Source organism: Polyodon spathula, chromosome 11 (assembly GCF_017654505.1).
Source record: "Polyodon spathula isolate WHYD16114869_AA chromosome 11, ASM1765450v1, whole genome shotgun sequence".
Taxonomy (NCBI): Eukaryota; Metazoa; Chordata; class Actinopteri; order Acipenseriformes; family Polyodontidae; genus Polyodon; species Polyodon spathula.
In genome coordinates, this window is record NC_054544.1 from 15,607,421 (window position 1) to 15,679,509 (window position 72,089).

The following is a 72,089-nucleotide window of genomic DNA, read 5'->3' on the forward strand; positions in this document are numbered from 1 at the left end:
TTGGGTTAGCGCTGGGGTTCGGCTTCCTGCACGTAGTTGGTAGTATTGTAGTCTGTAGTATCATTTAATGAAGTTCCTTTTGTTTTAATTTGTATACTAATATTACCCATTGTGTGTTTGTGTATTGCATTGAACTCACACTTCTGAATTCTTCTGTAGAGATACCATTGGCCATATCTGCTTATGTTTTTTACCAAGGCATGGCTTAATAGTTTCAGTAAACGGAACACAACCTGATGGTTTCTTATTTGCCTTGCTATCCACAGCTTCACATTTCTGGGGGAACATATGTTCTTGTATGTATGCATTTAATACACAAGCTTAGCATATTTAGAAGGTTTTGTCATTTAGACTGGATCACCTCATTAGAAATTGGATGAATAAGCACAATCTGAAGAGTAAGTGATGACTGAGCCAAAGAGCTCTTTGCATAGCCTAGGAACAGTAAACAAGTCAACTACTGTATATGGGTGCCATATTTATACAAATGCTTTGGAAAGTAATACAAGAGGTGTAAATATTACAGCCCTTTAGATATATAAGAGAAACCCAGTTTCTTTTCTTCTTAGATTTGATCATTCTTCGGCCCCTCATAAATCTGTTTTTTATAGCCTTTTTTAGGATTTAACAATGGGTCCTGGAACACCAGTGTCACTCCCATACAAACAAAGCAGAGGCATTCTAAACACTCTTGTAACTCACGCTAAACATTTTTTGAAAACAATTGCTTTAATGTTGTATTAGTTTTAAGGGTAATGCATGTAAAGTAACTAAAATGGAGTCTCTTGTTTACATGGTTACACATACTGGCCTGTGAGTGGATGATTATGAGCTTCTGGTTGCACAAAGGGGGAGGAAAATTAGGGCTGCCAGCATTCTTCTTATTTAAAGCTGTAACTCCTAAAAACTTGCTTGCAGACTTTGTGCTGGGGCTAGTGCTGAAGGAAAGGGAACACACACACTGACTTGATGGTGCTGTAATAAACTTCATTTTGTCTTCTTTTGTTTTCTCAACTGGACACTTATGTCTTAAATGTAGACATGGTGAACTTTGTGAAATCCAGGACTTTTCTATTTTTTGCTGTTTTTGTGGCTCATGCTTTTGTTGTGAAATGTCAAGGAAGTGGTAAGTTGAATCATTTTTTTTAATAATTTATTTTAATGATACTTTCAGAATCAATGTTTTTTAACTTAGACATGTTTGCATGACTTTAATGTATCTTACATTTTAGTTGCTTTTATGTTGACCATAATTTAATAAATAAATAAATAAAAAAGTTTTGCACAATGTATGGTTTTGCATTGTTAATGACCTCTTCACCATTGCTTGCTAAATGCCTTTTTAATGAGAACAATTAGTAAATAACATTTAAAGATTGTCTGGGGAGTAAAACATGCAAAATGGGAGAAGTTTTTCCCTCCCTTTTGTTTGGTCTTGTTTCAGAGTATGCCTAACAGACGTAATGTACTCTATGGTGCCAGGAGTAATGTAACAGTTTTGTTGTAGCTTGAACAGTTTCCAATACTGTTCCAATCACAGTTTTCTAGCACCTGAGGATTGCTCTTCTTAGTTTGCAAAAGGTTACCATAGCTGATCTTATACAGACCTCAGAGATGGGCAGCAATGGCATTTTATTTTTTGTTTTTTAAAGCCCTTTATCCTGGCACTGTTAGGAAAAGATGTTGTCAGCCAGGAAATATACATTTATTAAATTTTTCAATTGTATTTGGATATGGCATTTCTGATAACTTCAAGTGAAACATTGTGGACTATTATAGCTTTATGCCTAAATTGTGTTGTTTTCTTTGATAATTTCATGTAATTCACCCTTCTATTTTTGTCATCCTGGTTTATTCAAAGGGAACATCTGTACACCCTGTTTTAACAGTACAGGACCTAACATGGCCTTTATACACAGCTAATGCATTAATGTTATGCAGATGTGGGGAGGTACTGAAGAAAAAATATATGTGGTGATGTAAAAAAAACTGAAGACTTCACTCCAATCGACCTTTAGCTAAATTGTTCGTATCTTTTTACGTGTACCTTATGAAATAGTTTATCACGTTTACTACAGTGATGTAATTGGACATTACAAACGGAAATTATCCTTTTTCAGGAAATAAGTAAACCTTTGGAAAATATATTTATAATATATATATATATATATATATTGATATATATATATATATAATATATATATATATAAGTGACTTAAAACAGTTAAGAGATAACATTTCAATGTTGTAATGTGTTTCACTTAGTGAATCCTATGATACTGAATGTATGAAGATTTTTTTGTGATTTGTGGTGTGGTGACTCAGGCAAGAAAAAGCCCTCTTGTGGTTAAATAACTGCTTTGTTTTCTTTCTTTTTTTTTGTTACATTAGAGGAATGTACATTACATAGATTTAACATGGATTCAAATTTAGGAAAGTCCTTGCATTATAACACACAGTTTTTATTTATAAAGGAATACAGAAAAAGTTGTATATGGATTCCAACCTCCTACCTCTACATTGGTAGAAGCACTTGGCGTGACAAACAGTAAAATTGCATATTTCTGAAGCCAAGAGGGGCAGATAGATACAAAGGGAAAAAAAAACAGCACAAAGGAATGTCATTAATGATTAGTTTGTATACATTCTCTATTGGACGTGTAAGGCCTGTAAACCAAGACTGGAACATATTCAAGAGTCATCTGTTTTTAAAGCATATGTTTTATATGCTTTAAGGCATTTTGTTTAGTAATTCCAAGCAGTTTTGAAGTTCACTGTACTTTCAGTTGCATGTATATATCTGGTTATTGGTATATGTGACCATTTTTATAAAGTTATTGGCGCTACAGAACATAACCAGTGTTTAAAAAATAAAATTTTGTTTTCAGATATTTGTCAAACACATCAATGTATACTGAGTGCTGTGGCAAAGATTTTTTGATCATTACTCTGGAAGTGCAGCCATCTTGAGGTGAGGGGAAGGGATATCCATTTTAAGACCATTTAAAAAAAAAAAAATCTAAGTCAACACTTCTGTAAGAGTGACATATCAGAAACAAATTTCAATGTTAGAAATTGTGTGTTAGGAATTTTATATTTTGTCTAAAATACTTCCAAAGTACTACATCCCAACAGTTAAGCTATTTTAAACCATTTATAATACAACCTGTTTGGTAATGTGCTTGTGGAGCAACTTGTTACATTATTGAATTGTTGTTGTGGTTTTCCATGGGAATAATTCATACTTACTGGACAAAGAATTGTATTCTTCTATTTCAATGTGACCATCTCCATCTTCACATTGTCTGATTGTTTTTAGTACTTACCTCCTTAAGGTAGAGCAGAATACATAGTTAATAGTTTTTTAAGATATCTAAAAATCTTAGGGTCTGTCGTGAAATAAACAAGCTTCTGATTTGGCAAAAAAATTGCCAGGAGAAAATCCGGACACAACCACGACTAAAAAAAAAGAAAAAAAAAAAAACATTTCAAGATTTTACCAGACACAAGGGGCTAATATTTGTTGCTTGGGTTGCACTACCTAACTTACTCTGGGGTCTTTAATTACTTTTTTATAGTGCAGCTTGAGCTAACTAGATTTTGATTCTTATTTAGAAAAAAACATCCACAGTTTTACTTTACACTTTAGAAGATTTATACAATGAATAATTGCAAGCAGTAGTCATTTCTGGTGACTATTTTCTTTAACGGAATCATGATATGTAGATGGATGCTATTAAGATGCAGTAAATGCTTTTTGAAATGTGGTGGCCATTTTAAGGTACATAAGTAATTGGGAATGTTTCTGTTGCACCAGAAATCATTTTGTGATCAGGAGCATATTTGAAGCAATTGTTAGGCGCTACATAATTTATATCAAGTTAAATTCAAGTCATTCTTGTCATGGTCCCACGGAGATCACTTTTATAACTTTAAAGATGGGGTTTGCAAAACTTCTAAAATTTCAAGGCCCTTAGAAGCTTTAAAGGCCTCAGTTTAGTTTTTGTTTTGGAACACTTTGAACCCAGGTTTAGAAATGCATTCAATTAAATTAACCAATGAATAATTAGGTTTTTATTTTTAAAAGATAGAATAAGTAACAATAACTCTTACAGTTTCTTATCTAATATCATCAATTTTCACAATAATGTTTCACCAGAAATATACTGTGCATGTACAAGAACACTGTGCCATGCTGATCTAGGTTTTACTACACTTTGTTATATTCTTACCATAGTGCTACAATACTTATAAAAGCTCTAAATAATAGACATATGTGGTGGAAAATAAATTTAAACATGCACAATAACTGTATAATGGTAACTTCTCACAAAAAGAAAAAGATGCTGGTCCTATTTGGCTACTCTGGTGATAAGATCATATTCAAGATACATTAAAAAGACAACAATTTTAGAGTTCTTTTTTAAATTGAACCGATGCACTTTTGGAAAAAGAATGATCAGGCAGTGATGATACAGACCAGACAAAATTCCTTTCAGGTCATTCCCCCCGCCCACAATGTGGTCTCCAAAGCAGTAGGGGGGTGACTTCAATGAACACGCAAAAAAACTAAAATGAGAGGACGAATAACAGTGGGTTGACACAAAGATTAACTAACATGTGAATGAAGCAATTTACATATTTTTCAACACTTAACAAGCAGTAAACTAGAACATAAGGAACATTCTACACAATCATGCAAGTCATGTGTATACTGGTACTTGGGTCCAAATTTCTGGATTAACATGGAATGCAAACTCTGTGGTTTTCATAAAGGTCATTAGATATAAAAGCACACCCCAAGCACACGCGAACCTGTGTGCAAAGAAAATTTTAGAGATTCTTAGGACAAACATTATTTGAAAAGTTGATTCCAAGGTTTCCGAGCAAGACCAATTGTATATAGTTGACTGCAGTTTGCAATAATTGTTACCTGTTTAAAATGAAATGATTTATTTAACAGCGACTTGCCCTTAATAAAATAGAAGAATCAACCACATCTGCTGAAAACATGGATCTGTGAGCAGCATTCCTTCCTGAAAACATATATGTTCTTTTTACCAATTAAGAAGAAAATACAAGATGGTAAAAATTCAGCACAGAGCAGACACGATTTCATCATATGTTAAGAATCATCAGTATAAATAAGATCCTTCTGGGGTTTACAGCTTATGAGCTTGTGATAATTGACATCAGAAACTGAATATGTGTGCGATGGATTGCAATTGTGAAGTACATTTTCAGTTGATAGGTTTCTAAAGCATATATACACATCTTAAGGCTCTCTATGGGAACTACTTTAACATAAATTATTGCAGTCAGCATATGTAGAGGACGATGAGTTCCAGATGGTTAAATAGTTGCTTTGGCAGCAGTTGTAAAATATGAAAACACATTTAGGCAAACTGAGAAGTGAGGAAGTATATGGCTGATGTTAGAGGTATCGTGTGCAAATGTGGCCAACATAAAGAACATGGAAAATAATAACCCATGGTCAAAGGAGCAGAATTTTGCATATCATACTTTATAGTGAAGCTATGTAAAAGTTCCTGACCAAATGTGAAGATAATTTTTCATATATGTGATTCGTTGATACCTCCTGGATGAAAAGCTTGATGCACAAGAAAGAACAAATCTATTTTATTATTATTATTATTAAGTATATAGTTAATATTGGAAAATAAGTATTTGGTGTTTTGAGACCTGATTCTAGCAGCATGACAATGGTTGGGAACATTACTTGGATGGATTTGGCCCAAGCTTCAAACCTGTAAAAGTGCTGGTCAAGCTTTAGCTAGACCTCTGAAGACACCACTGACCTCTGGAAGGGCTACTGCATAGGCAATGATAAGCACACTGTTTATTCTTTTAACTGATATAACATACCAGTATGCACATTCATTTAAGCATCAAGCAAAATGGCCAAGTTTATGCTGCTGGTTTTTTATGTCCCTGTGATCTGAACACCTCAATTTTTAAGTTTGGCAAAACATATTTAAATTAATATGATCCAACAAATTTGAAGTAATGAGGATCTCATACATAATTATAACACATTTGCAACCATACTGTAGCAGTGAGTGCTATATTGTACCATGTGACCACACAAAAAATCATCTTGTGTATTGTCCCAACCATTTTTTGTTTAGAAATATCATAAATGTTTCACTGTTTATTACTTCTTATCCTTTATTTTTGTATTCTTGATCTATACTATAAGGTAATACATTGTGCATATTGTGTCTCTTATTGTATATTTTGTGTAGTTCAGGCAAAAGATAGCTTAACAGAATTTCTTACAAATGTGATTGGACGGTTTTTAATACATGGTTAATAAAATTGATCTTTAAAGGTAGAATACATTTAACACCATTGTTAGCAGGGAAGCTTGAACAGGTTTAGAACGTGAAACTAATACTCAAATGTTAGTGATTACACTAAGCCCCTAAGAGAAAGCATGCTTTAATGGTCTTTTGTAGAGGCCATATTGCTATTAACCACACCCAGCTCAAACTTTAAAAAAATAAGTTTCATAGATTTAATGAAAAACAAAAGCACTAGAATATTAGAAACCAAAATAACATGTATGGTATGTAGTTGTGACATTTATTGAATTTTGTACACCCTGTTTATTTTAACTGTAATGTTATATAACTGTAATTGTAGTAAAAGTCTACCTGCTTTAGCATCACAGCATTACTGTACTTCAGAGGTTCACAAACCCTTTCTTGATGGGACCACCTTTGAAGGGACTCAAGTCAGCCATGAACACCTTGTCCAAAAAATCCTAACAAATGTATTGCAGAAATGCATCTACTGTATATGTAAATTTGTACAGTATAAACAGGAAATGCATGATTCCATGTTGTATTACTCTTAATCGGATCAACGTTTGCAACACAATGAGTTTCGCTGCAATTTACTGAGCTGGTATTTAAAAAGAATGTCCCCAATGTGGATGTTTTGGGAGCCACAGTGGTTCTGACCACCAGTTTGAGAACTGCACTGGTTATTCCTCTCTTCCTCTCAATCAGCATTCAGATCAAGGAATTGTTCTTGTTTCAGCCTTTGGCAATGTTAATTGTCTAATAGAATGTAGTCATTAAGTATGGTTTATAAATGATTTCATTTATATTTGAGAAAATTGATAAAACAAGAAATAGCTCTGTAAAATTTAAACAATACCCATGGAAGAAAGATGATTTCTAATGTGTTTTATACATATATAAGGCTTGTTACTGTTCTATGGATTTCTTTCAGTAGATGGTTGTGAAATCAATTCTCAAATGAACGATTTCAGTAGGGAACGAGGCCTGCCAAACCTTGATAGTTGCTCTGGGTTTATTTTATGTCTAAGAACAAAGGGGAAAGATGCAATGTATCCTGGGTGCACACATGGCTACTGCTTTTCAGGCTTCATAGTTAATTGTTTTATTAAACATATGCGGGATCTAATGCTGCACACGTTATTACATTGCTTTATTAAGAAATAGAGATTAGTGGAACAAATGCAGTAATAACTGGGCAGAGCCAAAATTACGCTAGCGCAATTGGGCCCACATTGGGCAGCCTCATTGGATTGCAGAACTAATTTGGCAACGTATCCTACAGCTATGAAAACGTTCTGGTGTTAATCAGTGCCAGCTACTGAGCAATGTCCTTCTCCTCCACCCTTCTTTACCTTCAATCAGAAAGTTTGGAAACACAGACACATCTCCATGAGTCATTTAAGCCAACTATATTCTATAATGACTTTGTATTTTACTGAAAGTCCCTTGAGTTATGAGTTGAAGCACAAAGTTTAGCAGTGCTTTGCATTTTTATTGCTAGGGTCCAGGGCCTTAAACTGTTTAGGTCTATAATTTGTCAGCCTTGAGTTGAAATTATAAAAAAAAAAAAGTACTGTGCAAAGTCTGAATTAAACTTAGTATTTAAGATTTAATTTTAGGAAATATTTTTTCTCTTATTTATAACAGTTTAGTATTATATAGTATACATTTTGCAAACATGATACTGCCTTTGTTTTCAATGGAAAGGAAAATAAAATTGAATTTAATATTAAAATTAGCTTTAGCAAATAATCATAAAAAAGTTCAGTAACATAGTGTTCATACTGTGTTTAGTATTTGTTCTGTAATATTTCTGATCTGTATTTGCAGAGTCAACTATGCATTGGTGTTAATAAGGCTTAAGAAACATATAAGTGTTTGTGATCTGTATACAACGTTAAGCTTTAACAAAAGCAACTCTTTACCAATACTATTTAAGGTTTTCAATTTTTGGGTTTGAACTTGTATAAAAAAATATGTGGGTAAAGGGTTTTTGCTTTTCCAAAGTAAACCTCTGTGGTAAAAGTCTTGAAACTATTAGTGTTCTCTGCTGGATTTTAAGTAGTGTTGTGTATGTTGATTCCTGTGGGACCTGACACTCGTTTCTCACATTAGAACTAAATAGCTAGGTGTCTACATGCTGAGTTGACAAATCAGTCAAAATAAATTCCATTCCTGCCAACATTTGTTTGAACAAACACCAAAAGAAGGGGCATGGTTAACAAGCATAACCTTCACAGAGAAAAGCATTTGCACATTGAGTACCTCTTTGGAAGTCTAGCATTGTTTCAGGTATCAGGTTTTGTAAAGAAAGGCATAGAAACTCCCTCATGTAATATTTTTCTAGAGGTTCATTAGTAAAAAGTTTTGTTCTTCTGTATATTAAATAAATAAGTGAGGCTCACCACCAGAGCCCTGTATTATCAAGATCTGGACAAGCTTTCTGCTAGAGAGCTGTCTTAGCTAACAAAAAAAATAATGAAGAAAAAAAATGTTTAAGTGAAAATTGCCTATTGAATAAAACTTTAGAACAGACACATTTCTTGACAATACTTTTAATCAAAGCCGTTTTCATAGTTTATAGACTAAGGCCCTGGGGCAAAGCTTAGTGGGGTGACTGAACATACATTCTGAATTTGCTAAGTGGCCATGTATGATCTAAGTCTAAACAAAAAGATTTGTATTTATTTTTTGAAGTATACTTTTTCATCAGTCCATTCCCCAGCAGCTTTTTCCTTTGCAAATTGGCAAGTCATGACAGTACAACATCAAGGGACATTTTTTGGTATTGCAATCTGTGCATTTAGAAACTGAACAACTAGCACAACCCGTTGCCACCTACTAAAAAACAATGAATAAAATAAAATAATCTATACAATGTGTTAATCCTGATGAACAAAAAATATTAGTCAGGGGAAGCATCGTATAACCCCCCCCCCCCCCCCCCCGGGACGAGGCTGGGAGTGAGGTTGTGGTGTTGGGGGGAGGAGGTGGTAATTCGAAAGCGAACAGGTTTATATATCTTATAGGTTAATGGGAACTTGCTGGTAGTAGGCTTGTAGATTAACCAATGAATGTACCAGGCACTTGTACTATAGATTTCCTGCCTGAAAACCTTGCAACTTTATATTCTTATATGATACCAAAACAAACAGGTTTAAAATGTGAGGTTAAACCATGTGTCGGAAGTAGTCCCTCATTGAAATAAACAAGATGAGGTACCAATCTGATCTCATGACCTTCAGGTTTCATATAGTAACAGCTTACCAAAGATGAATAACACAACACTGTGTCAAAGGTGTAGATAAGACAAGACAAACATCTAATGGGGGGTAAATTTGTGAAGTCTAAAAGTCTCAAGTGTTTCACATGCATTTGTTTCTTTAAAAAAAACACATTCCTGCTTCCTCCCTTGACAATTTGATCCCTGTGAGCCCCTGTTCTATACACCAGGAGCATACAGTACATACGTTTTTTATCAGGGCTTTTATTCCGTAGTTTAGACACCATTTGTTTGTTCTTTTGTAAACCTGTCACCTGAGGAGCTTCAGTCTTTTTACAGTTCAATCATGGGACATACCTTTAAAAATGGATGTTGCTACAGTTTAGTTCAATAAAGCATTTTTTTAAGGTGCCATGTTTAGATGAGTGGTTTTCAAAAGTGTACGATTTATCCAGTCTATTTAAATTGTCAGTTAGTTTTCTGACGAGAATAAAACAGTTGATGAAACTTGCAACTTATTTCTCTAAAAGAGCAATGAAATGTAACTGTTATTTAGGGCACAGGAGACTAAAAGGAAAAGTAACAAATTAGGTATTTACATATTTAGTTTTTTTTTTAACCATTTCAAAAGAGAATGAAATTCCTGCAAGTCTTTTTTTGTTTTATCAATGAATGTGACCTGAGCTTTTCCATTACTTTTGATAAGATATTTGCCTTTTTACATTGGTTTTGACTAAGTCTTGATTGGTTTAAAACCAATGAAATTTAAAACATACATCAAAATTGAAAGTGATAGATAAACTTTACACACAATAACTAATTGCATAATAGAGGCTAGAGGCAAGAAACAGTCGTAAAATACAAAAGCATAGACTGTTTACAAGGGGTATGCCATCAATCTTCTCTGTCTGGTGGCTGCAGGCGACCAAAAGGCATGTTGATTGTCAATTATACTGTAGTATGCGTGTCACTGGGTGACCGACGTCATGCAACCACATTTGATTCTACATTATTAAGTATTAGTTAATTTACCTGAAGAGCAATAAAACCTGTATTCTCAAAGATGAGATTGCAGGAAGTAACAGTTGGGGTAACTCGCTACTTAAGTAAGGCGTTACTGTAATAATATTACTTTGTCAATAACAAAATATTTAATACAACAATATAACACGTTAGATTTTTAATCTGAGTAATAGTTACTTTCCTCAAAAAAGAGATGAGCTTGTCGACATTTTGAAAAGAGTAAAACGTTGTCAGGATGCCAACATTGAAAAGAAAAAGTACAGGTATGTTATTTAAAGAGCTGTATCAACATGTGGGGACGTGTAACCCTATATTGTTCGGCACCCCGTTACTTACTCTTTAAGGAAAGGTTATATAATCAACACTACGTTTTCCTAATATTTAATTTCTTACCAGTTTACTATCCTCGTATCTTATTTCCACACAATCAGCCTTGAGAAGTAAAAAATAAATAAAAAGCAGCTTAACATGAAAACCAACCCTTAATTTCAAAATGTGCCAGATGTGCAATTGTGCTGACGTGACATACAAAATAGTAATTATAATATAACCCAAAACCTTAGTCATTATACACATCTTGTCGCGTGTTTTAACAGCAAAATTAGACTCAACCTGAGAGGAAATTGGGACCAAATGTTTGTCTTGCTTCCAGGTTTCTGGGGTTCTGTGGTTCAGTCATTTTGCTTGCTTTAATAGAACAAAGCTATTTCAGGAAATATGTATTTAGCATTTACAATAAAGTAGTATTCATATGAACACATTCCATTTATTTTCTTTTTTTTTACAATTATTATTATTATTATTATTATTATTATTATTAATTTTTAAATTTTACTCCCAAGTTTTGGAATGTCCAATTATTATTCAACGTGGCTCACCACTGCAACCACCGCACTGATTCGAGAGAGACAAAGACGAGCACTCGCATCCTCCAAAATGAGTACCATCAGCCGTCCCCTTTTTTTTCGCTCTGCAAGCTCGCCATGCAGCCATATCCAGGGAGGACCATGCAGTTCTGAATTGCATACAGGCCAGCCTGCAGGCACCCAGCCAGCACAGGGGTCCACGGTGGCAGTGGCATAGCTTGGATTCAAACTAGCAATCTCAAAGTTATGGGTCACTCCAGGCGAAGTGCTTTTACCCCATTTCTTACTTATTATACTAAAACTAATCACATGGTAATCGTGGAATAAACATGGCCTATAGTATTTTCCGGGATGAAGCAGTGAGCAATTATTGTCACAGCAGTGTATTTGAATGTATTTAGGAAAAGTAACATTTGTATTTATACTAGGGGAAAAAAAAAAAAAAAAAAAAAAACTAGAAAATGATCCTAGTCAGAAATGATGAGTGACATAATCAGGTTACAGAAAGTTGCTCATGGTCTTTCTTTTTTATATTCAAAGTCAAAGTATTTAGTTTACATGGATGTTGTGGTTCATCCTTGTTATCTAAATGATCTTGGGGAAAGTGGATGCTGCTCTCTGTTATCTGTTACCTTTTACTTTCCGCAGACAGCTACATTTGCTTGCAATTGCTTTGAGAAATCTATACCAAACAGGAACCCTTTGAAAATGATCTCCTGTGTTACTGAAACCCTGTTTGTTGATCTGTTTATATTTGTATTAGGAAATGGGAAGGTTATGGAGTATCTACTGCACAGGCAAGGGGAAATTATATTCCAACCAGGATGTAAACCTTTTTGTTTTACTCAGTTTTTATTTGGAATACTAAATCATACATTTCAAACTAAAAATAATACATACAGCAACATGTAGTTTATAAAAAATTCCCAGAAATGTATGTATGCTCAACACCACTCCAAAGCCTTTTGAAATATGATCTCAAGGTCGTCCCATATTTGTATATCATGCTGGGTTGTCGTTTGTGAACCCACAACCACTCACTGTCAGGCCGACCCATAGGATATGCTCTTTGGTAATTGCAGTTTGGGGACATTTGACCGTTTTTTTGTGATTGAGAAAATACTTTTTGCGAGGTGCTTTCAATTAATGTGGGTTGTCTGCTTGGGTCAACAGAGTGTGTTTTTCATTTTTTCCATAGGGACTATGTGGCATTCTTTCTCTCGTCATAACTCATGTTGTGTTGTAAACATTGTACACATATGTATAAACTTAGCTGTTGTAATGTATACAGATGAAATTCTCACACAGAAAAAGAAGATTTCATGGCATGCTCTACAGTGATTAATTGTCAATGAAAAAAATATTTGTGCTGCATTACAAAAACTAATTAAGAAAAACAATGTTGACCGATTTCTGCCTGGGAAACAGACAATTCATGTTGCCGAGTTGTCTTAGAAATACAATGGTGAATATAGCCTTTTATTTTTTAATAAAATAACAATGTAATCTTCTGTTTTTAAATGGGATTTAAAAAATAAACATTCCTAGAGGCTTTCCAGTAACCCTAGATGGCATCTATTCTCCTAAAACATGCATCTGTGTTCTGATGAGTGGTCCCTCTTGTGGCCATTAATGTAATTTTAAAAGACTACCAGTAACAGAACCTCCTGCATTCTACTACCTCATTTCCCACACATGAAAGAAGAAAGCAATAGCTACATTCTCTTTAAAAATCATTTTGGCTTATTGCTGAATCTGAGTCGAAGGAATGAACATATAATCACTACAGAGGCACACAACCTGCTATCAGAGATTTCGTTTTAACGCTGCACACTTCTGGCTCTCTATGTCTGTAAATCTTTATGGGGACAAGGTCAGCTGTTTATATATTCTGTGGGATCACAATGAATCCACTTGCAATGCATATTGTATTGTGAATACTATTATTTTGAAATCCATGAAAAAATATGCCCAAATTACTGGAGGACATAACCTTACTGTTTACTTTGAAATACTGTTATCTTTTCAACTAAATGATCTACATAAAAAAAAAATGTATTACAAAGTGTTTTGTTTTAGTTTTAAAAGTATAAAGAGATATACTGTCATGTTTATAAAGATATCTACTTCCTCTTATTAGGTGCAGAACTCTAGTTAGTGATGACAATTGTTTATTTTAATTTTTTTAAAACATTTTAAAATGCTAAAATATATTTAAAATATTACTGTGAAGAGTTTGTACAATCCACAGTAAGTCTCCATGGAAATAGAGAATGTAACCAGAACATGTAATCAGTTAGTTATGCAATTAACTTTCAGGCTTGACTTCCTTCCCCACCCAAAATGGATTGCTTGTGGGATTGAAAGTACATGTTGAAACCAGTAAGCTTCTCAGCTGATAAAAGTGCCTTGGCTTTTGAAGAATATACTGTATACTGGCTAAAATGTGAAGCAAATAATATTTATACAGCACTTGATTCCGTAAAAGGACTAATCACAGGCTTCCCAACTTAGCTTTGAATTTCATACAAGGACAGTGTTTTGTTAAACTTCAAGACCTGTCATGTCCCCTTTTACTCCAGGGGTCATAGTAACTGCCATTAGTATGTGAATGCAATACTGCTTTACCACAATGCAACACTTCATGGGTGACTAATGGCCGAGGGTGTCAAAGGTCAGACAATCTTTATATTGTATAGGGATTCTTGCACTAAGATTGTCCTGGCTGCTTAAACAGGATTAGCAGCAATACGTTGTTATCCAGAACTAGTAAACACTAAATAGTGTTGAATTTATAAATACTATGATTATTTAAGTTTGTTTTAGTATTTCTGTATGCTGGGACAGTATATTATGAATTTATAGATTTCAGTATGGATGTTTGGAGATGTTCACCTAACACAATTTTTCATGCTTTATCTCAGTATACATTTTCAACTGTTTCTGTACCGTACCAGTGAGTTTAAAAAGGAGAATATTTTTGCGAAGAGAAGATACTTTGATACTGTGTATATGTATATATATATATATATATATATATATATATATATATATATATATATATATTTTTTTTTTTTTTTTTTTTTCAGGACGCTTCTGGCAAAAAAAAACAGCTGTAGAAGGGCTTTTGCCCGGAATGTCCTGAAAAGAAATCTTTTTTTTTCATTTTTTAAACCTTTTGTGTACATTTTTAAAAAGCTTTTCTTTCATATGCCTTCAACTTTACACACTGCAGTTTTGTATATGGGCTCCTAAGGGAATGGTTTTTGAAGTACTGTACATGCTGTATTGTGCTAAGTAATTCAGAACATGCTTACATCATCCCGAGAGAGGAAATTCATATCTCTCATGTAAAATCTAGTGAAATCAGCATGAGAATGGCAGCATTTGAGCCCAATCTTCCATTACATGGAATAAATCCACTGCCCAAAATGAAATGTATATAACTAAAATTGTTTCCTCCCTGTTTTATATGTAATTATGTATTAAACCAATTTAGTTGGTACAGTTACTATGCAAGGAGTTTACATTTTTATTTCCTTTTTAGTTTTGCATGAGCAATACACGGGGAGGAAAAAAGACCCAATATGTCCATTATTCTTGTCTGCTGGTTTTAGAAGCCAATATATCTACCCAGCTGTTTTGTGGAAATGATTCCAAGTGGTAAAATAAATGAAAACATGATGTCTATCAAGAAAAATATGTTAAGCAGTGAACGTTTTAAAAGTCTTATGCATGTTTATATGGGTGTTGGCTAAGAGAACTGCCACATGCTCATACAGTAGTCTTTTCTTAGGGCACAGGTTTTTGTAAAGCAAAAACGTTCATAGCAGCTAGCAAATTTTTTGGTTCAGTGAAGTGGGTTTGCTGGTCTCACAAACCACCACAATTCTGCTTTACAGAGGCCCAGGACAAAATACTAGGGATTGACATGTTGAGGTCAGGATTCAGGTGGGATCACAGAGCTCGAACAGGAAGCACTTATGCCACCTGCTTGCACGGCACCTAATTGCAGTAGCGTCATTGTCCCTCTCCTTCCATTTGCAATAATTTCACAGTCTACCAAATCAAACAAATTCACTGGGCTTTTAATAACATTTAAGTTCTCATATTGATCTCCTTGTGCCTTGTTATGTCATTTATGGATTACAATTTTTTTGTAAATCTGTGTTTTACCACAAATACCATATCCTTCCTTTAAAGATTTTCATCCAACAGACAAAGTCAAATTTAATCATGTTTATATCCAACAGTTTTTTTTGTTGTTGTTGTTGTTGTTGTTTGGATTCAGAAGTTAGCACAGTTTTAAAGCCAAGACCACAGGCTTTTCTGAACAAAGAACTTTGTATATGAATACTTTCCTGCTGAAACAGACTGGAACCAATTGGATATAAACCCAGATAGCAAGGGTTCAAATGCCTGCCCTTGATATCTGCATTTGGAAAGATAACGCAAATTGTGTGGGGTTGAACTGGGGTAGTATATTTTATATGCCGGTACAGCTATCACAATATGATAAACAACAGTTGCATTTACGTAATGTAAAAATGAGCAAAGAAATATTAACACTGCGTTTTCAGGCTAGTTTTTAATCCAACCAATAAAATAAACTGCACTTTATTTCTGTTTTTAGATGTTATTAGGGATCATTTAGGCTAAAAAACAACAGTTTTTTAATCGTGATATTTTCTATTGCTGGTTTAATTATCTGCTCTACGATCAGATCACAGCTGTTCAGAGTTGGGGTAACTAGGTAGTAAGTAACGCGTTACTGTAAGTATTACTTTTGTCAAAAACGAGGTAATATAACGCATTCGCTTTTTAATCTGAGTAATAATATTACAGTTACTTTCTGCAAAAAAAAAAAAAAGAAAATAGTTTGTACTGTTACCTTTTCTCTGTTGTACCCTACATTAGTGGTCTTTATTTAACCAACTCGCCAGGCTGCTCTAATGTCGGTGTGTCAGCACTGATGACGCGCTCCCTCTTTCGGGATGTCTCACGGCAAGAATAAGCCGTGGGGCAATCAAATTAGTCTTTCTGAGCCTTGTATTTGAATAAGGCTAGGCACTAGGAACAAAAAATGTGTATCCCTACATGCAAACTTTGATGATACACTTCTAAAACACAGGGCATGCGTCTATTACCGCATATTATGAAGTTTAATAGGACAAGATCGAGAAGAAGCTTACTTTTTATTCAGTAATAAGGACATTATATTCGGTTTTTTTTTGAAGAAATGAGTAATAAGTAATAAGAAGCGAGTAATAAGTAACTTTTTTTCAGTAACAGCTGTGCTGTTTGCTAGTGATATGAAATTGTATTGAAAGACTATTACAAGTAATTACTTTTAGTGATGTAATCTAACATTTGTTTTTGAGCTGTACTGCCCATTTGCGTTTCCTTCAGACAAATACCATTCTATTTTTGTTAATGGAAGAAAAAGTAAAATATAGCTGTTAATTTCCAGATGCCTTTGGAAAAAAAACTAATATGATGCGATAAACATAGTACTGTCGTGAAAGGAAAGCACCAGTGAGCAAATGTTGCAAGTTGATACATCGTGAAATGTTGTGTATACCTTCCAGCTGTCCCTTTGCCAAGGTCTTTGGAAGTACCCTACATCATTTTTCAAGATTGATTTTTTGCTCAGTGTTTTTTGATGCTGCAATCAGGTAGACAAAATTAATCAATCAATTATTTTTTTAATCAATCATAGTCACACAGGTGTGATTAATTGATGAGTCCTCGATCAATTAAAACAAATATTTTAATTAATTCCATCATAACCAGTAAGAGCTGAACTTTATTATTCCTTAGACTCAGGTTGCTATAATTTATTCTTCATATAACTTGTATGGACAAGAGTGCTTTCTATTTTATAATTTGCATGCAACATATTAAAACACAATATCACCAGGGGCTATCATATTTTTCTAATAATTAGATCATCCCATCCTCATCTTATAATTTCCAGTACATTCCAAAATACTGAAACAACAAAAACACTGAACAAAACAAGTTCAGACTGAAAACAAGACTTGAGTAGAATAACAAGTTTATCATGCCATGCACTGTAGAGGAATTGGGATCTGAGAGTAGCGTGCCCTGATTTTCATGATGACTCTAATATAAATGTACAATAATAGGAAATTTATAGAAGATGACTGCTTAGGTCTCTTGTGCAGATGTCACTAGGCCTTTCATTTCTATTGACTTGGGATGATAGACATGGGAGACGCTATATAAATGTCTTATAATTATATTGCATTTTATTTTAGTAATGTAAGAGTCACAATATTGCAAAAACAATTTCAGTATATTCCCATATACGTTTCTAGGTGTTAACTTACAATATCTGTAGATTAAAACATGGTTAAACTGGACATTAACTGCTTTAAAAGGCTTTATTGGTTTTCTATTAAGTTTGAAAAATAAAATGTACTTTCCAGGTGACAATGTTTGGCCTTAACAAGTACTGGTAGTTTAAGAAGTATTGCATTGGCGAAATGGCTGAATGAATGAATCGTGGTACTGATGCCATTTTAGCATGTTCTCAGAGGTCTTCATGTCTATAATTCTCATTAGCTGAAAAATAATGATTCAGATTACATTCCTTTTCCTTTGCTCAGCTGGCTTTGCCACAGGGTAACAGTTAGCCAGAAGTTAACCAAGCCTCTACCAGCATGTATGTTTTGTCCCTTAAATAAAAAAAAATTAAAAAGTGAAAGAACTATGTTGCACATTCAGCACTGTATTGTACACTGAATGTTTTACTAAAGTGGAAGTTTTTCAAGAGTGTTTTCTTGTTAGACTGTCTGAAAGAACTTAAAAATGTTTTTATAGTGCATAGCTCCTATAAAGGGAAACATCTGGTGGACAGTTTGTTTCATTTTATTTGATTTGTATGGCCATTAATCTTGTTCTCTACTGGTCCATACATAGTACTACCCCAAATCATCATACCAGTTTGTAATTCATTAATTTGAAGTATTTAATATGAATATGTGGAATGCATCATAAATTAAACTAATAGGGGCCGTGCTGCCACCTTGAGCTGAAGTGAGAAAATGAATGATAATTGAAAGGGATTGTAGGCAGTTTTCTTTTGTTAAGTGAAGGGAATTATATACAGTACTAGTGAAAAAGTACTGAAATAAAATATTACTCTATGTATACAAGCCATGTTAGGAAAAAAAAAAACTCTAACATACATGATCCTACTTTATTCAGTCAGAATTTGACTGAAGAAAATGTACTTTTCTTTATGTTATGTTCCAAGTAAATATGCAGTTGTTTCATAAATTCTATTTAATTGAAATGTATATTTTAGTAGTGTAGGCCTTACTTAACCTTCTCTATTGATATAAAACTGGTAAAGACAACTGCTGTTTTATACATACTGTAATTTATGCTGGATTAGTCTGAAATAATATTGTTAAATGTTGTTTCATAAACCTGAGGACTATATTAACAATTGTGCTATATAAACACAATGAATGACATTTAGGTTTAGTTTAGTAATATGCAAATGAATGTTATGTCATGTATTGTAAATCCATTGTATATATTGTGTAGTTTGAATGCAATTTGCTATACTATGTGTGTGTATATATATATATATATACATCTTTAATACAATAAATAACTGCGCCAAGGTGTCTTCGAGAGCAACAGCAATTCTCATCGCCTTTTTTTGGTTTGCTTTACAGGGGATGAACTGGGTTGTTCACAGGATGGTCAGACCTACACAAATAGAGATATATGGAAACCACAGCCGTGCCAAATCTGTGTTTGTGACAGTGGAACTATTCTCTGTGATGAGATTCAATGTGAGGAGATTCTGAACTGTGAAAATCCTCTAATACCTTTTGGAGAATGTTGTCCAGTATGCCAGGATGGCGAGGGTGGTGATGGAGGTGGTGGAGGCGGTGGAGGTGGCGGAGGCGGTGGCAATGAAGGCAGCACTGGTAAATATACTCTTCTAAACTTATTGAGCTTATTGTTTGGTGGTAGTCCCTACAATAGCTGAACTCATTGCTAATTTTATCAAAACAGTGTATGTTTGGAATAATGCTGGAAAAATACTGATGCTCACTCAATGTTTTTATGTGTCTAAAACAAAACTTGGTCTTGTTTTAATTTTTAGATTTACTATATTCAAGGAAGTCAATGCTAATATTTGCATATGCACTGTAATGTGTTTATATTTCCCAGTAATAATGTTATTAGTATAAAGCATTTGATTTACCTGTGTTAGTCATGTGATTATTTATGACGAATCCCCTCATGATACCTGCCATTAGAATGATTCCACTGCCCATTCCACTATTAGCACATTGCCAGGACAGGAAAGAGATTTGTCATTATGAAGAATGCATTACGGTACTGTGCTGGGACTGCCATTGACCTGTAAGTGGCATGCCATCTCCAACAATGATACTGTATTATATTTGGAATGTGTACATTGTGATTTCTGGAGAGAGTTTGCTGTGTGTCATGATAATGCATGCTTCATGTGAGGTGTTTCCTGTACATAGGCTTACATTTTAAGACATTTGTCTTTTCTGCATATGGCTCTCATAAACAAGTATTTTATAATGGCATTATGTGAGCGATCTGAAATTCAGATTCAAAGGGCGATTAGTTGGGTTTTTCTTTGCTTGTAAATCCACTTTCTAACTGAGCAATAGTGAGATTGGAAATGTACACCAGTGCTACTGAGTTTGAATCATTCTAATACTACTTTCTAAAGTAAATGTCAGACAGCTGGTGTCTGTTTGTACAATATTGTGTTTTGATGACAGCAAAGGAAATAATATTTTGTTGATTTTACTTAACATTTCCATTTTAAAATGATAGCCAGCCCTAAGGTCTTTCACATTTCTGAATTTCGGTTCTGTTATTTTGTGGTCCACAAATCTTCTGGTAAAGATGCCAAACAGCACAGCAGCTGAACAAATGTTAAGGCTAAAACTGCAAGTTAACTGACTCGTTGAACAAAATAAAAATATACAGTTCTAAAAAAAGAATGGCTGAGATAGCTTACATTTAAGGCCAAGGGGCTTACAGTCTCATTGTAGTCAATCAGGGTTAATTCTGTTGCTTCCTTTTTAAATGTGCAGCATGTTTTTCATGTCTCCCTATCAGTTTTTATATGTATTCCATCTTGTAAAGTGTATCTTTATCTTGTGAACCAGCCAAAAAAATAGGTAAAAAACAACAATAAAAAAATCCAGAGTAAAATAAAATAAAATAGGGGAACAGCACAGTAACCAACCTGGGGTATTGCAAAACACAAACCAGGGTTGAGGATGTGTTATTCTCAAAGATGATATAGATGTCACAAAGTTTTTGTTAAGCAAAGATAATCCACAAAAAACAAAGTAAATATAGTCTGGGTATTTTCCGTTTCTACTGATAACTCATCTAAATGCTTTTTACCCTTTTACCCCCTGCCTATTCCAGGTTTGAGAGGTCTGTTCTGCTTCTACTGATATTCCTTTCACTGTTATAGAATAGAAATAGAATTCCATAACTTATCTGATACAACTTTGTCTTTTGTTCTATAGGTAGAGGATATAAGGTAAGCATATACTCATGGACATTATAATATGGGGGTGCATGTTATAATGTAAATAAATTAAAATAAAAACATACAAATATTAAGCTATTGAGCAATGGGTGCAATTTCTGAAATTAATAAAACCATTTCAAAAGTATAAAACTAGAAAGAAACAATTTTTGTCTTTACAGCTCTGAGCAGGTAAATCGCTACTTCCTACCTATTAAAACCGATAACTTTTTTTTTCAGAAAATGTGCCTTTGCTCATGCACTTGTCACTGAATAGCACTCGGTAAAAAATGTTAAATGTGTTTAAAACTCCATAACTTGCTAACCAACCACATTTAAGGTGAAGCTAAATCAATGTTTTATAATTGATGCATAGTCTTGGACTGACACTTCTGCATGAGCATTTCTGTATATCTCTTTTCTGTGGAATTTCTATTAGTTGCAGCAAAAGCATAATGATGCAGCAGTAAAGGCAAGTTTATGATTTGCATTTAATCTACAGTACATTTATATGCTCTGGTTTTATGAAGTTTCCACTCCTCTATTTACACACCATCTACATAACTGCTCAGAAGGGCATAGACACACCATACTGGAGGCTCTCATACAGTGTCCTTATCAGTAAAAGCAAGTCCTCTGAAAGCAGTTTCATGGGGAAAAAGTGGGACTAGACAGAAAAGCACATCACAGTTCTCAATTGTTTTTTAAAATTAATGAATTTTTAAAAATGGTTCCTGTTCATAGCAGAATTAACTGAGTATCATCTCTAATTACTGGCGATTAAAAAAGATGACATTTTATGTTTCCTGTCCAGGGCCAGAAAGGAGAACCGGGACAAGTCCCTTATGTAAGTGTACCGAGAGAGCGCCCCCGGGCTACACTCATGATAGTAAAAAAATCAACAACAGCAAAGTGGTGTGTGAAGGAAAGGACAAGGTGGCTTCTGGTATTTAAACTACTGCCCTGATCAAATGAAAGGCTGAAAAGTTAAACTGCATTTGTAAAACAACAGTCCACAACAAGAAAGCAATACATTATTTAGTAAAAAAAGGAATAAAGCACTGAATGAATTTAGTGTTCAGATGTCTCTCAGTTAAGTTAAACTATTGAATACACTCTCTTGGACTCCCTAATGTTGTCTCAGGTAAGCTAGTCCAAGATTAATGCTAAATAGGTTTTTAGGAAACCAGCTATTAGTAATAGTAGTAAACTTAACTAAAGCATGTATATGTTTAAACTTGATTTTCCTCTGTAAATGTATACAGTGTAGAATTAATTGGCATGGCAGTGTAAGGACAAATAAATGTATGTTGATGTAACACACAAATATTGCAATATTGTATATGTTATTTATGTTTTGATATTTTATTTCACACACAGGTAACAGGTATAAGCGGTCGTCCAGGCCCAATGGTAAGCATTATTTTACAATATATTCAGTATGGAATTTGTAGTAATCTGAAAAATTTTATAATACAGGCATGAATGTATAGCGGTTTTAATTTATTTTTTACTGGCTAAAAGATCAAACACACCTAATAGTTGTATTATCTGTAATGGAGGCTTACACAATAATAATACAAACCCTAGTCTACACTAATAGCAGCTGATAAGAAAACAATGATGTACACTATAATAGGAAAGTTCAAATAAGATAGTTTTCCTTATGCTTTATGTGACTGTAAATTAGTCCACAATGCCGCCTATTTGCCAAATGCTTTGATTTTAGTTTCTTGTTTAAAAAGAGAACACTTGCCACCTGGTGGCCAGATGTATAACTACAGTCCCTTTCTCCCAAAAGAAGTATCCCATCCATTCTTTTTTGGAAACTCTAATCAGGGGCTAACTTAAAACATATAATCAATAAAACCAAATCAAATATGGGCCCTAAACCCTTTCATTCAAATCCAATATCACTATTGAAGCGATTTCACTTGTCAACAGAGAACCATACAGTTTAATATGAGGGAATGTGACAGATTATGGATTCAAGAAAAGGAAAAATGTTTTTGAAACATACAGCATAGCTTTATAGTACATCTGCTTTTTGGTTGATTGCTCCTGAATAAATCATTATAAATCAAATTATTTATATATTTATTTATTTGATCTTTTTTACTATATAATAATAATAATAATAATAATAATAATAATAATAATAATAATAATGGTAGCACAGGACATATGGTGTTGCAAGACCTGTGTATAATAAGATTGACTGTGTATTATAAGATTGACTGTGTATTATAAGATTGACTGTGTATAATAAGATTGATGATAAAATAGCTAACCTCATTTTTAAAAAAAAAAAAAAAAAACCCTACCACCAGAAAAACAAGAAGCAACATAACAGAAATGACCTCAGCCAAAATGCAATGTTATTCTCAACACTTATCCTTCAGTTGTTAAAAAAACACTGCCTGTTATGTCAACATGTATTATAACAAATAATATACACCTGTACAAATCACCAGAAATCCCTGATACAATTACAGCTGTATTATGCACAGTCAGATTATTATTATTATTATTATTATTATTATTATTATTATTATTATTAGTAGTAGTAGTAGTAGTAGGAGTAGTTGTAGCAGTACCATGTATTATTTAAAATATATTGTATTTTATTATAATTGTTTACACTGATGTATTCATTTTTCCTCTTAGGGCCCACCGGGTTCACAAGGACCCCGAGGTGAACGAGGATACAAAGGAAGGCCGGTATGCTTCAGAATGTCACATTGGTTTATTTCTTAGGCCACAGTACAGCTGAACGATTAAAAGAGCAAAAAGATAATAAAGTTATTCAAAGAAAAGTTTACAATCAGATACATGAAATATGTGTAATTGTGAATCCAATACAGACAAATATATTGTGGAAAGAAACACAAAGTAATGCAGTGCTAGTAAACTAAGCACTTCATTGTACTTTGGATAACATTTACATGTAACTGTATTAATGCCAATAATTTGACAAATGCTCATCTAATGAACCTTATCATGGATATTCTCAGATTGTTTCAAAATCATTCATTAAATATGATGACATTCAATGGCTAGATAATGGCTAAACCAACATTTACCTTCACCGTGAGGGGCTCCTGATACATTTCTGATCTGTTAGAAAATTGAATAGATATGTGTTACCTTTCATGGTGGTGATCTTATTAAATGAGGCTATAAAGTCTTAGTTGAGTTCTGTGGAGAGAAAAAAACATCACAGGCGAATCAAAGAATTCCATCCCTCAAGGGGTGCTGAGTGGCCCTGTGGAACATGCTGCACTATACTATTTGTATGCTATTTGAGCAGTTAATACCCAGTGATACAATAGTGCCTCATATGACTAATAGGTGTCTAGGTCTACAATATGTTTGTCCAACACCTGTTGGTTTATTTTAGTACACTTTTCTTTCTTTTTTTTTCCATAGACCCCACCATCACATACCATAACATGTTAACTGGTAACCAAAATAAGAAGTTACAAAATAGTAAAGAAATAATTGAGAATACTTTCTTTTTAATACATTATCTATTATGAAAACCCAGTTATACATTTATGCATTACGTGATACAAGACAATTCTAAACCAGTAAGAAAACATAACCCTTTATATGATTAGTTCTTATTTAATGCCTTATGGTAGGTAATTAGATACAGTACAATACGCAGAGCAGTAAACATTATTCTTTTGACAGGGATTCTATTGGTTGGATTCATTTCTTTAAAAAATATCAGTTATTGAACTTGTTACTTTACTGTCAGTGATACCATTTCAAATTAAAATGACTTCTTTAGGGTCCTCGAGGTACCCCTGGCTATGATGGCGAGCCTGGCGTTCCTGGGCAGCCAGGAGAACCTGGCCCCCCTGGCCACCCCACACATTCTGGGGGGGTAGGTATCATATTATCCTAATATAATCACTTAAACTGAAGCAGGTATTGAAAATATTTGTTATAGTCAATGGAACAATTTGTAATATTTTTGACATCTAAAATATCCAAATCACTGTATAAAAGAAGACGGTCAAACCGGCTATGGTTACATTGTCACCCAGACTGCAACATTCATCCTGAAACAATCATTTAACATGTATACAGTACTATTTTGGAAATGTACATTTAAACCATGGTATATCTGAGGGTTAGGCCAGTGTTGTTGTGGCTCGATTAACATTGTACTTTAGGTCAGAATGTACACAAATGTACACAAATCGAAGAATCGTCATCTTTCTGAAAAAAAAAATACACTTCGTGATTTTCTAAATTGAGCCTGAAATGTAATTTCAAAATGTGTTAAAAAAAACCTACCATTTCAGAACAGTGTTCCTGTATACAGTGATCTTAGAATATTTTAATCTATATATTTATTTATAAAACTACATTATAAGTACAATATGTATAGTCAACATATACACACCTCCAGACCTGTCTCTGATAAAAAGATTGAAATCCCTTTAGCAAGGAGATCACTTTGTGTAGTTTAATCAATAAACCATTTTACTATGGTCTCTAATATCATTGCATTAAATCCGGCTGCTGGAAAATATTTAATTTAAGTTATAGTAATGATAATCTTTCTCTAAACGTTTTTGTTTTGAGCTGACCGGGAGGTATATAATAAAGCTGTCCATCCCAGCTATTGTAAATAACCATGGCTGAAAACCGGCAGACTTAGGATTATAGAGATCTGTGCCAGACACCTTCCACGTATGCTCCCAAGACTGTCAGGATTGGGAGCAGTCGACGTTTTCACTTGTAATGCTGGTTTCCATGTGAAAATGGCTGTGGATTTCCTGTGTTTTACGTCATGCTGACGAGTTAATGAGATTTACCCTATCCCTCTCTCTGGCTGTTATTTTCGTCCACAAACCTGATCCTCTCAAGTTGTTCTCTCACACGTGCATGTGCATCACCACTCTACATGTAAATAACCACACATGGAAACTCCCCACCCATGTCATCACTCATGGCAGTCTCTGTATGAATATTTATATTTCAGATGTTTTTTTGTACATGTTTATTTTATTTTATTGAAACAAAACTGTATGTTACATTCATGGAATTTATTGTTTAGAACCAATTTTCACCTCAAATGATGGGAGGAACTGATGAGAAATCAGGAGTCAGCAGCCAGCTCGGAATGGTACCTGGATCAATGGTAATAGGAACCAAGAAACACAATTATTAGTTTATTTTTCAGTATCTTATTGCTTATACTCTCATCATTCATATACTCATTCACATACCACCATAAATAAAAATGTACGTTCATCTCTGTTTTAGGGTCCAGCAGGAGCAAGGGGACCTCCAGGGGTTACAGGCCAACCTGTAAGTGTTACATTATTCTACTAAATTTCAAATGTAGAACATTCAGATGGTCTATCTATGATTAGTTGAGTGAATCAACAGTATATTTTGGCAATCACAAGGATGGTTTTCATGTGTTCGTTTCACTATGTTTTGCAGTGAATATATAGGCCATAGCAACCTACTTTGTTCAAGGTACTGATATGGCGTTTATATTATTAGTATTGGTATACTTTTTATTCATTATGGAGTTAGATTTTTTTTGTTACAAAGCATTTTCAAGTAATATAATGTTTGTCTTGCCTTTTTAGGGTCCTCCAGGTCCACAGGGTGCACCAGGAGAAGTTGGGGATCCAGGATCAATGGTATTTTTTTATATTTTTGGTTTTTAATTAATGTCTCTGTTAATAACAAGTTGTATTCTAGTCTCAACTAATGTTACTTTTTACAAAACTGAGAAAAAAATGTAAAGATACTCTGAATCTAGGTCTCACTGACAACTGAAGTACCAAAAAAAAAAAAAAAAATGCAACAAAGCTTCATTTTACTTCCAGGAGACAGATTTTAAAATTAGGATACTGTACCTGACAAATAGGAGTTACTCATTTAATTAAAAAGTTTAAGCTGGACATCATTTTATGTAACCTTTTTTTATGCTTTAGGGTACAGTTGGTGCTAGGGGTCCTGAGGGTCTGGCTGGAAAACCAGGTGAAGATGTAAGTAGATGGTGGAACCAGATCAAACAGAAGTGCAGCATGTTGTATAGAAATATGTTATAACACATTTATCAGAGGTCGAATTATAAACCCTGTATAAATGAGTTATAATATATCTTTACAGTAATAAACATGGAATAAAAGTGAATCATATTATAAAGTGGTTATAATGTTCACGATGTGTATAAACAATGTCCAAGATGAGACTTCTTTGTTCAAGTTACTTGGTTTATTCAATAACCTGTAAATAATTCAAACAAAGGAACATACCTAGTTATAATTTTAATAAGTCCAAATGCAGACATTACTCCATCCATTCACAGAAAGTCAACAGTAGATGTTTCCATGCCAGTTTCTCAGCGTTATAATTTCAGTGTTGCTAAAGTTAGGCTTCTTTTTTAGCACTTGCTATATCCATTTGTTTACAATTTTCAAGTTAGCCGGAGCCGTGCTCCCGGAAGCTGTTTCACGGCTGCCTAGCAACAGCGGTTGTGTGCAGTCATTACAGGGGAACTCAAGCGGTGATCTGTTAACATTAGCTGAAAACAAGGCAAGAAAATTAGAAACAATTTCAAACAGAATATGTTGCATGATTATTTAGGGTCCTTATGTTTAATATGCCACTCTCATTCACATGAACACGCAGGGTTTAACATTGACTTTGAACACTTGTCAAGCGGCAGGATTTTTAAGAAAAAGATGCATTTGCTTCTACAAGTAGCTAATATAAGTCTTTCTCGTGTACTCGAATATGTAATATGCTATTAGAATATGTTTTTTATTTTTGTGTAATTGTGTATTCGACTACACAGGCCCATCCCTAATATATATATATATATATATATATATATATATATATATATATATATATATATATATATATATATATATAGTGCCTTGCAAAAGTATTCAGACCCCTGACCAATTCTCTCATATTACTGAATTACAAACGGTACACTGAACTTTCGTTCTGTTTGATATTTTATTTTAAAATACCTTAGGCATTTTACATGAAATACTGCCAAAATGAATTAACTGTGAGAAGAACATGCTTTGCTGTGAAATGTGAAATTTGAGATGTTCTTCATGTTTCTACATAACCCAAAGACTATATTTTAAAATGCATAACATAATTATATTCTATAGAAAATACAGTATATATTATTATCATTGTCATTGTAACAACCAGCGTGATCAAATCACACAGGTAAACAAAAAAAAAAGTGGAACAGGTTGCATTTAACATTTATTACTTGAATCAAGTTTTAATGGATAGTTTATTTTGCTGCTTTTACAGTGTGTGTGTGTGTGTGTTTGTGTGTTTGATATATACAGTGCCTTGCAAAAGTATTCAGACTCCTGACCAATTCTCTCATATTACTGAATTACAAATGGTACATTGAAATTTCGTTCTGTTTGATATTTTATTTTAAAACATTTAAACTCAAAATCAATTATTGTAAGGTGACATTGGTTTTATGTTGGGAAATATTTTTAAGAAAAATAAAAAACTGAAATATCTTGCTTGCATAAGTATTCAACCCCCACACATTAATATTTTGTAGAGCCACCTTTTGCTGCAATAACAGCTTTAAGTCTTTTGGGGTAAGTATGTGCCAGCTTTGCAGTGTCGGAGTGATTTTGGCCCATTCTTCTTGGCAGATTTGCTCCAGGTTGTTCAGGTTGGTTGGACGACGCTTTTGGACTGCAATTTTCAAATAGTGCCACAGATTCTCAATGGGACTGAGATCAAGACTTTCACTGGGCCACTGTAGGACATTCACCTTTTTGTTCACGAGCCACTCCAATGTTGCTTTGGCCTTGTGATTGGGATCATTGTCCTGCTGAAAGGTGAATTTCCTCCCAAACTTCAGTTTTTTAGCGGACTGAAGCAGATTCTCTTGCAGTATTTTCCTGTATTTTGCTCCATCCATTCTTCCTTCGATTGTAACAAAATGCCCAGTCCCTGCTGATGAGAAGCATCCCCATGATGCTGCCACCACCATACTTCACTATAGGGATGGTGTTTCTTGAGGCATGGGCAGTGTTAAGTTTGCGCCGCACAAAGCACTTTGAGTTTTGGCCAGAAAGCTCTATCTTGGTCTCCTCTGACCACAAAACCTTTTCCCACATTGCAGCTGGGTCACTCTTATGCTTTCTGGCAAACTCCAGACATGCTTTCAGATGGTACTTTTTGAGTAACGGCTTCTTTCTTGCCACCCTCCCATACAGGCCAGTGTTATGCAGAGTTCTTGATATGGTTGACGGGTGCACCATTACTCCACTCCCAGCCACTGAACTCTGTAGCTCCTTCAAAGTGATTGTTGGCCTCTCTGTGGCTTCTCTCACAAGTCTGCTTCTTGTTTGAGCGCTGAGTTTTGAGGGACGGCCTTTTCTTGGCAGTGCCTGGGTGGTATGATGCAGCTTCCACTTCCTGATTATTGATCCAACTGTGCTCACTGGGATATCCAAACACTTGGATATTATTTTGTACCCTTTCCCTAATCTAAGCATTTGTATTACTTTATCTCTAACTTCTATAAAATGCTCTTTGGTCTTCGTTTTCCTTCAGATTCACTGCCTTACCAATGATCCTTCAACAGTGGGATTTTTATCCAGAAAATGTGACAGCAACTTTAATGGTTCACAGGTGGAGGCCAATGGTAAGGTAATTGTGTCCTCGTTAGGGCAATTTCTTTCATCGGTGCAAACTGGGAGCTTCCACAGCACAGGGGTTGAATACTTATGCAGGCAAGATATTTCAGTTTTTTATTTTTCTTAAAAATATTTCCCAACATAAAACCAGTGTCACCTTACAATAATTGATTCTGAGTTTCAGTGTTTAAAAATAAAATATCAAACAGAACGAAATTTCAATGTACCATTTGTAATTCGGTAATATGAGAGAATTGGTCAGGGGTCTGAATACTTTTGCAAGGCACTGTATGTGTATATATATATATATATATATATATATATATATATATATATACACACATACACATACATACATACACACAATCTGTTGTGTATCTGTCTGTATAGCTGTTGTGTATCTGTATCACATATCCGCCCTAAATGTTTATCCACCATGATCAAGCTCTTCAGAGCGTTAGTTTATTATTGAACAGAGAAGATTAGTTCAGAGATTGTAGATCCTACTAAAGTTTTTGTATGCTGTGTTGTATGTGCTAAGTGCGCTGCCATTGCTGGTAGTGTCGGGTGAGCTGTTATGTGAAATCCTATTGGTCTGCGGGGCATATCAACTTCAACCTCCGTCTCAATCTCCTGCCTGTCACTCAGCAACGAATGCACGCACCCACACGGCAGCCAGCTACTATGTCACAAGCATTAATATCCTGTATCTTATTAAACAAGATATTTAGGGGCGCTTCTAATAAAAACTGAATGACAAATCAATAATTGTGTGACTATACTAAATGTTACATCTGTGAATAGTATTTAAAACAGGATTCATTTATCCAACTGTTTACAAATCCGCCATTACCTGGTCTAGGATGACCACCTTTTCAAAATGCAACAACAGGACACCTGTCATTTCTTATTAATGGGTGGTGGTGAGCGATAATTGTATACTTCCATACATACATACATTTGTTTAGTGTTCCACTGTACAGCAAGCGAGCGTGGGAGCAGGGGGAGTCGCTTGATATAGAAAATGTTCTTAATGTAATAATGCATTATAATTGCCAATCTAATAAAATTGCATTTTGTTTGCTGTTGCCAAAGCAGATCAGTGTCAGGCTGTTGGGGAATATGTGATGTGAGTGTAAAAAGGCACATGATAGTGGGATTATGTAATTTTATGTCTTAGATTGGCTTTCCAATGGGTCAATCATTCTGTGGTTGGTTAAGGCACTGCAAAATTATAAGGCAGGGGCGGGGCTTTGCTATCATATGACTGTGCCGCTAAACTGTAAGATTAGTGTCTTGTATAGTATAGAATAGTGTCTAGGAATCCAACAGTGTCCAACTTAAGCTGCAAACAATCTATAAAAGTATTTTCACTGTTCTTAGCAATATCTTTGATTTCTAAAACAAATCTTGCCAGAGTGCCCATAATGCATATTTTTCATGATGTTATCTGTATTTCAGGGTGAACCTGGGAAGCCTGGTCAGCCAGGAGAAACTGGGTTTCCGGGATCTGCGGTAAAGTTGGATTAAGCCCTATAGTTACTGCTGTTCTTTTATTTTTGGTTAACTTAGTATAACATATGTAACATGTGCTCACAAGTGCATTAACATAATAAAAAGGTTATGTACTTGTAATATTACAATTGTACTGTAGATGTATGCCTAACAGACCACTTTATATTCATGCAACATTTCTGTTTTAGGGTGGAAGAGGTTTTCCCGGGGCACCTGGTCTTGCAGGTATAAAGGGGCACAGGGTAAGTCTCAATATTTTCCAATCAATATAGATCTGAACTTTGTATAAACCAAGCAACCTGAATGCTACTAACCCGATTTTACTGCACTCGAACATATACAGCATATACCTATCCAAGCAAAGTTAAGAATGTGTTTTGGATTTCTTTTAAGAGGTAACTGGTTTATTTAGATTTATTTAGATTATGTAGCAATAATTCTCCCTGTCCTATGTAATCATATCATATACATATAATATCATTTACTGTTTCATAATTTCTCAGTGATAATCATTTAGCTGATCAGTGCTTTGATTTTGTTCACAAGTGTTGTTCTAACATGTCTGTAAAAAATAATTTACATACAACTAATCACTCCATGTTTTGTGTTTTACAGGGACATCCTGGGGAAATTGGCCCAAAAGGGGAGCGTGGAGCTGTTGGGTCAAAGGTACTGTTTTCATTTCACTTAACATCATTTTATATTTTTAACTGCATTTTAAGATAAGATATGCAATCATTATGACCAAATGCATTGTCCAGGCTTAAACCACATTTTTCTTACTGTTTAGGGTGAACCTGGCCCAGCTGGTCAAATGGGCCCAGTAGGTCCGGAGGTATGTATAGAATTTACAATATTACAGAAATGGTACTATGTATGCCATGCCTTATTTATAATACTTTAACTCATTGTTTTTGGCGTAGGCAGCATTGGTGTAAAAAATAAAGGAAAGAAAGAAACTAAACGAACTCATTAATGTCATTGTACTGTAGTAATACTAGTTTTTAGGGGGTGGTGGATTCAGAAACAAGGTCAAATTGAAAATAGGCATGGCAATTCATTAGCAGACTTGGTCTTGTTGAAAGTGGGTGGGGACAAAAAATGTGTTGTTGACCAATAGTACATGTTTTAAACAAACTCTTGTTTTGGCCCGGTCTGCTTTCCGTGCGACTATGTCCACTTCCAACCAACCCTTCCCACATAAAACGTGACCAGGCTCATTTTTAGTTAACTATTTGCAGAACTTGAAGTGTATTTGTGTGCTTGATTCCAAAATTGCAATCAAATCTTATTTGCATTGCAATAAAATTGTGTAATTTATGTAAAATGTGTACATTTTATACACAGTGTTACATGGAAAAAAAAGGTATCTCTTTTGATTTGATACAGTTGTATGTCAGATAATTCACAACCTGCATTTCTTATTAATTTCATACTGTTTAGGGTCCAAGAGGAATTCCAGGAGAGAGAGGACGGTTTGGACCATCAGGAGCCACAGTAAGAAAGTTGTTTCTTTTTTGCCTTACAAACTGATGTAATCCATTAATCAATGTTACAATTCTTCAAGCATTCATAGACCACAGTTGAAAGCTAACAGGATCCAGTTTTGATTGTATTGTTCTATGCTGAAAACCCAGTGCTTTACTGCTAAATACCTCACCGTAAACAAAAAGAGTGAATAAGTATGAACACAACATCTCAATTACCTTTAACTGCACCCGTGCTATATTAACAAAATTACAAAAATTGCCTAGGGGATTACTGCATGGGTGGGTGGGTGTGTGTGTGTGTGTGTGTGGGGGGGGTGATATTGGGTGGCAAGGAGGGAGTTTAAATTCCTCCCTGCAAAAAAGCATGGGGATGTGGCTGGAGCCATCAATTATATCATATACATACAAAACTGCACAACTGAAATGATGTAAATAAGTATCAATTTAAAAAAAGGGGGGGGGGGGGGGTTATATTGCCTACATAACAAAGCGCATATACGCAACCAGAGCTCTGTTTATATACAGGCATACTATAATCTAAATGATATGAATAAATAAACATTTGAACAGAATGGGCTTCATTTACAATCGTTACACAGTCTAAGTGCTGGCTTTTCAAAATATGCAGTGTACTTACCTCATTGTCCGTCTTTGCTGCATCAGAATCTTGTTTGGTAAAATTTGTTGTAATTCCAAACAGTAAGTCCTGCTTCTTCAGTGATCCATTTGCAGTGTGTTTTGGGGTAACAATGAATTTCTTAGAAAAACAAGCGTAAACTTACAGTAACCACTACAGACAGACAGCCTGGCACCGTGAGCTGTCAGGGCTGAATGATGGGCTATCAGCGGTTCATTGAAACAATAGAAATGTCCACAGACAGCTGGGATACAGAGGGATACAGACTGATATAATCAAACTTCAATACAGCTGCAAGTCTCGACTGATAAACACAAATAATACTGCAACATTTAATTGTTCTAGTGTGTTTTATATGCATCAGTCAGTTTGACACCTCCTGGTCAGAATAGGTATGACAGTATTTTATCTCCCTAATGTTTGCAGCTACGCGATTCTTTCTTTGTCAGTGTAATTAGTACATATATTTAGGAAAAGTCAAGAAAGCACAGCTCCGTATCTTAAACACATGCACAGCAATTTCAATTTAAATTCCAAAAATGGTCAAAATGCCTTGGTCGTTCTAGTGTTAACTGCAGTGTTTCTGGTCTCTGGGTCTCCTTGCCGACGCCATCCATGTCACAAGGACAAATAAACATATCATAAATATATAAACCATCAATTGTTGACATTTACATATAAGTCTATATCAGCAAAGAAAGCCAGTTCATCATTCTGATGCTGACCAGCAGTTTCCATTACACAGAAATGTATGTCAGTCATCTCACGTTCAGAGAAGTCATTTTCACCTATGAAATTTACAATGATTTATAAAGAAAATACTGGATTACCAATGACAAAGTATTTTACCATATTTTCGTAGATAGTTACTGGGTGTTTAAAATGTGATTATAATGCGATTTTTACAGATTTAGTGCAACTCAACATTGAACATGTTCCACGTTTGGGTTTGGGCCTTGATTTGAATGCATAATGAGATTCCCCAAATTACACATCCCTGCTACCATTTTGGAGACCTACAGTACTAACATTTGATCTGTACTCTGCATGCATTTTATATGCGTCGTTTCAATCAAATAAATATTACATTACAGTATATTATAATAATAACATAATAATTAAGCACCTCAAGTATATGTTATTACCCCAGATTTGTAGTTAATATGTAACAGATATGTAGCTACAAAATAAAATAAAAGTATAAGTAGTCATTGTACTATAATCATGCATTAGGTGTATTTGCAATGTAGTTATCATATTATATATACATAAATGTTTGTGTTTGTAACTGCTGGTGTTATTACAGTGCAATTATAACGATTTTACTGTAAACATAGTGTGATTTTAAACATGTAATACAAATAACAAAGGTAGGTCTAAGGATACAATGACCAAAACTATTTTGATAGTATGACTATACAAATACCAAATATTGTATTACGTTCAAAATGTGGATTTATAAAAAAAAAAAAAAAGCAAGTAGTTATTTTTTATTAATGTATTTATCTTTTGTTCAGGGTAGACGTGGTGCTCAAGGAAACATTGGTAAAACAGGTCCCATGGTAAGAACACTTATATTTTGATATTTAAAATATATAAAGACTTGATCCACTGAAGAAGTCTGAAGGGGAAGGGGGTGACAGGACTTTCTCTCTGGAAGAACATCTTTTATGGTCATTAATTTAGCATTTTGCTTGGATAAGAATATATTCATAATCTATAAAGAGTATTACAAGTCTAACATGTTTCTTAAATTGTGAGAGAAGTGTTTTAAACTAAAGCGTTATATGGAAAGAACATGTTTATATTATTTAAATAAACTGGTATTTGTGATAAATGTATACTACTGTACTATGTTGTTTACATAATTCTGGGAAACAAGCACCTCTTTCAGGTGTGTGCATAGAATGTTGATTTATAGTTCAAACATTTGGGCATTGCTAAATGTTCTGACAACATGATTGTCCTTTCAGGGTTCTGTCGGTATTAGTGGCCCCCCAGGTTTCCCAGGTCCTCCAGGAACAAAGGTAGAAAATGTTTTATGTTTACTAATTATTATAAATTGGTCAGTATTGCCGGCTTGGTTGTCTTTGTTTGAAAGAAATAACATGATCTCACTTCTGCTACCTGATTGTATGTATTAGTCATAGATTCTGATCTGACGAAAACAATAAATAAACAAAACAAGAAAAGTAGTGTGACGGTAGTAAAAGAACACATTAGGAGGTGTCTGTCCTGTTTTAGGTCCCTCTGTACCCTGCCACCGCAATTCTCTATGAAGGAACACAATTTAGATACAACAAATTGGCAATAAAATGGAGACCAAGAACAATTTTGTAGATCGAGTTTCAGTTTCATGAAACCCTATTTTACACTGTGCTTAATAGGAAGGCCTAACTTAATTTAGTAAGGTCAAAAAATAATGCTAGGACCTCACTTTCTGCAGTACACCTGTTTCATATTTTAGTTTTTACTAGTACATGGCATTTTAAACAGAAATAAATGTTGTTTTTTTTTTTTTAACACCATTTAATAAGGAAACTGCATGAACCCGGGCCAGTGTCTCTAGATTTCTTGAGCTTTTTGGTTAAAACTTTGTCAACAAAAACACTTTCACAATTTTAATTTTAATTTTTTTTATAACACCAGCACATCCTGATGGAATACAGACTATGTGGTAACTATTTTATTAGAATGTTATCTGTTTGAAAGCTTTGTGTCCCATTTTTCTATAGGGTGGACCTGGGGCTACTGGAGTTCGAGGACCTGAAGGGCCTCAAGGCCAGCGGGGTGAAACAGGACGTCAAGGCTACATTGGATCTACCGGTCTACAAGTAAGCATTGATATGTTTTTGTTTTGTTTTGTTTTGTTTTGTTTTTCATGAAAACTGCTTTCATTTCTCATTTAATTTTGGTTACCTTTTGTATTTACAAAATACTTTTGCTCTACATTTAGGGTCCTGCTGGGACAGATGCTGGCCCTGGTATTAAAGGTTCCATGGTAAGTAAAGGAACAAACAAATATGCATTAAAAAAATTATTTGATGTATTAATGTGGAAAGGTTAATTAATCCATCTTTATAGCAGTATAATTCTAATGAAAATGTTTTCAGATTGCTCTACATTAGTAGATTGGTTTAATGTACGCACACAGAAAAAAAAACACAGCCAGAGTTAAATGGAAAGTGAATATAAATAGGTTCTACATAGGTTGTTTTTATCTGGTAGATAGGGGGAATTATTATTATTAAAGTATTTTATTACTGATCTAGGGGAGCGTGGGTGTCTCAGGTCCACATGGCCCTCCTGGTCCCCTAGGATCACCTGGACCTGAGGGGAGTAGCGGGCCACCGGGCATCAAAGGTCAACCAGTATGTATTCTTATTGTCTCTCTTTCTGTTTGTTATAATTGTACATATTCAGTAAAGAAATACACAGTATGCAGTGTACTATGTATATTGCTTTGGATGCTCTGGATCACATTTGCATTTTTCAATGATTCTATCTTATCTTAATTTGTGAACTGCACTTAACATAATGCACTTTGTGCTTTTCACAGTTTGTACCTAACCAAAATTTTACACAAATAAGCAATTAATCATAGTCATAACATATTTTTTGTACTGTTGTGATTGAACTGGGCAAATATTAAAAGGTTCAGGTCAGTTTGATGTCAAGCTTGCTGAGGACAGCCAAACTAATTGATAATGTTCTTTCAAAAAACAAATTTGTCATTTTGAGTTACGTTTTGCACTATGTACTTTGTATACGCCATGTACTGTACTTTATCAATGTTCTTTTCTTAATGTTAGGGAGACATTGGCATACCAGGATTCAAAGGAGAAGCAGGGCCTAAAGGGGAACTGGTAACTATCTAAAAACACATCTATATATCAGCAGCAAGCTGCAATTTATATTTTTTCTATGTTACTGTACACTGGTCTTCAGGTTAAAACTATATAAACTTTCAGGTCGAATGCCATTTCTTATTTATTGTTAAACTCAAACATTCTGTTGCATGCTTTGTCAACTGGATTGTATTGTTCTTTAACTATTTCTAAAATGATATCAAAATAGGGTCCACCTGGGGCTCAAGGTGTAATTGGTCCCCAAGGTGAAGAAGGAAAGAGAGGACCCCGTGGAGACTCAGGATCTGTTGGCCCTCAAGGTCCAACTGGTGAAAGAGTAAGTAAAGTGTGCTATTTAACATCTTAAATGTGATAGATTACAAAATACAACTTTAGTGGAGGTTGTGCAATTCCCCAAAGTCCACACTATGCATATTACAATATCTGTTACTTAGATTCAATAGAACTTAGGGGGTTTATGTAAGGGGTTGTTGTAAGCAGACAGCATGTATCATGAGAATAGTCCTGTTTAAAATCTGATTTAAATTTTTAATGTAGTTGTTTTTCTTTGAAGGGTGCTCCAGGTAATAGAGGTTTCCCTGGTGCCGATGGATTACCTGGTCCGAAGGTAAGATTGCTAGTTAACAACCTCAGTCTGACACATGTCTATGCATGAACTTATCATTTCACAGTTGTTCTTCTGTTCTGTGGTTTCATTCAGTTAACTGAGTCAGTGGGAATATCTTTGAATTGATCATGTTATGTGTCAGTCTGGTATTTGGAAAATATAAACAGTTTCAGTATACAGTATTGAATCTGCCAATATCTTTAGTATTTCAACTTCTTTTTTATTCTAGGGTGCACAAGGAGATCGTGGCATAACAGGTACCTCTGGTCCTAAAGGCTCTGTCGGAGATCCTGGCCGCACAGGTGAACCTGGGCTTCCTGGGGCAACGGTAAGATGGTTTTAGCCCTATGTCAAATGCCATGAGCCTGAAACAGTACTAAGAATGGTCACACATTGTAATTCTAGTCTTAAACCAATCCAAGATCAAACTCAATCCCTAAAAGATGATTTTTGATCAACCCCATTCATTAATCAAATTTGGAGAGAAAACATTAAAATATCTTAAGCACATCTTAATTTAAACCCTTATTACAGTTGTCATGCCATTCTAGGATTCTGGTTGCAAGCCCACTTGTCCGTTCTTTTTTAATTCTTAACATATGTAACCTGTTGGCCTATTTTAGGGACTTACTGGAACTCCTGGCGTTCAGGGGGCTGAAGGAAAGCCTGGGCCACTGGTAAGCAGAGACATTGATTTTCATTTGTTGCTAATAAATAGCACAGGTTTATTAAAATGAACTTGTGTGTAGAAATATACTGTATATTTGAAATCATCACAATCTTTTTTTTTTTTTTTTTCAGGGTGCATCTGGAGAAGATGGGAGACCAGGACAAGCAGGATCATTGGGCACAAGAGGCCTCCCAGGTGTCATGGGATTACCAGGCCCAAAGGGTTTTAATGTAAGAACTAAATTTGATTTATTTGTATTTCATTATTTGTTATGAGAAAAAGATCCGCATTTATTTCACGTCTTAAAAAAAAATACTTTATTGATTCATTACTTCATTTTAACATGTAATAATTATTTCACCAAAGCATCTGAAGTAAATGTTGTGTGTTGATTCCAAGTGCTCCTTGGAGCTGAGCAAGCCTTGATAATGTATTATTTGCTCACATGCCTTTTTATTGACCTTTATTAAATCCTGGAGGGGGGAAGCATTATGGTCTGTTTTCTTTTTCTAATTAAATAGGCAGTTAAGCGATGCTTCCGCTCAGTCTTTCGGCTTAGCGATACTATGCTGTTGCTTATGATGTCAATTGTGGCATTTATTTTAGTGTTGTGTTATTGAATTTAGAACCTCAATAAAAGTGAATGTCACATAGACTCCATAATACTGTATATGCAGTGGTTATGGTAAGCAGAATGGCCTCCTCTTGTTTGTAAACTTTCTTATGTTCTTATGTTCTTATGTATAATCCTTTTTATAATGGCTAATACTTTACCATTGTTGATAGGGTGATCCAGGAAAGACTGGTGAGCTGGGTTCTCCGGGTGCACCGGGACAAAGGGTAACTATTAACAACAGCTCTTAAAAAGTATTCTGAATGCTGCACACCAGGAGTGCTCTTTTAATAATGTGTGTGTATTTTAGGGTCCACCTGGCAAAGACGGTGAAGTTGGCCCTGCAGGTCCAGCAGGTCCACATGTAAGGATGTTTGATTTTTACAGTTTAAATTATGTAACATATGTTAATATTAATATTCGTTTGCACTCCTGTTCTTTACTGTTTTGATGCTAGTTTTATAGCGTTGACATTACTTGTAAAAAAAAAAAAAACACATTGTGCAAATACTGCACTTGGAAAAACAGAATTGTTTTGTTTCGGTCAGCAATTATTAGTGACCTTGTATATGTAGTGTGAATACATGTACTGAGAACTTCACAGTTTGAGTTACATTTGAAGGCAGTTCAGCTGTATTTTCTAATTATGTGTTATCTCTGTATTTGCAAAGGGAGTAGCAGGAGACAGAGGGGAGCAAGGACCTCCCGGTCTAACAGGTTTTCAGGTAAAACAAATCAAACAAAGAAATGTATCAAGCTGCCATTCTTCAGCTGTGTAGAAAGATAAGTAAACACAGTGCTGTAAATTTGTTCTTTAAAAACAAGTTTACTGCACAATGTTTACTTTTCATTCTTAACCTTCTACACAGCTGAAGAAGGGCTTCTGTCCAAAACATCCCTAAATGCATTATTTATTAATCATTTAAACCTTCTGTGTACTCCAAAGGGAAAACTTTTAGATTTCTTTAATTTCTCTCTCCACTACTGCTATTCTTTTAAGTTAAACCTCGTTCCCTGTCACACATGCAGAGTATGTAAAGAAACCAGTTGTGCTGTTTAAAGTCCTGTGCAAAGTTAAAATATTTTTTTCCACAGATTAATAGCAAATTAATTTCTCCCTAGCAATTATAAAATGTTATTTGCACTATACATTATCAGGTAGTTTCAGAATATGTTATAATTATGTATTAATACATGTATTATAAACAACCTTATAATTACTTAAAAAATGCAATAGACTGTTATCCCTTGTTAGCCATCATACCATTTGATAACATAATGTGATTATTGACAGTAATTGATGGGTCGTGAATCTAAAGTATGAACATTTATTGCAAGTTAACTGCTATTGAATTGTGTTTATTTTTTACAGGGTTTACCTGGTCCACCAGGTCCACCTGGGGAGTCTGGAAAGCCAGGCGATCTGGTATGTGGAGTTGTCTTGGAACGGTGGTTTGGAAATAATTTAACTTTTAAGTACTTTTAAGTAGTATGTATTCACTTCTATTTCCATTTCTGATTTATAGGGTATTCCTGGTGAGGCCGGTGCTTTCGGTCAAATAGGCCCAAGGGTGAGTCATTCCGTTCATTACATCTTCATCTTGAAATGAAGAATATCTACTGCATTATCCACTTCTCTGGCTTAGAGGGGAGTGCACAATATGCAGTGGTTATGGTAAACGTGCATTATATTAACAGGTTTGCTTTATATTAATACTTTTCCACAGGGAGAGCGTGGCACTCCAGGTGAACGAGGTGAATTGGGAGCTCATGGTCTTCAGGGTCCTAAAGGTATTCCAGGAGCTCCAGGTCCTGATGGTTCAAAGGTAACTGAACTATCCCATTCCCATACGGCAGGCCATTTCATGCCACAGCAAAATAGATCTTATAACAATAGATCTTACAAGAGTTAAAACAAAATTCACTTTACCAATTAAAATATATACTTCATTTGTGTTACCCAGGGTAACCCAGGGCCTACTGGAGCTGTTGGTGATCTTGGCCCACCAGGTCTGCAGGGAATGCCAGGAGAGAGGGGTATCTCCGGTCCTAATGGCCCAAAGGGTGAAAGAGTATGTATAAGTGCAACCTAGTTAATAAAAAATAAAAATAAAAATCTATATAAACATTTTGAAATGGCTTTCTCACAGTTTTTAACATTTGCCTGTATGTCTTAAGGGTTCTCTAGGTGAAAAGGGATCAGAAGGTACTCCTGGTAACGATGGTGCTAGAGTAAGTACCTGAAAGTAAATATCTGTTCACCAGTTGGTGATGATACAGAGAACAAGACATAGCCTACTGAACGCCCAGTTATTTGTCTATTTAGTAAAGCAATGTCCACAACAACAACAAAGGTCCAATTGGCTTCATGCATGAAAACATGAATGACTGATACATGTGGCTAAGACCTCTGTGTTATAACACTTTGACTCATACACACACACACACACCCCTTCTGTATAAACTAGATGGAAAATCTTGTGGTACAGATCACTTGTGGTACACCTCACTTTAAAAAATTTCAACTACCAGATATATAGTAATGTTCATTCACAACACAACCATCCTATAAAATTCATAATCACATTAAAACAGAATACAGACTTATAGAATCTAGAAGCGTGTTGTCCAAGTAGCACATACAAGGGCCTTAGCCAACTTGCAGTATAACCTTTTAATAATTATGTAATGTTTGATTCCATGTTATGATGTTCTTCCAGGGTCTTCCAGGTCCAATTGGGCCACCTGGATCAAATGGTCCCTCTGGTGAGAAAGTGAGTAGGTTACTTTTTGTGGCCAAGGATTGTAAACCATAAAAAGGCAATTTATCTAATGTAAAATTATGTGTTGTCTTAGGGTGAACCTGGCCCTCGTGGTCCATCTGGTCCTGATGGAGCCCGAGCAAGTCCTGTAAGTAAATTTGGATTATTTTGTAAGGGCAACCAAAGACTTATGCATATGTAAGCAACACTTTGGGATCTATACAGTCGATTACTCTGGTTATTCCATATTTGCTCATTCATTCAATCAATCATCCATTAATTTAATTAGGGTCTAGAGGATAATCCAATGCTAATGCTTTCATTTCAACATAAAGCCAAACCTAATATGACTTAATCACTAACAGGGAATATATTACTGTCATTGTTATTATAAACAGTTATCAAATGGTGCTATTTTACTTGTGAAAAACTCTGCCCATTCAGATGAATGCAACTCATATAAATTAATCTCTTAGAAATTATAATTCTTGTCCATTAACATACACATTTAAATAATTTTTAGCCAGGAAATGCCAAAATGCCAGAATCTTTGAAATGAGAAATATTGCAGACATGTGTTTTACAATTTGACATTTTTAACTATAGTATTTTATCACCCATGCAAGATTTAATATAAGGAATGTTAATGGGTCATGCTTGTTCATCACAATTCAGTATCATTTCATCATTCAATTTTCATCAAGTTTCATCATTCAAATTTACAGTTCTTTTGTGCTTCAGTGTGTGAATTGTTGATCATTAATGATAGGCATAACACCCTGTTAATGCATTATAATCACCTTACCAGTTGCATTAAATCCTGTCATGAATTCTGAATATTTTATTATGTTAATGTAATCTATGTTCATTGTAGCTTTTGCAGGTTGCCAAACATCAGCCATAATATGAGCTACAGTTTCTAATTTTACCTGTGGACAGTACTAGGTTTGTATGTGAATTGTTATGTCATCTATAAATAAATGTACAGGCAGAATGTTTCATTCCGTTTTCATTTTCCAGGGAGCTCGTGGTGAACCTGGTCCTAGTGGCCCTGTTGGATTTGCTGGTCCACCTGTAAGTTTTTATTTATTTATTTATTTACTTTACTTTGACTAACTTGTTTAGCCATAACCATTGAATCATAAAAAAAAAAATGTATTTTCAATAGTAAAAGTGGTGTTGCAGTGGTAATATGGTAAAGTGGTAAAAAATACTATTGACACTTCATGAATTACAAATGGTAAAGGCCTATTATTCACCACCTTTGAAACTATTAGGCTATAATAAAATAACATTTCCTCTTGTTGATGTATCTCAGGGTCCTGATGGTCAGCCTGGTGTTAAAGGTGAACCAGGTGAGCCTGGACAAAAGGGCAATGCTGGATCTCCAGGGCCCCAAGGATTGTCTGGGTCCCCTGGACCAGGAGTAAGTAGCATGGACGATAGCAAATACAGTAAGAAAGATTAGAAGATCACATAATACTAATTCTATATTATTAATCAATGTTTGCTTTGTAGGGTCCTCCTGGGGTGGCTGGACTAAAGGGTGGTCGAGGTACTCAAGGCCCACCGGTAAGTACGGTGCCGCAATTTAAAAAAGAAAAAAAACAAAAAAAAAAACTGTATTTTAAATGTTCAGGACAAATACATTAGGGTGTATTTTGAAGTTGCTTGACTAATGATTAAACCACAAAGATTACTTTGTCTTACCAAACCATTTTCTACAAGGTCTGAATAACAACCAGAACTCAAATGTGTTTGTGGGGTAGTGTGACAAAACCTGCCCTACAGCTTTGTAATGTTATTTACCATATCCAGTGTTTCTCCTTGTTGGAATTAGTACTGTCACGTCTGTGATACGGCATTGTGTGTTTTGTCACATACAGGGTGCAACTGGTTTCCCTGGATCTGCTGGCAGAGTTGGCCCACCTGGTTTAACTGTAAGTGATTCAGCATTACAAAGTCAAGTGTGTTAGTAACTACTCAAAATAACAACTTCTATGATAGAATGACAATGTAATTTTTCTTTTTAAAAGCTTTCATTATGAAGAATGGCATTTAAATTTGTTGGAGAAAATGAAGGTTTTTTGCAAGTTAGATGCATGCACAGTATGACACGTTTCTTATTTTCTCAAAAGATTGACATGAAATGGCAATGGATCTTCGTTAGGTGACAAAATGGGGGGATATGCGGTTAAGAATACAAGTGAATTACAAGACACTAGTACATTGAGTTATATTACAAGAAAACATATATAAATCAAATTGGCTCAATTGTCATTTTAATCACCTATACAGGGTCCTGTAGGTCAGCCTGGACCTCTCGGTTCTCCTGGAAAGGAAGGTCCTGCAGGTCTGAGAGGTGATACTGGTCCACCTGGACGCCAAGGAGAGCGTGGGGCTGCAGGACCTTCTGGAGGCCCAGGAGACAAAGGGGACTCTGGTGAAGATGGCCCAACTGTAAGCAGTCATTTTGTTTATCTGTGATTCAAGATCTATCTGTGCTGTGAACCACAGCTGTATCTATTATTAATATTGTTACTTGTTACTACATAGGCCTGACTTGTGTTCAAATGATTAACATCATCATTAATATTGATTTAGTACTGAGCCATTTCAACATATAGAAAATATTAAATAGAAGAAAAAGAGGCACACCAAAATAAAGACAAAGAGAGAGTCCACTACTGGCCACAAAGAATGTAATAAAATGTAGAGAAACACAAAATTAAACAACTACTTTGCATAATATGTCCTGATAAACCAAAAGGTGTCAAGGTAAGTTTGTATTTGCAACATACCAGAACATATCAGTGTTTTTTTCTTTATTCATCACTAGGGTCCTGATGGCCCTCCAGGTCCTTCAGGAACAACAGGACAAAGAGGGATTGTTGGTTTGCCAGGTCAGCGAGGTGAAAGAGGAATGCCTGGTCTTCCAGGGGCACCTGTATGTACAATTTAATCTATTTTGTCATTTTTTTTTTAAATACTCATACATTACCTTGCTCACTTTTAAAATGTTATCACACTCACCGCTGTGGCATACTTGTAAACGTTCATGGTATTACCTGCTGTGTAAGTCAGAAACTTCCATTTTAAATATAACTTAAAGATACTGAGAAAACTCCAGAAGTCCACAATGTGCACAGCAGAGTGATCCCAGAATGTACTTGGAACTTCCGTAGACACACTAGTAGAGCTTCTGTACTGTATTTATCTCGATTGGATTCATATTGCTATCACTGAAGCTACAGTGCAATAATGGATAGCTTTTTTAAATTTTGTGTATATTTTTTTCATTTTACTATACATTTACCTGTTTGATATGCTTTGTTCTCTCAAAGGGTACTCCAGGAAAACAAGGTACATCTGGTACCTCAGGTGACAAAGGCCCCCCGGGTCCAGTTGGCCAACCAGGTTCCAAAGGTCCTGTTGGAGATCCAGGACCAGATGTAAGCTATCAGTTTACCATACAGCATCTAGTCTACAGAATATTCATGTTCATAATAAGCAAGTTGTTTACAATTCTTGTTAACTTGCCACTTCACACACATGTACACATATACATTGATTTTGCAACCCAATACAATATAAATGCACTAGTAAGGCACCATTGCTCAATAAGTGTAATAATAAATGTAATTCACCCTTTGTTATACTTACAGGGTCATGCTGGATCAGATGGCCCTCCAGGTCTTGATGGCGCCCTAGGTGACAGGGTAAGATTTGAATCCTTTCTAACAATATATGTCTGCTTTTATAATAGTATTGACAACCCTTTGATGAGACTGAGGTGTTTTCCCCACTATAGGGAGATCGTGGAGAGATAGGTCCTGCAGGTCTGCCAGGTGCTTCAGGGGCTCCTGGTTCTCTAGGACCCGTTGGCCCTACTGGTGAGCCCGGAAGAAGAGGTGACCCTGTGAGTGACTTGTCAATTCTTTTTTTACTGTTATGCTGCATCTAGTTTATTACTTGCACATGCTTTTCTCCAGTCCTAAGCCCTTGTCTTTGTGCATTTTATTCAGGGTTCACGTGGGCCACTGGGTCCTTCTGGTCTAGCTGGGAAACGAGGATTACCTGTAAGTTAATGTCTTCTTTTTCACGAGTCCATAATGTTACCTTGAATTAATAATAGTAGGGTCAAACTGGCATGCATTTGTAACAACTTTGGCAAACTTTTCCTGATTTGAAGTTCAAAGTTCGCAAAGTAGAAAGTAGAGTCGCCAATTATTGTTTTTATTTCAACGAGGCTCACTGCTGCCACCCCTACGCTGACTCAGCAGGGACAAAGACGGACACACGCGTCCTCCGAAACGTGTGCCGTCAGCTCTGGGAAACTTACAGGCAGGCCCACAGGTGCCCAGCCAGTCTACAGGGGTCGCTGGTATGCGGTGAGCTGAGGACACCCTGGCTGACCTAGCCGGCTGGGGCAGCTCTCGTCCAATTGTGTGCCACCCCCTGGGAACTCCCGTCCACAGTCGGCAGTGGAATAGCCTGGACTCGAACCGTCTGCATCCAGGCTATAGGACGCATTCTGCGCTCCACGCAGTGTGCCTTTACCGGATGCGCCACTCGGGAGCCCCTGCAAAGTATAACTTTTTGAGGCTTGCACACAACCAACAAAAATGTCTGAAAGCCTAGGGTAAACACATCAGAGAAATTAAATGCTTTGTTTTTCATGAGTGGTTCAAGTTCTGTGTCTGGTTTGGAAATTTCAATAGTCTGATGGATAAATTGTATATGTAGTATTATAGTATATCCTATAATTAAGTGTTTAAAGTTATAGTTCAATGGTGAAAAAACATAACCCATAACAACTCACTGTGCCTATATGTATTTTCACCGCAACTTGCCAAAAAGAGCATTGATATTCCAATTAAGGACAATGGCACCATAGTGAACCATGTAAAATGCTCTATTTATTTATTTATTTCCTTAAAGGGTCCTCAAGGCCCCAGAGGTGACAAAGGAGACCATGGAGATCAAGGAGAAAGAGGACAGAAGGGTCACAGAGGCTTTACAGGATTACAAGGCTTGCCTGGTCCTCCCGTAAGTAGAAATACTTTCCTGCACCCTGACTTGCTGCCACAGTTACTTACATTATACTAATGTTGACTTTTTTGTGTTTAGGGTAACACTGGTGAGCAAGGAAGCGTTGGTATTGTTGGACCCTATGGTCAGAGAGTAAGTATTCATTAGCTTATTTATTTATTTATTTATTTATTTATTTGTTTATGTATCTATTTATGTGGAATATATTTTTATGTTGTAGCTTATTTATTTGTTTATGTATCTATTTATATGGAATATATTTTTATGTTGTAAATATGTATGTGGATTAGAGCTACCTCTAACATGATGATAATTATTTCAGGGATCACCAGGACCAGTGGGCCCTCAAGGCAAAGAAGGATATATCGGACAGCCTGGTCCAATGGGACCTCCTGGCACACGAGGACTCTCTGGTGAAGTCGGACCTGAAGTAAGACCATGGTCATGAAATTGTGAATGGATTAGCCTAATTAATAGCCTATGGTGTCCACCGCAGTTATGCTAATTAGACATGAAAATGTTTTCATTAAAAGATTTGAGGTGCCAACAAAAAAGTAGCTGTGAAAAATATGTTGCCAAGTTACTACCTCATGCCTCAATGCAGGCTTACTTGGTGAAGTAATTGTATGCTTTATTCAAACAACTAAAATATTTGCAACACTGACAGTTCAATTGCATGGATTTTCAGTGCAATTGGTTCAAATAGTATGTAATAATGCTTATATGCCTCCATAAAAGGGTCCTAATGGAGAACCTGGCCCCCCTGGTCCTCCTGGTGCTCCTGGTCCTCCAACTGCTGCTGTGGATGATTTATATGGTCACCAAGATTATGACGTTGGCCCCCCACCACCTCCAGAGTTCAATGAAGATGAAGCCATTCCAAACAGCAATAAATCAGATATTGTAACTGCTGACCCAGGTGTCCAAGCTACCCTGAAAGCTCTCGGTAGCCAGATAGAAAACCTGCGCAGCCCTGATGGAACCAAAAAACACCCAGCCAGGACGTGTGATGATCTGAAATCATGCTACCCATTAAAAAAAAGCGGTATGTACAGTGCAAACCATGTGTTGATTAGGAGACAGAAATTCAATACTGCTTGAGATCAATTATAGAAACAGCTGACTTACTTTTCTCTGTATTTGTCTGCACTTTAAATTACTTTTGTGTATTGGCTATTGTTTATTTTGTATACAGCCCATCTATTATTTCTAGTAGTTTTGAAGTATGTTTCAAAGCTATTTTCAAAAAGGCCGCTCTAGTGCACTGCATCGTGTTTTCTTTTCTTTACCACATTATGGATTGTTATTGTTTTACCTGTTTGACAATGTGAGCAATAATCCTTACACTATCAGTGCCCTAGAGCAGTCATTTAAAAAAAAAAAAAAGCTTTGAAACAGACTTTACAGGTATAAGTATAGAAAGTTGTCAGGATGTTAACAATGAATAGAAAAATTACAGGTAAATTACTTAAACAGTTGTATCAACATGTGTAACATAATATATTTTCTTGAACCCCGCTACTTACTTAAATTAGTGTGTCACTTTGAAGTGCAATTCTCTTATAGGTGAATACTGGATTGATCCCAACCAGGGTTGTGCTGAAGATGCAGTGAAAGTGTTTTGTAATATGGAAACTGGAGAGACTTGTATTTCTGCAAACCCATCCAGCATCCCACGTAAAACATGGGGGGGTACAAGGAATCCCACTAACTTTAAGCCAAAATGGTTTGGAGCAGACCTGAATGGCGGAACACTTGTAAGTAAAATATGAACGACTGTACCAGCACTTACTTGAATATTATAAAGCATTCTAACTATTTGTATTGCTTTTGTCCATTATATTTTTGTGTCTTTTTCTTAATGTGCTGAAAATAAAACTTTTAATACATTATGATTAAGGCTACAATTTTGTAACGGAAGTCACGGAAAAACAACAAAAATTTTGAGTTAGCTGTTTTCTGTAACGACAGAAGCTCCTTTGACTGTGCAAAATGGTCGCAGCTGTTGTTCATACTTTAAATGCAGACTGCATTTACAAAATTGGATACATTTACATTTAGATGTGCTGAAGTTGTACCTCTATACAAAAGGATTAAAAAATAAATAAATCAAACACAACTTCATTGGCACATCCGTACTCTCAACCAACAGAGAACCCGAAGGGGAGAATTTCAAACATTATTCAGAGAGATACGGGTATGTGACAGTGAGAGATATGTTAGGTTTTTAGAATGACAGGTGAAAGGTTTGACAATCTGGTAAGGCTGTAGGCCTTTTCAAAAAAGACGCACGTCGCAAGATTGTAGATTACGTACTTCCGACTTTTCGTACAGGGTCGACCAGAAATTATGTTGGAGTCTGAAGTGTGTATTGTAAATTTTGTAATCTAAAGTAACATTTAAGCTGGTGAGTAATCAAAAGCAATAGTCTTTGTATTATTGGTTTTGGTGTACTATTTAAAAGCTCTTGTGTATGTTGATGTAACTAAAACTACATTATGTGGTGAACTTTCTGTGAATTCTCGTTCGGGAAATGTACAAAAAAGTTCCGTGCCGAAATCATAGCCTTAATTTTAATTAGGGCTTCAATTTTTTTTTTTTCATAAAATTTTTCAGTGCTTGTTATTAGCTATTTTCTAGTTTTATGTCAATGGGTTTTATTTTGGAGCTTTACTTTTTTATATACTATATTGTTTTCAGTTAAGGTCTCTTCACACCAAGTGCGTTTGAGTCAAAGCACCAGCATCCGACATATTCTGACGCAGTCAAGTTGTTTTCGTACCAAAGTCAATCAATCTGAAGCCCTGTCACCAAACTCAACATTTCCTTTAAAGTACAGAATTATATTTTTGTGTCTTTCAGCACTAAAGGACTATAATATAAATAGTATCTCATGAAAACAAAATAATAAGTTCTGTGTCTTTTGCAGATTTTTTTTTTTTTTATACAAATAGGAATCTATTAAGAATGTGTGCATACACTTGGTTAGCCCGCTGTTTCAAGTGTGTAAAGCAGACTTTCTTTGCTGTACGTCTTCACTATTGAAAGTTAAGTGCCTTCCCTTTTAAGTGCCTTCCGCACAACTGTAGATAAACAAGAGCTTTATCTGTTTTCTAGTCGAGTTTTCTGAGCTTTCCGATCCCCGCTTAATTAATGTGCATCTTTTAAACCATTTAACCCTTATTAATACACACCCATTGACAATTCTCAATGCTTGATTTGGTGCACACCATGTACCGCTATTGTTTAATGTAATGCATTTTATTTTGCAAGATTATAATGCTATATTCAATATATTCTTTCAGTTCAGCTACAGCAGCAATGACCAGTCATCAAACACTGTCACTGTCCAAATGACGTTTTTGCGTCTGCTGTCAAAGGAAGCCTCACAGAATATTACATACCATTGCAAAAACAGTGTGGGTTACATGGATGAAAAAAATGGCAATCTGAAGAAAGCTGTTGTCCTTAAAGGTGCCAACGACCTTGATCTTAAAGCAGAAGGAAACAGTCGGTTCAGATACAATGTCCTTGAGGATAGCTGCACCGTAAGTTTAATGACTTTTGTGTTCATAAGTACTGTATATAATAATACTGGCGTTTTCTATTCAGAAAAGTGACATTTAAAATACTGTTAAATTCCAAATATACATACATGAATGAAATGTTTAATCTGAATATTGATTGTGTTGGGGGAAAATATATATATATTACAGTATGTCATAAATGTCAGAAAGCAAAGATGGTAGTTTAAAAGTACAACATGCAAAGTATTTCTAGGAAGGTGCATATAATTGTTTATTTTTCTTTTTCAGAAAGCCAATGGCAACTGGGGAAAGACAGTCTTCGAATACAGAACACAGAAAACAGCTCGTCTTCCCATTGCAGATATTGCTCCAGTGGACATTGGTGGTGCGAATCAAGAATTTGGTATCGACATTGGGCCAGTTTGTTTCTTGTAAAAAAAGAAAGGACATGGATACATTGAAGTTATTCCTGAGACCCTTGAACTAATGGCTGATTTGATCAGCACTGTACATACAGTACCTTGGAACATTCTGGCCTTACAAAATATTTATTGTGCCTTTTGAACCTTTTTTGTGTTACAAGATTTCTATGTAGATTTTTAGTGTAGCATACAATAGAGGTCTTAGTGTTTCAATGGCTCATGATTCCACTGGTAAAGTGTAAAGCCAGTTATTGTTGTGAATGAGGTTTTGTGGATGCATATAAAAGCAACATGTTGAAGCATGATAGACCTGCAAATTTGTATTTTCTAGGATTTTCTAACAATTTAGTAAATTAAAAGTTTAAAAGTTTTTGTCTGGGTGTGATAATAATTATGGTAAGCACAGAATGCTATCACATAATGGCACTTTCACAAAACTTTATATTCAAATAAAAACTTGTCTTTTTGATTTGTGAAATACAAACATATATATATATATATATATATATATATATATATATATATATATATATATATATATATATATATATATACATATATATATATATATATATATAGACTTGTTTGTGTTCTTATGCAGTGCTGATACCTCCCCTTAATTACCACTCTAAGAAAGACATGAGTTGCTATTGTAGTATACTTTCACTTAAAATCTACTAGTTTATTAAACTGCCTTTCATATTCTGAATATTTTTAGTAGCAACATTTAACAGAAGGTACAATAACACAAGCTTTTTAATATTTCTTTCAGATCAGTGGTGCTGAGTAGTGAACCACAGTTTATGAAGCTTAAATCTGTAGCCAAATGTTACCTTTTCCATACTGACTTTCTATCACTTTAGTTCAAAGATAATGAATAGTTCGAACAAGTAATTCCTTAGTGTACGCTACCTCATCTCGAAAAACTGGGATACATTGTTGTCTCTCTTTAAACACGTTGGTGCTGTATTTTGAAAGGTATCTGAGTGTAGCTGTCTCAGCATTACAAAAAGGCAGGGTTTGATGGTGCTAATACATATCTGTTCTTTTATTATTCTTTTTCTGGCAGTGATGTACCTAATCTTGAAATACAATAAAAGTCAGCATGTTTTATTATGTAAAATGTGTGGGTAGAAAAGTCTTTCCAATATTTTGGTTTTACTTCCTTTTGCTCACTGCAGTATTTTCCTTTTTTTTTCTAATAAAATCTGGGCGATTCCAAAAGGAAAGCCAAGAATATTGTCCTGTCTGTGTATTTTGGTAAGCTTTGCATTTAAACAATACTTTCAAATGTCAATGATGTGTTTATTGTCATACTCTTGCAGACACTTGACTGATAAAATATTGTGTATTCTATGCATGTTAGGTTTTCTTGATTTTAATGTTTTTTTTTTTGTTTTTTTTTTGGGGGGGGGGGGGGGGGGGGGGGGGGGGTGTTACTGAAATTGGATATTTAAGTAAATTTAATTTATATTTTCTTAAAATAGCACATTTTAAGCAGTTGAGGATGTAGTCTTCATAATGTTTACTGTCACTTCCTTTTCAAAGCAAGAATCTATTTTAATTCACAGCTTTACAGATCCCGGTTAGCATTAGGTAGTCCAACATTAGTTCATAAGTTCTGTGTAATTATATTGTTATTAACGGAGTTTTAAATAAAACTAAACTAAGGTTTGCATGACAGAAAAAAATGTCATCCCTTTGAACACAAATAAACTCTCCAGTTTCTGCATGTTGCCAGTGCTTCTGCAGTGTCATTTATTATCTATCACTGTACAGTATGTTCTTGTCTCTCAAGCTATTAATGGTGCCTGTTATAAATGTGCAGAGTTTTGTATTATTGTACCAGTTTCTTTAATCAGTGAGTTAATGCTATCATGCTTATAGTTGGAACTGTTTAAAAATAAAATTAAACTGCTAGCTTTCCTTCAATATTATTTTAATGTACTTACCTTACTTGTTTTAGTAACAATGTTCTCTGCATATCAATTGCTGAATTATGGCAGATCATACCACCATTATATATATATATATATATATATATATATATATATATATATATATATATATATATATATATATATATATCCATTACATGAGAGCAGATTTTAAAACTTCATGCTGATTTTGACTCAGCTCTCACCAAGATAAGCACCAACTAAGACATAGCTGTACAGCAAACTTATATTATCTATCTGCATCTGTATCCATTTGTGTTTCTTTCCATCTGATGATGTAGATATCCTTCTGCCTGGTGTTGATGGCTGAAGTGTAATGCTGGCTCCAGGGATCAGCTTATTTTGCCTCCCCGACGCACCAGCACACACAACGGCCGCGATGCTGGATCAACCACAGAAACCAAAATCTGCCAGTATATATATACCAGGTTTGACTCAATGGAGAGCAGGATATGCACACCAATCCATTCCAGTTACTATTATGGCTTATTACATACAGCATGCGTTTTCTTTTTTAGAGGTGAAAATAGTGTGTCACACTTCTAGTCTGCCAGCTTAAGTCAGAATATTACATCTCTAGGGACTTTCTGCAAACAACCTTTCCAGATGTCTTAAGTGGACCTAAAATAACAACAACAAAATACATTTTCTTTCATTAGAAGTGCTGTTATGTCACAGATTATTGCAGGAACATAGCATAAAAAATAAAATCAACCAGGCATGATGTATGTACAACATTGGTGCATTACAGTTAACGTATCAGACCCAGAACTTACCTACATGTTTGATAATTACATGAGAAAAACAAACCACATCAGTATGGAGCCTATACTTTCAACTTGAATTGTGTTGTTGATGCGAACTGTAACTATTCTGGTTGGAACAAAACAACATTAAGGACACGTACCTCAAATTATCTGTAAGGGTACGAAATGGTGTGAAAAAAATCGAAGAAACATACTGCCTTTGAAGACTTACAGAACAAAGGGAAATATATGTTTCAAATAACCCCCTGTGGAAGGTTATCACAGACGCACTCATAGGTGCTCAAAAATAATAATAAAAACCAAAGGCGAAATGAAAAGGTAAAACAAAACACATAAATAAAACTACAAATCAAAACTGCCGCTATGCCGGTCAGCTTGGGTCTCCATCCTGCCCTTGGCTATTCTCTATACACTGGGGTGGCCAGAGTTCCCCGTATACCTACACATGTCCCCTTGGGTATGTAATAATTTATTTTAATTCTTATTTGTTTAAAGCTGTGCTTGCCTGTTTCATCCTCTCTTGAACCGCTGGCGTTCCTGCCTGGTCTTTATTTACACTAGCGCCTTCTGCCAGCGTCTCGGGGTGTGCCATGTTAGGCCACCCAAATGCATAGCCTAGCGCATACTTATGGGCTGAGCAATCCCCCAAGGCTTGCCTCTCAGCCACTCAGAGAGAGGGAAAGCCAAATGTTCCTGCAGAACCAAGCATGAGCCAGACAGTCAGCACAGATCTCCCCTGTTACACCCCCCAAAAGTAATTGTGCTGCTCCTGCAGTTGTGTTCAGTCTTTGAATCTTTCGCAGATAGTCCTTGTCAGCATCAACAGGGATTGGGTTTGATATGCTTGATGAAATCAGTGGTTCGTACTGATTTAAAACCAAGGCTTTAAAATAGAATCTGTTATGTCTTTAATATGTAATGATTGAGATAACAAGAAACGTGTATTGTGTATAGATCTGCAGTGTAATATAGTTCCAAATGTAATGTAATTTAATTTATTGTTCACTTATTAAAAAATAAATTGCACATGTACCTTTATTGTGAATTTCTGCATCAAAAGCGACATTTCACTAGAAACTAGAGGACTGAGCACAAGTTGATAATGGGTGGAGTTTCAATTGACACTGAGGAAGGCAGAGCAGCTACTGTGATGGAGGCTGAAGCTGGTTCTTGAGATGAGTTTGTGTCCTTGTTAAATGCGAGGCACACATATTCAAGTCTGTTTTCATCCTTTTGGATTCAAAAGATGTTTTTGTTAGTTGTCCAATTGAATGATTGATTAGCAATCGAGTCTCGGTACAGCTGCATAAAAGCTGCATGTTTTCACTCACTCGAGGTTGTGTGTTCGGTGAGTGGAGAACGGGATTGGAGATGGAGGTAATAATAATAATAATAATAATAATAATAATAATAATAATAATAACTAGTAGTTAAAATATCCGCTCACCGTGTCTGTTTAGTGTTAGTCCATTTTGTTTCATCTCTTTGTTTTGGCTACCAGTGCTATGTCCTATGTTTTGTTTGTCTTGCAATCTTTTATTTTCTGTCTGTCTGTGCACTATTAAATGCTGAGCGAGACCATTCACTCAGCTTCACCAAACTCCATCTCTGTTGTTTATTTCCTGGTTTCTGGTCTGACGTCACCCACTACAGCCGTCTGTGACACTCAGTTTCCGGGGGTGGTGTCTAGCCTTGTCTTTACCAGCTTTTATAAAAGTTTTCATGGCTGACAGGAATGCGTTCTTGTTGGTTTTAAACTCGCTGTCAGCAGAGATGTTAAAACTTCTACTGTTAAAATATCTATTTAGTCCAGCTCAGCATTATAAAACAGTTTTATTTTGGAGTACATACCATTACTAAGTGTCTTCAGGGGTTTATTTATGTACAATATTTACTGTTGTTCATTGGGCTGAATTTTAAATGTATTATATATTCTGCATAAGAAGGTATAAGCACAAATGGACCTATAATTGACAGTTTGATGTATAATTCATGGGAATATAAAAAGTTGACGCCTAAGTGAGGAGTAATACATTATCTACACAGTTCCCAAAACAATTTCCAGTCACTTCATTTACTAACACATTTTCAAAAAAGTGTTGATCACACAGTAAAAATGTAGAATAGTGTTAGAGGACATGTGTTATAGGTTGCTATACGTAGCATTTAAACATGGTACTTGTTGTACTAACCTGTGTGGTTTGTATGTTTTATGCCATGTAAATGGCTTAGCCATCCTGCAAGCTAGTCAGGGAGCTGCATAACTGTTTAGTAAGAGCGCCGAAGGAGCTAGGCTTTTGTTTTTTGTTTATTTTTGTAATTAAAAGTGCACATCAGTGCTATTTCATTCAAATCCTGTGTGTTGGTCATGATATAGAAGGGAAAAGAACCCGAGTGTCTCCAGCTCTAGAGGGAGAAGCATCGATATGTCCAACACAAGAAGAGGAGGAGCAGTTGCAGTCTCCAGAGCCACAGGTGGCAGTCAAGGGGGAGGGGGTGAACAACCCACCTCCATCACAACCTCAGCAACAGCCGGTGAGAAGCACTCCCGTGCCACAGCTGCGTGGACACCAAGCCGGGATGACCGGATCTCCCTTCGCTGGACCTTATACCCAGGTCACAGCACTGCCAGGCAGTTCCTTGCCTGGTCCCTTGCTCCACTCCCCCTTGGAACCCAAACCTTGCTACACAGGAGGAAGAAGTCACTGAGCAAAAGGCAGACATCACTGGCATTCCCCCTGCTGGTTGCTGCGCCCCCTATCTACTGCTCCACTCCCCCTGGTTCACAGCCGCGCAACTGCGTATCACTGCTCACTCCCAGTCACCGGCCTGGGCTAGTCACCCAGGGAAAACCGTCAGGGTCCCTCTTTGCCGGTGTATGGTCTCTTCTTGAAGGCGCCGGAGGAAGGACCGACCCACCCTCAAGCCTGCCCGTGGAGAAGGGCGAAGATTAAAGAAATCAGACTTGAGGGTGGGTGGTCTTTTAAAGGTAGAGGGAGATGGCCGTTAAATGGCCAGTGTCTTAAAAAGACATGGGGAAGGATGTGTAACACAGCAGGGAGGGGGTTAATATTCTCCCTGCCAAAAACATATGTATGCACGTTTTTGTTTAATTATTTGAATGTGCTTATTGTTTAATTATTGTAAATTAGTGCTAGGTGCAGGCTGTATAAGAGTTGCAGTCAGTCTACATGAGACGACTAAGTAGAAGGAAGTAAGTGTACCCTGCTGCCGAGCCGTCAGATGGTACGTGTTGTACCAACCTGTGTCGTTTATGTGTTTTATGCCAGGTAAATGGCTTAGCCATCCTACGAGCTATTCAGGGACCTGCATAATTGTTTAGTAAGACCTCCGAAGGAGCTAGGCGTTTGTTTTTATTTTTTGTAATTAAAAGTGTTCGTCAGCGATATTTCATTCAAATCCTGTGTGTTGGTCATGATATAGAAGGGAAAAGAACCAGAGCAAGCCGTGAGTCCGGCTGTTACAATACACACACACACATATATATATATATATATATATATATATATATATATATATATATATATATATATATATATATATATATTACATACACACACACACACACACAGAGCTCTGGAAAAAATTAAGAGACCACTGCAAAATGATCAGTTTCTCTGGTTTTACTATTTATAGGTATGTGTTTGGGTAAAATGAACATTTTTGTTTTATTCTATAAACTACTGACAACATTTCTCCAAAATTCCAAATAAAAATATTGTCTTTTAGAGCATTTATTTGCAGAAAATGACAACTGGTCAAAATAACAAAAAAGATGCAGTGTTGTCAGACCTCGAATAATGCAAAGAAAATAAGTTCATATTCATTTTTAAACAACACAATACTAATGTTTTAACTTAGGAAGAGTTCAGAAATAAATATTTGGTGGAATAACCCTGATTTTCAAGCACAGCTTTCATGCATCTTGGCATGCTCTCCACCAGTCTTTCACATTGATGTTGGGTGACTTTATGCCACTCCTGGTGCAAAAATTCAAGCAGCTCGGCTTTGTTTGATGGCTTGTGACCATCCATCTTCCTCTTGATCACATTCCAGAGGTTTTCAATGGGGTTCAGGTCTGAAGATTGGGCTGGCCATGACTGGCCATGCTGTGTGGCATGGAGCATTGTCCTGCTGGAAAAAACAATCCTCAGAGTTGGGGAACATTGTCAGAGCAGAAGGAAGCAAGTTTTCTTCCAGGACAACCTTGTACTTGGCTTGATTCATGCGTCCTTCACAAAGACAAATCTGCCCGATTCCAGCCTTGCTGAAGCACCCCCAGATCATCACCGATCCTCCACCACATTTCACAGTGGGTGCGAGACATTGTGGCTTGTAGGCCTCTCCAGGTCTCCGTCTAACCATTAAACGACCAGGTGTTGGGCAAAGCTGAAAATTGGACTCATCAGAGAAGATGACCTTACTCCAGTCCTCTACGGTCCAATCCTTCTAGTCTTTTGTAAACCTCAGCCTGGCTCTTCTTTGTTTCTCATTGATGAAGGGCTTTTTTCTAGCTTTGCATGACTTCAGCCCTGCCCCTAGGAGCCTGTTTCGAACCGTCCTCACTGTGCACTTCACCCCAGCTGCCGTTTGCCTTTCTTTTTGTAGGTCACTTGATGTCATCCTACGGTTGCTGAGTGACATTCGAATGAGTTGGCGGTCATCCCGGTCAGTGGAGAGTAGTTTTCGCCCTCTGCCGGTCTGTAGCTTTGTTGTCCCCAATGTGTGCTGCTTGACCTTGTTCTTATGAACCGCCGTCTTTGAAATTTTAAGGATGGAAGCAACCCGACGCTCACTGTATCCCTCTGCCAGTAAAGCCAGAATTGAACCCTTCTTTTCCTCACTCAAAACTTTCCTTTTCAACTCTTTGGGCATGGTCAATAGTTATTTTTTTATTCCAATTACTTTTGAGGTACTACTAGCACTGTTTTGCCATCCAGCTGGTCCTATTGCAAAAGGATAGTGATGACCACAGGAGTGTTTTTTATACTTTTCCTCGTTAAATAAGATTTGGTTCAGGTGATCCCCTAATCAGTACCTCATTCAGTAGAATGAGGTGTGCCTGTGTTGGAATTCAACAGACACTGGAATGGAATGGCTGCCATACATGTACAGATGCTGATTTAAGCAAAATTTGCAGTGGTCTCAATTTTTTCCAGAGCTGTATATATTTATACACACACATACATTTATATATCTATATATATATATATATATATATATATATATATATATATATATATATATATATATATATATATATAGGGGAAATACCAACATGTCTCTTACAATTGTACAGCACTTGATAAATACAAGTTTTATATTTAAAACAATTTCATTATTGATGACTAAGTTTAAATGGCACACCAAAATGGCTCTTATAAATACATTTTGACCTTGGGGCTCCCCAGTGGTGCATCCAGTGCAGGATGCGCCCTAAAGCCTGGAGATTGCAGGTTCAAATCCAGGCTATGTCACTGCCGACCGTGACCAGGGGGTTCCTAGGGGATGGCGCACAATTGGCCGAGCGCCACCCGGGTAGGGAGGGCTTAGGTCGGCAGAGGAATCCACGGTTCACCGTAGAAACAGCGACCCCTGTGGCCGATAGGGTGCCTGCGGTTCTGCAGTGCGAAAAATGACAGATTGGCAGGAACATGTTTCGGAGAACGTGTTCCAACCTCTGTTTCCTAAGTCGTCACAGGACTGCATTGGTGAACCAGGATACAAATAACAACTACAACTGTACAACACAAGAAGAAACCAGTTATGCCAAGAAAGTAATCTGATTAAATAAAAATATAGATGGTGTTCTATAAAAGTGACTATAGCATATTTTCATCTTCTGAGAAATATCTTGCGGTATTCATTAGTATTATTTTTTCTTCACATACTGTAGTCCTACTGTAATTCCTGGACTGCAAGACTGTATTTGGTATGTGTCTGTTTTTCTAAATAATCTAGTACATGCATAAATAATGATGCCCTAACATACTTTTTGCAATTTATAGTGCTGTTGGCATTTGTATAGTGTTCGTAATAACACAGTAGGGCCAATAATTACAAAATCAATGCTTTAATACTTTTGTTTCACAAACTTGAGGACATAAAAGATATTTCAGTTTTTTTTTTTATTATTATTATGTGTGTGCATCTGATAGAAAACACCAACAGCCTCATGTAGAAAAACATTACAGCTATCAAATTACATAATAATATCATAAATCTTACAGTGTGAAATGCAACAGCATAGAATATGATGATGACACACAGTGCAGGTCAATTACACAAAGACATTGTTGTCTTATTTTACATTTAGCTAATAACTGTCATGCAGATTCAAAACGTGAAAATATTTTAGCAAAATCACATGTTTACACTTCCCCATTTTAGTGGTCTTAACCAGCTGTGGAAGCATAATCTTATGGAAGCACTGTTTTTAAACAGAGAAGGAAAGGATATAAGAAATGTAATTACACATTTTATTGTGTACCGGTTTAGTTTCAGATCATCAGACTTTTCCCAGTTTCTATCCTTGACGAAGTAGGTGTAGAAGGGAATGTTCTTGTTATGCCCATGAATTTCATTTTGGTAAGAAAACTTGGCTTTGGCTTGGCTACAGTTTGATGCTGTAGTTAAACTTGATAGATTTTTACATACTGACATAGCACCATAGAGATGTTCTCCATATTTAATATAGCTTAAGTATTTGTATTTTGATAAAAGTGACAGGCCTTTTACATCACACATCCATGTTATTTATTTTTTGCTTGCAAATTACAAAATAAATAGCAGTTGCTAATTTGCCCACTGGACTGGATGTCAAGAATGAGTTAAACTGATGGTGTTTAATGTTCCGGTTAAAGTTTCATAATGAAATTACAAGAAGCAAACAGGACCAATATCTACTCCAAATTCTTGATCTGGGCTGCCAATATCTATAGGTGCAATATCCATGATAGGAAGATGAATTGTTTTGCGGGATTTGTACTTGAAGACAGTCTTGCTCCATTCACCAGTGTGTCTCTAAAAAAAAAAAAAAATAAAAAAAAAACAATGATAAAAAGTAAATCAAAAATACTGGTAAATCAAAAAAACAACAAAAAGCTTCCTATACTCACACTGCAGCCATCTTCCAAGACGCTGTATGTAATACTGCTGCTGCCTTCCGCTTTTATTTCAGCATCAGCAAAACTTAAAAGCTTCAGAGCCTTCTTTACATTAGCAGACTCTGCATCCATATATGCAATGCTGTTCTTACAATGGTAAGTAATTTCTTGGGTGGCTGAGGTGGAGAGAATGCGAAGGAATGCCAACTGAACCTCAGTAATGCCTTCTGGGAGGTTGGAATCACCATAGCTGAACTGCCAAGCAAAAACAAAATATAGTAAACCCTTTGAGTTTATCTAACATTAGAAATACTATTGCATTACCAATATTGCAGAACATCTTAAAAGATTATAATATTAGCCGTGTATATTTAACTTTGAAAATATATGCTGATGAAAACTGTTTGAAATACTTCCCCACTTATATGGTATTTCTTTTTATATTTCTATGCAATTACCTGGAATCCACCATTCATGGAATCTCCAAACCAAACATGCTTCTTCGATTTTACCCTGCTGGTCCACCAATTTTTGCGTGAGACTTCACTAGGGTTAGCATTTAGACAGGTCTCGCCAGTTTCCATATTACAATACACTCTGATAGCATCCACCTTGCAACCTTGGTTAGGATCAATCCAGTATTCTCCTGTAGAGACAGAAAAACAAAGTGGGATTAAAAAGATGCATACTCTTTTACATAGGTTAAAATCAGTTTTAACTTTACTGCCATTGACATTATTTTCAGATTTTACATATAATTAAAAAAAAAGAAAAAACAAACAAACAATGACCCCAAGTATTGAATACTTTTCTCTGAGAATGGAGGGGATCATAAATAAATCATGTAAACCCATATCCTAACTAATATAATCACATGATTATGAGAATATAAACACATGTAAATATCAAACAATTAGTTAATTATTTAATATCTAATTCATACCGCTCTTAAATTCTGGATGGCAGAATTTCAGATCTCTGCAGGTATGAGCAGGGTTCTTCCTTGACCCATCTGGAGTCAGGATGTTCTCAATCTGGATGTTGACTGATTTCAGTGTGGCGACAACCTCAGCTGCACTACCAATTCCTTCAGCGGCTTGATCTCCAAAAAAATATGGGTTTTCCCTAGTTTGCCCCTTTTTCAGACTTCCTATATTGCCACAGCAATGTCCTGGGGGACCAGGAAGGCCAGGGAGACCTTGGGGCCCAGTACGACCATTTGATCCCTGTAAAAAAAAATGTAAAAAATGGACAATGAGAAATATTCTTCTTCTTCACCTTACTGCCCTCGCCAAAGGATCTTCAGTGTAACGTCAATACAATGGTCCCGTACTAAGAGGCAATGATTTCATAAGGGCAACTAAAAGCATGGCACGAGATACTGTATTGGTAAACTCATACCAAAATGTTAATATAATCATATTTTGAATTGCAGTACCAGTGAACTATTACACACTGGTAATAAGTATTGTGACCATAGTATGTGTTCTAAATTAATTGGAAAAAAATTTAGTTTATTATTGCTGATCTTCAAAATTTTCAAGAAGCACTACTTGCAACTAATGTCTTACCTCAGCACCGCTTTCTCCTCTTTGGCCACGTGGACCAGGTGGGCCAATGGGTCCAGGGTTGCCACTTTGACCATCTTTCCCAGGAGAGCCAGGAGGACCAGGAGGACCCTAAAGGTGATACCAAGTCAATCAAGTATGCTGCATTCCATAAGGAAAAGAAACACAGTAGTAGGAACTAATTGACAAGATTTAATGACAGCTACTAAAACATTTCTTGGATTTACTGTATGTCAGTGACATAACTGTGAGTGACCCAACTCCTGGAGAGAAACAGGAACCTGGCTGGAGGGTGCAACATGATTTTTTAAGAGAGGCGTGTGGTGAAAAGAGCAGAATTAGCTTTTGGGTTGTTAAAGGACATTGCTGTGCAAATGCTAAACAACTGCTGTATCTTTTTAGATTATCTTAACAGAGATATCACATGTAAAAACACATTCCAAAACACTGAAATACAAATTTTAAAACTTGAACTAAAGAAATAACACTTTCTAATGTAATTGAATTTGTACTTACTCCTGAACCCATAGGACCAGGGCTTCCAGGAGAACCAGGCTCTCCATTATTACCCTTGGGGAAAAAAGATGGAACAAGATCATTATTAATTTACCTTTAAAAAGACCTGAATCGAAATGGCCTAAACAGCAACTCTCAATGCACCTTAACAATATGTGTGTGCCTTTTAGAACACCCGTTTGTACAAATGATTATGACATGTGTGGACAAAGAGGAATGCCTTATTTCACCACCAGGTGATATCTTTATCTATCCAGACCCTGTCTCCCAACCCTAGTACAGATTTGGTGTGAAGTGTTGCCTCCCTCGTTTTGGAGTCCTAAAGTACTTCATTATCTGCTGCAATACTTTAACTACTACCTATTACTGTAGTTCAAATTTGAACCTAGGGCTGGGTTTCGGCAGTGTCTTCACAATACGATACATATCGTGATATTAGGGTCATGATATAATACCTATCACGATACAGTAAATTAAGCAAGAAACAAAAATCACAAAATTGTCTCATTTGCTTGAGCAAGTGTTTGCAATAACACTGGTGAAGCACTTTTGGTCAAATAAGCTTTACGACCTGTCTTGCTTTTGTTGCCTGTTTATTCTTTGTTGCCTGTTTGTCAGGGCTCATGTGACGGAAAGACAATGAGTTCTGGTGGTAAATCTCCCTCCCGACCCGTGAGGGCGCTAAAGAACGGGAGGAGAAGTATCTGGAAGGGCTGGCCTGACAGTTCATTTCTGGGGCCGGGAAGTCGGTCAGCCTGGAAAGAAGCGAGACTCTGTTGTAAGACCGTATTGACCTGAAAGGTAAATTAGGGGCAGCTGCAAGCAATAAGGCAGCTGCAGTCGTTTACCAATATGTCATGTGGGATTACATATAGGGGCCAGGGTAACGCTGATCTTTTCCTTCGTTTGGGTAACCGCTTGGACAGAGAAGGACCAAGAGAGGAGCTCTCATCATTAAAGAAAGATATGTGTTGTGTATTGTGTTGTGTCTGTCTTTGTAATTGTCTGTGTTTTAAACCACTAGACAGTTAACCCACAAATCCGGAGCTGTCGCCGAGGGTCAGCACAATCCGGATCACCATTGCACCAACTGTCACGAAATACCCATGTCGTCACTCACCACAAGCACGTCTGCACTCACCCAGGACTGGTGACCGTGTGTTCGTTTTTGTTCGGGACTGTGCCCTGTTTGTTATCCCTCTGCTTTACACATGGTTGTGTATTGCCGGGGATTTATTATTTAAAAGGTCACCAGACCTGGAATACAAATAAAGCACTTTTTTTCAAAGGATTAAAATTGTCTGCCTTTCACTCCTGTACCGCATCACCGCTACACCTGTCCCCATTCACCAGCCACTTTGCCACAGCTCCAGACAAAGTTTCTGCCTTAGGAGCCAATGGCTCCAGGCCAAAAAAAAAAAAAAAAAATTGGTCACCATATTCAATTGCTGGGTGCCACCTCAGGAGCAAGTTAGTTGCTACCATATTCAACTTCTTAAAATACAACAACTTGTTAAGACACTAAAGTGATACTAAAACAGTAACCTAATGTCTGTACTCACTTGTTTGATGCCTCATTCTGCTGAGTGGTTAATCTATGCAGCTGACGACTGCAATGAAGTGTTTATATTTTAAATATTTTGCAAATGCTGTATCTAGAATTGGGACGGCACCTCTAATTATGTACAGTTGTAGTACGCTGCCGCTCACATGCTCAGTGTCAATGAAGTCCTGATCTGACAGCATGTAACACACACAGCTCTTGTGATTACATGTTTCCGTTTATTTTTCAGTAAAAATAAGTTTCAGTTGTAGTGGGTTGGTTCTGATATTTACGATATTAAATACTAAATGTTTATACAAAAATTGAACACATTTGGTCACCATCACAACTGTTGCATGAAACTGGGGTGACCGTATTCAGCACCTATCTGCGCTTACAAGCATTTGCATTCAATGAAATTATTATTATTATTATTAGTAGTAGTGGTAGTAGTAGTGTATTTCTTACTGTCCTTCCTGCACTTCAGTTTATTAAAACAGTTTATTGCACATTCATAAATATTGACACATGCTTTTAAGAGAGAGGCAGCATTTTTGTGTTACAGGCGCCAATGTGCCTAATCACAAAAAAAACTGTTTACAATTGTCGCATTTTCAACCATTTTAGTCCCAGTCTGGAGCTCTGCAAATTCAAGCTTACACATTTTACACGCAGCGTGACTCTTATCAAGAACATGAGGCGAGTCCACACTAGATTTTAAAATGGCCAGAGCAGGTCAAATTTTGCCGTCGCCCCGATGAGATTATCAGCATTAATAACACGCCTCCACTCGGATTCCGTTTCGCTCAGCAGCCAACGGACTTGTTAAAAACACCCTGAACACAGTGATTGGTAGGTGAGGCTGCTAGAGTACATGCTTTTAAATAATCTATAATTATCGGTGTAGCCTTTAATGAATGCATGCTCATGTTTATGTTTATGACAAAATTACTTTATTAAAAAAAATAATAAAATATTGATACAGGGGTCATTTTATCGATAATCGTATCGTCAAGAAAAATATTACAGTTCACCATAGCACTTAGCCGTGTGGGATAAATTTGTGGACTAAAACAAATATAGAATGTGTATACTATGAGTTTTTAAACAATTGCGTAACGTCTTTTTAGCTTAAGGATTAAAATGTCCTTCCTAATTTTAAAGTCTAAGTTAGTTTAAGATTAAAAAAAAAATAAACTTCACTTTTTTTTTATTTTACCCAATAGTGGTTATCTTTCATTAATTACAACGTTGAAAATTCTGACAGTCAGTCTCTTAAAAAAAAAATATATATATATATATATATATATATATATATATATATATATATATATATATATTGCTGTTTAAGACTGCTCTGCAGCTTTACTAACTGTGCACTTATTGGAGGTACTAAAACAAAACTATAATAAAGGGTTTTAAAGTCTCAAAGTTAAGGATGAAATACTTACAGGAGGCCCTGGAATTCCTGGAGAGCCAGGGAACCCCTGATGACCTTTCATGCCTCTCTCACCAGCTGAGCCAGCCTCACCCTTGTCCCCACGAGAACCTGGTGTGCCCTGATAATAGACAGGATGATGCAGAAGGGTTCACAAGTCTTCACAAAAATAATTTCTGCATTCTCATAAGGTGCGTCTTGGATAACTTACTGGACTGCCAGCAGGTCCCGCAGGACCAGATCCTCCAGCTGGACCGGTTGCTCCCTACAGGAAAATAACAGATATTCTTTATTACAAAGCCAAGGAAAAGACAAGAAAACAATGATGTCATGTTGCAGTTACACACACAATTGCAAAGCAAAAACAATCTAAACACACAATGCTAACTCTTGAGGCTGTTTCTTTATATTGCTAACATTGGTTTTAAAACAACAGATATTGGGCTCCCGAGTGGTGCATCCAGCAAAGGCGCTCCACGCAGATGTGCCCTATAGCCTGGGGATCGCAGGTTCGAGTCCTGGCTATGTCACAACCGACCGTGACCAGGAGCTCCCAGGGGGTGGTGCACAATTGGCCAAGTGCTGCCCGGGTAGGGAGGGCTTAGGTTGGCAGTGGACATCAGTGACCCCTGTGGCCGATAGGGCACTGTGTTCCCCGAGTCGGCAGATAGGGGTGTGTATTAGAATTTTCTAAGCAGTCACACTGAAGCCTTATATAGTCTTATCTATAAGAACCCACAGACCGTTTCTCCTCGTTCACCGTTCTTCCCAGGTTGGCCAGGTTGGCCTGGAGGCCCTGGATGTCCTGGAGCACCATTAGTTCCTGGATTACCATTAGCACCTCGATCTCCCTGTGAAAATAAGGTTTGTATTTTTTTCCAGTTGTCCAGTTTAAACCATACCCATGTATACCCTATAAACCAACAAGTAGAAAACAAAAGCTTATACCCTATAAACCAACAAGTAGGCAATTAAAGGCAATGATAATGGTAGCTACTGTTAACATAGTTGACAATACAGTAGCTGTCTTACCTTAGACCCTTGAACGCCATCTCGCCCAGGTGAGCCATCTGGACCAGGACTGCCCTACATATGGACAAGAAAGAAATGTTAAGATCATTGAACAAAAGAAGCGAACTATTTACAGTATAAGTTAAACAATAGCTTGCAATGTGAAAAAAAGAACAGAGAACATACAAATTACATTTTTTTAATTACCCATAATATTTTATGTGTTAGCATATATTAAATGATATCTTGTAGTGTTAACATGGTATTCACAGAAGATAAGTGATATTTAAATAGGTAAAGAAAGTTCTGAGTTTGTTTTTTTTTGTCACAAACTGCTTTGCTAATAAACCACCGCAGTGAAGCTAAACCTACAGATGGCTCTATGTAATGTTTTCATTTGATTAAGCCATTAAAACAGGAATAACTCAGCTCCATTGTTGATGTTTTCTTTTGTTTGTTTGCTTGTTTGTTTGTTTGTGTGTGTGTTTGCTTGTGATGAGATTTTAATGCAAACGTGATTTTTAAGGAACAGTTTGGAATGCTGACACATTTAGCTAATAGTTACATGATTGCAAATATACAATGAATGATCCACTTCTGGATCAGTGGTTTAAATAATAACACTTACATCTTTACCAGATTCTCCTGGAGGGCCACTCATACCTGAAGGACCTGGTGACCCGGGTGGACCTCGTTCACCAGGACTCCCAGCAGGGCCGGATTTTCCTTCCTCTCCCTGTAACAAAAACAAATTGCTTTGGTCTTTTTCAGAACAAAATATCCACATAAATTGTGAATGAAAAAATATACAAATGCCTCCATCATAATACTGCATATGGTATTTTCATCCAAAGGGTAAACATGGAGTGCAATAAAATGGTAGACTACAGTAACTGATACGGAGTAGGAAATCTACAGTATCCATCCATCTCCCCAGCACACCTGTCGGCTCAACAGTTTCTCTGTTGTCTATTTTAATGAAGAGCACTTACTGGAGCGCCTGCTAATCCTACAGGACCTGGAAATCCCTTTGAACCAGGAACTCCCGGCAGACCTCTCTGACCAAGTAGACCAGACGGTCCAGGTAGACCTGAAAAACCCTGTGAGGAAAAGAAGAAATATGTTATCACATGATCTTTCAGAAATAAACATCATAAAGTATGTAGAACACATTCACCCCATGTAAAGGTTGATGAAAAAACATTTTAAGTTTAGTTTGAAGAATGTGTTTTTAAGATATACCAGAAATGACATATTCTACTTACATGTACTGTATACAGTATATTTTCAAAGTGTAACCTGGACTGATAAAGGAAGATGATGTTGCTTACTTGCTTTCCTTCTATTCCTTGGGCACCTCTCTCTCCAGGAGGGCCGGCTTCACCTTTAGGTCCGGGGCTACCAGGACTGCCAGACGGGCCACTGTTACCAGGAGGACCAGCGGGACCAACTTTACCAACAGCACCTTCTGGCCCTGGGGGGCCTGAATTACCCTGCAAATAAAACAAAACAAACATTCATAAAAGAGCATGGTCTGGTAGTCTGGTCATTTTCTCTGTCATGAAACTTTATTAAAACCCAACCTCACAACACTTGACATAAATGCATCTAATTATACATTTAGGTATTTAGTCATTACTTTGTAAATGCACAATTGCTGTGCCTGTGTAATTACAAAAAAAGGATACATAGCTTTCTACAATCTTCAGTAACTGTATAGTTTGTAGTAACATAGTAAGTACACATCAATCTGTGTAGTAACAATGCAATTAAGATAAGTACTACCACTTAATTTAAGGAAATAGTAATAGCATGTTACAATATCAAATTCAACAGTTTATGCATTGCTTACATTTGCTCCAGGAGGACCAGGTTGACCAGGTCCACCAGGGAAACCAGATGTACCCTATGAAGGAAAGATGATTCTTTAATTGTACAAATCACTATCATATATATATATATATATATATATATATATATATATATATATATATATATATATATATATATATATATATATATATATATATATTTTTTTTTCCCCAAACCTAATGAGAATATGAAACAACTTTAAACTTGAAAGGTATAAGATTTAACAGAACCAAATCTGGAGAAGGCACACTTACTAATTGTATCTGCTGGTCTCACTGACTTAATGGACAGTAAAGTCTTTAAAAGCTGACCATGCAAACAACTTGAAAATACTCACAGGTGGACCACGTGGACCAATGCCTCCTTTTTCTCCAGAAAGACCAGGCAGACCCTAAAAAGGTCAAAAACAGTCAAGACACTACAACAGGGTATTTTCATGTCAAACTAAAACTGGCTATTATCAGCGCCATCTTAACATGCTTAATGCACTGTATGTAGTAATTTCAGGAATAGCTACAACAGTAAAAGTCAGATATGTAATAGAAATAGTATGTCCAGCTACAGAAGACATATGCAGGATTTCAGAGTAACTTATGTAGAAATAACTGAGAAAAACCAAACCCATGCATGAACTTACAGCTGGGCCAGTGGCACCAGGTCGACCTGGCCCTCCCGGGGCACCATGCTCTCCTCTTTCACCTCTTGGGCCTCTCTCTCCTTTACCACCAGGTTCGCCAATATGACCCTGTTTTGAAAGAAGAGCAGTTTATGGACAAGGGCAAAACTATCATGATTAAGCCGAAAGCGTTGGATGTACTACAGTATTAGAGATCATGACTTACATTTTCCTTCAATTTAATTGAACATGTACAGTATTGACAAAAGATTGTGGGAAATTCTGTGGTAGTTCATTTGTAAATCAATTGGTATTAGTGGAACTTAAATGTTTATTATTAAATCACAGTTTCAGGAAGAGAGTGGCATATTTTAAACAGAATTTGTGGTAATGCTTAATTTTAAGTAGCATAAATTACATATTACACACAAATAACTATATGTAATAACAAAATAGATTACAGTAACATTGATTAAATTAGTTCTAGTGCATATATACATACACATTGAGTACTACTAACATTCATAGCATGTTCTCTAATTGTTACTAAAAAGCTATTACATGTTAGTACAATAGTAATATATATATATATATATATATATATATATATATATATATATATATATATATATATATATATGTATACTTAAGTCCCTACAATGTAAGTACCTGTACTGCAATTTAAAAAGAAGCTTACTGAAAAACCTCTCCGACTTCCAATATTAATGCTCAAGTAACCGAATCATTATCAGAAACCCAATCTTTTAGCTTGGGTTGCTCCATGTTATTTTTACCTAAATATTGCTATGTATAGTGCCTTTCAATAAATAGCTAAGTAGGACATTCAGCTGCAGTCTGAAAGCAAAAGAGAAAGGGATTCCCTTTATTAAAATTATTTAACACTGTTACAATTAAATTAACTTAATAAAATGTGCACTTACAGGTGATCCATGGAAACCGGCAGGACCAGGTGGACCTGTTTCTCCTCGCTCTCCCTACAGAAAAAGAAAGAGATAACTACAAAATGAACAGTGCTTCTACACAAGGTGTGCATTACACCTGGTTAATGTATTCTAATCAGAACCGGTCACATTGCTCACCTGTCCTTTTTTAAATAATGTCCTTGACATCTGGTCTCAGGCTTTATTGAGCATTACACCATGGACGTAACCCAAGACTGCTTAGTCATGCATGTTATATATAGTGTATACACAGTACATGCACTATATTTTACATGTTAAATAATCTGGATATAAACATGTCTCTAATGACCTTTTTTCAGACCTGAGGAGTTATGACAGTAGTACTGCTCTTTGACCTTGTGAAATGGGTTTACGACTTACAGGACCACCACGAGCACCAACAGGGCCAGGAACACCAGCAGGGCCAGCTTCACCCTGTGATTAAAAAAAACAAGCCCACATCATACATGAAATCAATGGACTCTAGGCTTGTTGTCTAAAAAAAAAAAAACCTTTATGAAAAACAAGAGTTCCTGACTTAAAGTTGACTACAATTTGTTTTCTGTAGGTTACCAATATGATATCTGTTATTAATAGTTTTAAAGTTAATAACTTTTTTTTTTTTTTTTTACATGGCATATCTTATTGTTATTCCTACCTTGTCACCCCCAGCACCAGTTGGACCAGGAGGGCCAATAGGACCAATCTGACCCTGTTTCAAACATAACAAAAGCAGCATATTGAATAATATGTGGTATTGCATGTACTGCTATTCTACCTTGAGCAAAAGTTTGTTTCATTAATTTCACACATTCACAGTGCATGGCGTATTCTTAAAAACATAACATTGCGTTACAATTTTAAGATTTCAACTGCTATTGGATCAGCTCACTTATTCCACCATAAAAACCTTCTATACTCCAACAATACATGTCCACTTCACTTCTTATCTGCTCTCTATGCATACAGGTGCATTCACACAGTGTATTCAAGTTTAAAAATGATCTATCAGTAGAATCCATCAGGTACATTTGTGGAAAATAAACTTGTTGCACTTGGCTAACTGAACGAACATGGGTCTTTTACTCATGGATGTTTTAAAATGAAAAGGTTTAACACTTACTCTCGCGCCATCCTTTCCAGGGGTACCGTTGGGGCCTAGTTTTCCAGGTTCGCCCTGTTATTGGTTGAAATACAAATGAGAAGAGAGGACAAACAATCACAATATGCTGTACCTATAGAGTTTAAATATATACAGGCAAACAATAATATGACTACATGTTTTAAGGCTATTGACATAATTGAGAATTACATTTGTCCTGGCTTTTTTATTGGAATTTCACCCCTGGTCTTAAGAAAAGTAATGGGATAGAAGTAAAAACGTGTTATTGTTCCTAAGTAGGGGTCTACTTACTAGAAAAAACAGGGGCCAGGTAAAGGATTTCTTTTTTTTAAAAACGTATCCCTTAAATAAATTAATCACTGCATACCTTTTCACCTTTGGGTCCAGGATTTCCTGCGCCGCCTCTCTCACCGGGCATGCCTTGTAAACCACTAGGGCCAACACCACCAGGAGGGCCAGGGGGGCCTGCAGGACCCTAAAAAGAAAGAAAAGATTGAATCTACTGATTCTACTGAACACTGGGTTAAGGATGTGTTATAATCAATGATTTTACATTTATGACTGTGTGATCAAGATTGTTAAAAACAACAACAGCCTATTATTAATGATTACACAATTACAGCAATACAGGCTTGTAACTAATGCTTTATAAGAAGCGTTTTCACATGACACAGAATTATAGTAAAACTTAAGTTCAGGGAAGTGATTATAAACAACAGCAACAAAAAAAA

The 72,089-nt window shown here is 36.0% G+C and overlaps 2 protein-coding genes across 2 annotated transcripts in view; one reads left to right on the plus strand and one right to left on the minus strand.

The window, feature by feature from the left end:
* Positions 1-906: 906 nt before the first annotated feature.
* On the plus strand, positions 907-51,318 carry LOC121322794 (collagen alpha-2(V) chain-like). The gene is made up of 54 exons (XM_041263095.1): positions 907-1,126; positions 19,154-19,411; positions 21,014-21,027; positions 21,830-21,862; positions 22,396-22,428; positions 23,683-23,736; positions 24,812-24,907; positions 26,090-26,173; positions 26,299-26,343; positions 26,634-26,687; positions 26,985-27,038; positions 31,155-31,208; positions 31,397-31,450; positions 31,824-31,877; positions 31,999-32,043; positions 32,652-32,705; positions 34,853-34,897; positions 35,309-35,362; positions 36,071-36,169; positions 36,292-36,336; positions 36,608-36,706; positions 37,148-37,201; positions 37,413-37,520; positions 37,758-37,811; positions 38,041-38,139; positions 38,435-38,488; positions 38,613-38,711; positions 39,268-39,321; positions 39,405-39,458; positions 39,766-39,819; positions 40,467-40,520; positions 40,621-40,665; positions 40,822-40,920; positions 41,059-41,166; positions 41,273-41,326; positions 41,815-41,868; positions 41,951-42,004; positions 42,877-42,930; positions 43,175-43,282; positions 43,375-43,428; positions 43,743-43,796; positions 44,155-44,316; positions 44,696-44,803; positions 45,201-45,308; positions 45,522-45,575; positions 45,668-45,775; positions 45,882-45,935; positions 46,798-46,905; positions 46,987-47,040; positions 47,231-47,338; positions 47,647-47,953; positions 48,475-48,665; positions 50,214-50,456; positions 50,724-51,318. Exons 1-54 carry the CDS (start codon positions 1,042-1,044, stop codon positions 50,868-50,870), a joined length of 4,533 nt encoding a protein of 1,510 aa, XP_041119029.1. The 5' UTR covers positions 907-1,041; the 3' UTR covers positions 50,871-51,318.
* An 8,398-nt stretch (positions 51,319-59,716) lies between these two features.
* LOC121323532 (collagen alpha-1(III) chain-like) overlaps positions 59,717-72,089 on the minus strand; it is a 47,770-nt gene continuing 35,397 nt past the window's right edge. Inside the window, exons 31-51 of the mRNA XM_041264640.1 lie at positions 71,726-71,833; positions 71,359-71,412; positions 70,894-70,947; positions 70,617-70,670; positions 70,215-70,268; positions 69,295-69,402; positions 68,995-69,048; positions 68,638-68,691; positions 68,117-68,278; positions 67,778-67,885; positions 67,414-67,521; positions 66,807-66,860; positions 66,518-66,625; positions 65,986-66,039; positions 65,788-65,895; positions 62,794-62,847; positions 62,281-62,388; positions 61,653-61,935; positions 61,168-61,355; positions 60,722-60,964; positions 59,717-60,626 (exon numbers count right to left, since the gene is read on the minus strand). Coding sequence (XP_041120574.1) covers positions 60,480-60,626; positions 60,722-60,964; positions 61,168-61,355; positions 61,653-61,935; positions 62,281-62,388; positions 62,794-62,847; positions 65,788-65,895; positions 65,986-66,039; positions 66,518-66,625; positions 66,807-66,860; positions 67,414-67,521; positions 67,778-67,885; positions 68,117-68,278; positions 68,638-68,691; positions 68,995-69,048; positions 69,295-69,402; positions 70,215-70,268; positions 70,617-70,670; positions 70,894-70,947; positions 71,359-71,412; positions 71,726-71,833 — 2,265 coding nt within the window. The 3' untranslated portion in view covers positions 59,717-60,479. The remainder of the gene's footprint in view (positions 60,627-60,721; positions 60,965-61,167; positions 61,356-61,652; positions 61,936-62,280; positions 62,389-62,793; positions 62,848-65,787; positions 65,896-65,985; positions 66,040-66,517; positions 66,626-66,806; positions 66,861-67,413; positions 67,522-67,777; positions 67,886-68,116; positions 68,279-68,637; positions 68,692-68,994; positions 69,049-69,294; positions 69,403-70,214; positions 70,269-70,616; positions 70,671-70,893; positions 70,948-71,358; positions 71,413-71,725; positions 71,834-72,089) is intronic.

Excerpts from the sequence above, each read along its gene's own strand:
- LOC121322794 (XM_041263095.1), top strand. The coding sequence starts at position 1,042 with ATGGTGAACTTTGTGAAATCCAGGACTTTTCTATTTTTTGCTGTTTTT. Across the intron at positions 23,737-24,811 it reads GAGGATACAAAGGAAGGCCG|GGTCCTCGAGGTACCCCTGG; the intron begins GTATGCTTCAGA and ends TGACTTCTTTAG. Across the intron at positions 38,140-38,434 it reads CTGGGCTTCCTGGGGCAACG|GGACTTACTGGAACTCCTGG; the intron begins GTAAGATGGTTT and ends GGCCTATTTTAG.